This window comes from Saimiri boliviensis, chromosome Y (genome assembly GCF_048565385.1).
Source record: "Saimiri boliviensis isolate mSaiBol1 chromosome Y, mSaiBol1.pri, whole genome shotgun sequence".
In the NCBI taxonomy this organism is placed as follows: Eukaryota; Metazoa; Chordata; class Mammalia; order Primates; family Cebidae; genus Saimiri; species Saimiri boliviensis.
In genome coordinates, this window is record NC_133471.1 from 7,959,592 (window position 1) to 8,017,360 (window position 57,769).

General features: G+C 38.2%; 1 protein-coding gene and 1 pseudogene across 1 annotated transcript; both read right to left on the minus strand.

The window, feature by feature from the left end:
- Positions 1 to 2,370: 2,370 nt before the first annotated feature.
- LOC141582948 (general transcription factor 3C polypeptide 3-like) lies at positions 2,371 to 29,572 on the minus strand (annotated as a pseudogene).
- A 7,620-nt stretch (positions 29,573 to 37,192) lies between these two features.
- Positions 37,193 to 39,064, minus strand: LOC101045341 (uncharacterized protein C2orf66). The gene is given in 4 exon segments (XM_003925750.3): positions 37,193 to 37,290; positions 37,293 to 37,371; positions 38,902 to 39,025; positions 39,027 to 39,064. Coding segments are annotated over 4 exon segments (339 nt in total).
- Positions 39,065 to 57,769: the final 18,705 nt, after the last annotated feature.

The window sequence follows — 57,769 nt, forward strand, 5'->3', positions numbered from 1 at the left end:
CAAAATGCCAATCAATGCTTCTCTAGTTATAGCGAACTTACTGTCATCATGTAATACTTAAAAGCCATTAGAGCTTTCTGCCATCACGCAGAATTTGAAACTAAGACTATTCGATTTTTAATGTGTCTTTAATGTTGACTCAATAATACTTTTTGCTTTCATGTATTTCTTCAAAAGATGTAATCATGTTTCTTAAGCTATCTTTTTCTAGTCTAAATCACTCACTTTAGATTACTATGGACTTAGGCACAGTGTAATAAATGGCTGATAAAACCCAATTTTGAGCGTGTGTGGCTCAAAAAGCATTGAAAAATATATTAATTTTCCCCAAATAACATATTAAATATAAGTCTGTAAAACCTCTTCAAAAGTAGATTTTGCCCCCAAGTCTGACAATCCTGTGCTAGAAACCACAGCCTATGGTTAAGACGGGTTCAAGACAGGCATTTAATGGACATGTGAGTCCTACTTCACTCTGGTACCATTAAGTAAATCATTCCTCCAAAGCATTAGTGATGGAGAAATCACTTAGTAGCCTAGCAACCCAACTGAAAATACTGACTTTCAAAAACTGCCCTGAAACCAGAAATACTTGCACTTAAAAGTGTTACCTGCATGAGGAAGCCAAAATACTGCAAGGTTATATCTTTCAGAGCAAACAAGAGCCCTGAGGGGAAGTGCAGAGTTACATTCACCAACATCCAGAAACGCTTCAGCAACATCTAGGTATAGGTCTCCCGTATCTTCAGAATTCTGTTCTACTAGTGTTGTCAAGAGAGGCTAGACCACAAATAAAAGCCCAAAGTTAAACATTTATTACAAACCTGAACATCTATCTGTAACTTTTCTCCCCCGCCCCCCCAGGATGAAGTCTTGCCCTGTCACCCAAGCTGGAGTGCAGTGGCGCAATCCTGCTCACTGCAACTTCTGCCCACCGGGTTCAAATGATTCTCCTGCCTCAGCTTCCCAAGTAGCTGGGATTACAGATGCACACCCCTTGGCCTGGCTAATTATTTGTATGTTTAGTTGAGATAGGCCAGGCTAGTCTTAAACTCCTAGCCTCAGGTGATCTACCCACCTCAGCCCCCTAGGTTCAAGTGATTCTCATGCCTCACCTTCCCAAGTAGCTGGGATTATAGATGCGCACTACCAGGCAGGGGTAATTTTTGTATGTTTAGTTGAGATGGGGCCAGTCTAAAACTCCTGGCCTCAAGTGATCTACTGCCTCAGCCTCCCAAAATCTACAACTTTCTTTTTAACCTACATATCAGTTATATGAGGCAAGCTGAAAAGGAGCAAGGCTTAACAAAACCAATGTTAATATAGTCATTTTTCTGTTCACACATCTTTATTTTTAAAAACTCATACCCATTACACACATTTTGTGGATCTGTTTAGAGGCAGGCATTGCAAGAACTAAGACATAGCTAATCTGTTTTGCTCTTCCTCTAACCAACACCTCATGCCTCAGGGCTTCTGTCTTTTTGGAAAGCTGTTTCCTTAGATATCCCCATGGTTTACTTCCTTCAGGTCATTAAATATGCGCCCCCCTCCTTTTTTTTTTTTTTTTTTTTTTTTTTTGAGACAGTGTCTGCAGTCTCTATGTCCTTGGTTCAAGCAATCCTCCCACTTCAACCTCCCAAGTAGCTGGCACTACATCTGTGCACCACTACACCCAGCTAAATTTGTTGTATCTTCTGTAGACATAGGGTTTCACCATTCAGGCTGGACCTGAATGCCGGAGCTCAAGAGATCTGCCTGCCTAAGCCTCCCAAATGCTGGGATTATAAGTATATGCTGTGGCATGCAGCCAAATGTCACCTGATCACCTGTTGAAAACTGCAACTTTCCCCTGCTCCCAATATTCCTTATTTTCTTCCTTGTTTGATTTTTTTTCCCCAGAACACTTAAATCACCAGACAATGTCCTGAATGTTACGTATTTATTTTATTTATTATCTAATCCCATTAAAACAAAAAAGACATCCTGACTCATGAAGGTAAGGATTTGTATATTTTACTCAATGTTTTATTCTAAGGTCCACAAAGTAGATGTAAGTATTTTTTTTTTTTTTTTTTACAACAGTATACTTGGTCCAAAGTCAGCAAATCAGAATAGCTGTCAGAATTATTACCAATGATCTAACTGTCTAAGAACAATCTCAAATGATGATCTTTAGATTGTTATTTTAAAAGAAAAATAAATTACTATAAGCCAAATTCCAAAACAATTGCAGTTTTTATAAGATATTCCTACAAAATTATTTAATGCTTACTGTTACCTTCCTAATTACTAAGAAATGTGAAATTCTAGAGTCAAGTTATAATTTCTTGACATTTAAAGAAAACAGTGCATGTGATCTGAAGTATCTCAAGTGCAGATCTTATTACATACATTAAGTGGTACAAGGCAGACCATCAGCTTCACTGTGATATCTATTGGCACACCATCAGGTATAGTGCAGTTAACATTCTCAGGAGCTGAGGAATAAACAGACAAGAAGCAGTTCCTATATGCAAACTTAAGATGTGTATCTTCTATGTAAGATCTCATTTACTTCATTCAAAGCAAATGATTCCACAGTCAATTCTGAATGTAGCCAATTCCATTAATAAGTTCTTATATCTCTTTCAGTCTGTCCCTTGGCTGCAAGTATGCTTCCTATTCTATTTCTAATACCTTACGTACTTCAGATCTTCTACTAAACTACAGAGAACTAAAATGACAAAAACAATGAGGATGTATGAACCTTCTCTTATTTTTTCTTGAATTGAAAGGTCTCCTCTCTCTCTCTTTTTTTTTTTTTTTTTTTTGAAATGGAGTCTTGCTCTGTCACCCAGGCTGGAGTGCAGTGTTGTGATCTCACATCACTATAACCTCCACCTCCCAGGTTCAAGCAGTTCTCTGCCTCAGCCTCCCAAGTTAGCTAAGATCACAGGCATCCATCACCTTGCCTAGCAAATGTTTGTATTTTTAGTAGAAACGGGGTTTCACCATCTTGGCCAAGCTGGTCTTGAACTGCTGACCTCGTGATCCACTCGCCTCAGCCTCCCAAAGTGCTAGGATTACAGACATGAGCCACTGCACCCAACTGAAAAGTCTCTTTGTAGTGTTCACTAGAAACAGGCTAAGAAAAGGATAAAATAATACTGTGTTGTTTTCTAAAACCTCATTACAGCAAGATAATTTTTAAAGCCCTGGGAAATTAAAGGAATTTTTATGCACATTTAAAGTATTTTGCAAAGTCTAATAAGTTTACATGTTATATGCAAATAATACACCATTTTATATAAGGGATTTAAGTATCCAGGTATTTTGGTATAAGGGGTTTCCTGGAGCCAATCTCTCATGAATACTGAGGGGAGACTATATTGCCTAAAATTACCAAGTTATAGAAGGATTTGGACAAGTTTAATTAAGAGACTGTTTTTATCACTGAGCTCTGAGACAATAACTGTTATGAGAAATCCAGTTGAGATATTCAGTCTGCTCAAGAGAGAATTTACCTACTACATAAATTTACTCACACTAAGCCCTAAGCTCCATGAGGGCAAGAACCATATCTAACTCAAAGCTATATCCACAGCATATTTCTTCTGTAGACAGTAGCTAAGGTCTGAGTGAGGACTCAACACAATGCGGTAATTTTAATGAGACTAACTTTACTAAAATGGGATTCTATCTTTATCATGTATGGGTTCTATATTCCAACTGCATCACTTCGATTTTCTTTCTAAAATGCTGTTTGCTATCAGTCTGAATTTGGTGTCTCACCAAAATTCCTTTGTTGAAACCTAACCCCCATGGTGAAGTTATTAAGAGGTGGGTCTCTGGGAGGTGATTAAGAGGATGGGATTTGTGCCCTCATAAAAGAGTTCTCTTGTTTGTTACTTTTGCCACGTGAGGACACAGCAAGAAGGCACCATCTTTGAAAAAAGGGCCCTCACCAGACACCAAATCTGCTGATGCCTTGGACTTCCTAATCTCCAAAACTGTGAGGAATAAATTTCTGTTTTTTATAAATTACCCAGTCTCAGGTCTTTTGTTATAGAAGTCCAAACAGACTAAGTTCAATAAAATATATCTATGTGTTTTAACTTTCAGCAAGAAAGGTAAGTTATGGTATATGAAATACCTGAAATCTCAGCATAGGCCTTAAAGATACAGTATGTACAGATGTGTAAGTCAGAAACCTTGCTTTCATATCAAATCACAAAGTAAAACACAACCTTTGTTGAATACAAGATTATGCCTAAAATCAAGTGATTCAGGAAAGCTGAAATTTTGTTGCAGGCAGATGCAAACAAACAAAAAATAGTCACAATCTCAGTATGAGACAAGGCAAAATTCAGACCAACTACATTTAAAAAGGTAAGAAGGTCCCTTCAGGCCAGGCACAGTGGCTCATGCCTGTAATCCCAGCACTTTGGGAGGTGGAGATGGGTGGATCACGAGGTCAGGAGATTGAGACCATCCTGGTCAACATGGTGAAACCCTGTCTCTACTAAAAATACAAAAATTAGCTGGGCATGGTGGCACACACCTGTAGTCCCAGCTACTTGGGAGGCTGAGGAAGGAGCATTGCTTGAACCCAGGAGACGGAGGTTGCGGTGAGCCGAGATCACGCCATTGCACTCCAGCCTGGCTAACAAGAGCGAATGCTACAGGGCAGTGCTACTCAAACTATAGATTGGGACCTGTGCAGGTCCACAAACTGTTACCAGTTCAATCTGGTAAGTATGGAGATTGAGAGTATTTAGATACCTTAATGGCAATTTGATAATGCCAAGGAAGGTAATATATATATATATATATATATATATATATATATATATATATATATATATATATATATATTTATAGCCCCTACAGCTTACATATTATTAACTAACATTTAACAACACTATCTTTTAAAAAGCTTGTCTTTGTGTTACTGATACTATATTTTCCTGAATTCTCATCAGGTCTTTCACATTTGGAAGAATTTTAAAATGTGACCGTCAGTAGGCAATACATAATCTACCAATAAATGGTCTCATTTTAAAAAATGTATACTAGAAACTACCCTTGCTCACTTTGGATTTGTTTTAATCCCCCAGTCTTTTGGACCTATCTTTTTCTTTAAAGTTATTTCATCAACTCTAAGCTGCCGGATTTCAGATCTCAGATGCACCATTATTTTGCACACTAAAAAATTAAAAAGTCACTACTTTAACCTGTTGTTGATTTACGTTAATATGTTCTAGGGAAGGCCGGGTGCGGGGGCTCAAGCCTGTAATCCCAGCACTTTGGGAGGCCGAGGCGGTGGATCAAGAGGTCAAGAGATCGAGACCATCCTGGTCAACATCGTGAAACCCCGTCTCTACTAAAAATACAAAAAATTAGCTGGGCATGGTGACGTGTGCCTGTAATCCCAGCTACTCAGGAGGCTGAGGCAGGAGAATTGCCTGAACCCAGGAGGCGGAGGTTGCGGTGAGCCAACATTGCGCCATTGCACTCCAGCCTGGGTAACAAGAGCGAAAACTCCATCTCAAAAAAAAAAAAAAAAAAAAAAAAAAAATATATATATATATATTCTAGGGAGAGGGAGGATAAAATATATTAAACAACAAAATGATTACATATACAATTAAAACTTAAACAGAACTTGACATTTCTAATATTTTTCAAAACAAAGGACAGCAATAATTTTAACACAATTAAGAAGAAAAGTCTTAATCAGAAATTCACACCACCCTGATCACTCAACAGTCCCAAGCATAGCCTGTGATCTGGTCCTGCTCATCCAAGCAGTGCTCCCACACCCTGTGACTCAGTCTGGATCACACTCTCATGGTTTCTGCTTAAACTGGGCCTCTCTAAACATTTTCTCATCCTTCTATACTGCCCTTCTCTATTTTCCCATAATATCAAGTGTGCTACAGAAATTATCACACAACTGTTAAACTGGATACACTTCATCTGAACGCCTTTTCCACCTCCACTTCCTTGAGAGAAGCAAATGTTATACTCATCTGTGTATTCTCCACATGTCCAGCAGTCCCTTACAAGAAACTTATTGAACTGGGTTTCCCTTCCTCAACAACTTTCCACTTCAGCATTTATCTGTCCCATATCTCACCTTGGGCTCACTCTCTATGAATTAGCACAGGTTGGCCTGTATAATTGAATTAATACTCACCATTAGGATGGATTATATTTTAAATAACAGTTTTTGTTTCCAAATAATTATGACTTTGCCCAAAGGATTACATAATGACAGAATTTTTAGATCATGACAGGCCACAGAGGGAGTTGTTCTGAAGCACGCAGGACTCGGTACCAACTCACTTGCACCTTCTGCAGAGTCCACCAAAATCCTCAGAGGATAAAGGTTGAAGGTACTATACAGGAATTCTCTTACAAGAGCATGGTTATATAATCTGCTTATAAAAATCAATTTTGCTACAACTTTATATAGGGTCTTGAATGTTAGTATTTTCACAGAATAGTTTAATGAGTATGGTACAAAGAGACTCTACAAGCCACACTTAGGTATGACTTTCTAACCAGATCACTAATTATACATTTGAGTTTTCAAACAATGTAGGGTAATCACATTAGTTTCTACTTTTTATGTGAATGCTTAAGCTTAAGTTAGAATTTTTTAAATGAGAGCATTTTAGGTCCTATTTGAAAAGTAAACTGCTTTAGTGTTAAAGGTTTTTGATAAACTTCAGTAATTTGTTTTTTTCCCTATAAAAATGAAAAGGATTGTCAATGAAAAATGCCATGTTCAAATGTACATACTAAAAAATAAAAGAGACTCGAAACAAATTTTTTTAAAGATTACTTATAAGTCAATACTCACAAGATATGAAATCTCTTGAGAAAAAAATCGTTCTCAGGAAAACTTACAAGAACATTAACTATCAACTCACCACAGTATGAAATAAATTTTCACTGTACAACACCACCTTATGACCAAGAGAGGATTATATACACTTTCCTAAGCAGAGAAAACTACCACCTTTATTCTCTTCTGAGGTGCCTTCTTCTGAAGTTGTTTTTTTTTTTTTTCCCCAGCACAATTCCAGAAAAATCTGTAATTACCTAAAACAATGGGAAAGAAGAAAGGAAATAATAAAATAGTTATGTATGAAAACATTTTCATAATGCAAAGATATGTACAATCAATTCAGATAATCCCTAATATAAAGATGGGCTATAAAAAGAAAAAGTAAGTCTTTTAAAAATGAGAAACCCTTGTTCTTGGGCCTCCAAGATAATAAAAAAAGAAAAAAAGAGAGAGAGAAACCCTGTGACGCATTAACATTTTAATATCCTATTAACTAATGCAAACTAAATATATATAACTCTTCCATAAAAAACCAACCTACTTTGCCCCGACCAGTTTAAGAACTAAATCAACAATTCATCTTACTGTAGAGTCCTGCTACCCTGAAGTACACACAATACTCGGCACCTGTGATAATGGCAATATTTTTTTGTTATGTAACTGCACTTCTTATTTCATACTGAATTGCTATAGAATCTAGAAATATAGACTTTAAATATATACATAACGTAACTAAAATAAAGAACTGCCAATTTTTAAGAATTTCTAGAACACAGAAACTTTCAAAACCTAGCAGAGAAACACATAAGCATTCCTACCTCCAAAGCTTTGTCATATTGTTTGTTTGAAATATATAGTTCAGCTGCTATGTTAACATCTTCCATGGAGACTAGGCCCTGGTGTTTTGAGAAAGCTTCATCAATTATGTTAATAGCAGAAGTAACATCATTGGCTTCATAGTAACTCCTAAAAAAATGTAAGTGGCAAAATGGATGAATGTTTACTTAATTCCAATTATAAAACTCATTTCTTGCTTAGGCTATATAACAATGAATGGTGATTTTCATTTTCTTAGAATTTGAGAGGAATATATATTTTCTTAAAATCATAATCAGAGCTGATCCAGAAAAATGTGCAACATCACTAAAACAGTGTCATAATTTCAAGCATCTCACTCACCAAAAACTACCTCCTATCATTCCAGCTCATTCCCTCTGTAATCCAATACCAAACTCTTCTACCTCAACAGATCTTCAAAGCATAGGTCCTACCACTTTTTCATCATCACCTGCACCCTTCCTGTACTTACTTTCTTCCTTCTCCATGTGGCCCAACATTAAAATTACTCCTTTGCACATATCCTCAGTTCTCTTACCCTGCTGCTCTTCCTTGATTAAAAACACTCAATAAAATTCCAAGTCTGGTTAATATCCAACTATATCTACTCTTCACTATCACCTGCCCAGCTGACCATGCCAACTGGTCTCACTCAAAATTAATGACCAGTACCCTCAAGCAGGTCTGTGGTACTAATAAGCAGTATTACTAGTTACCTATTTCAGTACTTCTCAAACTTGCATGTGCATATGGATCAACTGACGATCTTGTAAAAATACGTATTCAGCTCTAGTAGAGCTGGGGCAGACTTGAGATCCTGCATTTCTGACAAGCTTCCAGGTGATGCAAACACTGCCATTCTACGGAGCAGTAATGTCCTAGACAACCATTTGACATCTTCTATCTTCAAACCTCCAGCAGTCTCCCAGTCCTCACTCTCAGTTGATGACCTTGCTTGATATTTTTACGAAGAAAAGATAATCAAATTAGAACATCCCACATATATCCAGCACACCTATCTTCTTACCAGTATCTTTGGCCATATCATCTGCCTTCCCCTTTATCAAAAGATAAAGGATTGTATACATGAAAATAACCCCGAGTTCAATCCCATTCCCTATAACCTACTTAAGGATATTGCTCAGGCAACTGCCCATTCCCTCACAAATCTTCAGTGTGTTCCTCAATTTCTCATTACTCCCATCTAAATAAATTGTAATTTATCTCAACTTAAAAAATCCTCCCATCCCTACAACTGATTCCTCTGCCCCTCTTGCAGATTCCCCCAAAGTTGTCAATCCCCCATACCATCTCAAATGCCTCTCCTCCCATTCTCTTTTTAACCTAATCCATTCAAATTCTCCTCTCCCAAATCAGCCAATATTTCCAATCAACTTGTTGCCAAATCTGTCAATTCTCAGTGTTTATTTTACATTATCTATCTGTAGTATCTCACATAGATGATCATTCCTCCTCCTTGAAGTGCTTTCTTCACTTAAATTCTAGAACATCATGTTGTTCTCTGCTTCCTCCTACTTCACTGGTCATTTCCTTTTAGTCTCCCTGCTGTTTCTTCTTCTTCCTGACTTCTAAACATTGAAGTGTCTCCCTCTATACCTTTCCACCTCCCCAACCCACACTTCATATTCAATACATCAGGAAATCTTGAGAGCTCAGCCTTCAAAACACATACATAATCTGATGACTTCATACCAGCTTCTGATGCTTCCATCCTGGTACCACTACAGTAATTTCCTAACTGGTCTCCATGCTTCTGCCCTTCCACTCTTCAATCCATTCTCAAAAGAGCAGCCAGAATTGATGCATTTAAAATTTAAGTCAGACCATGTCACTTTTCCACTCAAAACCCTCCAGTGACTTTGAAATTCATTCAGAATAAAAGCCAAAGCCCTTACAATAGTCCAAAAGGGCTAAATAATCTAATCCTCTGATACCTCTCTGCACTGCTCCCTTAATTCTTCAGCATCCCTAAATAAACTTTGCACATGCCATTTCCTTTACTTGTGATACTCTTCCCTTAGTATCTGTTCTTGTACCTCCTTCAGTTCACCTTTAGTCAGTATGACCATACCACAGAGAATTAAGTCCATCTCTAATCATTCAATCTTAAAAATAACACCACCCATACCTCAAATCCCTATTCCTTTTTCCTGCTTTATTTTTCTTCATATCACTTTATCAACATCTGATGTACTACATATTTAGCTATTTATTTATTGTCTATCACACTCATTACACTTTACAAGAGCAGGGGATTTTTAAAAGTTGTTAAATAGTGGATATCCTCATTCCCTGTATAGTATCTAGTGCCAAAGATATATCCAGTAATATTTCTGGAGGGAAAGCAGGGACTGAAGGGAAAGCCTAAATAGATGTTGCAGTGATAGAATTCCATGTAGGAAAGACGTTAGTGGCAGTGGCAGACTGACAATCATTAATCATATATAATACTCAAAAAAGTATTATGGATATGTTAAAAGGTAGTTATTAGGGAAGATGGCCGACAAAGAACAGCTCAGGACTTCAGCTCCCAGTGAAAGTGCAGAGGGTGAGTGGACGCCACGTTTCCAGATGAATTTTTATTGCCCACAGACCAGGAGATTCCCAGGCAGAGGGGTTGCCAGTGCAGCTGTTCTAGCTGGTGTGGCTGTTTTGGCCCCCACAGGCCTGATTTGGTCCACATGGCTGCTTTGACCACACCCTGTAGCAGCGGTTCTCCGTACAAAAGCCACTGGTCTGGGAGCCCTCTTAGCTGGTGATTGGAGCCCTGAGATGGCAGAGTTGCCCATTCAACTGAAATAGGAAGCCAGGCCAGGAAATTCCTAGGCAAAAAAACCACCACCAGGAATGTCAGTGCCACTGTTTCAGCCAGCTCAGTGAGTCGTAGCACAAGAGATCCCAGCGCCTCTTCAACAGGTAACAGGAACGCTGGGACATTAAATTTTAAAAAAAAAAAAAAAAAAAAAAAAAAAGACTCTGAGTCAGGAAGCCAGGTAGCCAGGTCAATAGGCTCAGAGGGTCCCACCATCCCTGCCCAACAACAACAACAATGACAACAAAAACAGTAATTGAAAATGCTCTGGGTTGAGTGTTTCACAGCAAGCACAGCTGAACCTGGAACAGTCTGGCTCTGTGGGGAAGGGGCATCCACCATAATTGAGACTCTTCACCACTACAGAGGCAGCTATCGCTGAGGCAGCCAGCCATTGCTGAGGCAACCCGCCATTGCCGAGGCAACCTGCCACCACAGACAGAGTCCGCCATAACAGAGGTGGGGCCACCATTGCCCAGGCAGTTAAAACTACACCCATATAGACAGGACTGCAGGGAAGATCACATGGCAGCTGGGCAGAAACCACAGCAGCTCAGCAAAGCCTCTTCTGGCAAACAGGGACTAGGTGGACTCCTAACTGCAAGACAGCATGGAAGGAAAAAAAAGAGGGCAGCAGCACAATGGAAAATCATAAAGCCCTAACTCCCCGGGACAGAGCACCTGGGAACAAAAAGCTGTTTATGAATTCAAGCTGCAGCAGAACTAAACGTACATGCCCAGCAGCTCTCAATGAACAATGGAGCTCACAGCTCAGGACTTGAGCCCCAATAAAAGATAAGAGTGTCTCCACAAGCAGCTCCCTGACCCCCATATATCCAAAGAGTCACCTCATAAAGGAGAGAACAGACTGACATTTGGCGAGCATCCTTCTGGGACAAAGATAGCAGAAGAGAAAACTGGTAGCAACCCTTACTGTACTGCAGCTGCTGCAGGTGATCCCCAGGCAAGCAGGGACTGGAGTGGACCTCAGCAGTCCTACTGCAGAGGGGCCAGACTGTTAGAAGGAAAGCTTAAAAAAAAAAAAAAAAAAAAAAAAAAAAAAAGAAGAAGAAGAAGAAGAAGAAGAAGAAGTAACTTCAGCATCCACAAACTGGAAGCTCACTCAGAAACCCAATCTGAAAGACAGTAACTACAAGGACAAAAGGTGAATAAACCCACAAAGACGGGAAGAAACCAGTGCAAAAAGGATGAAAACTCCCGAAACCAGAACACCTCTCCTCCTAAAAGGAATCACAACTCCTCACAAGCAAGGGAACAAAATTGGATGGAGAAGGAGTGTGATGAAATAACAGAATCAGACTTCAGAAGGTAGGTAGTAAGAAACTACAGTGAGCTAAAAGAACACGTTCTAACCCAATGCAAAAAAAAAACGAAGAACATTGTAAAAAGATTGGATGAAATGGTAATGAGAATGGACAACATAGAGAGGATTATAAGTGAATTGATGGAGCTGAAAAACACAACATGAGAACTTCGCAAAGCATACACAAGTTTCAACAGCCAAAGTGACCAAGCAGAAGAAAGGCTATCAGAGGTTGAAGATCAACTCAATGAAATAAAAGGAGAAGGGAAGAACAGAGAAAAAAGCGCAAAAAGGAATGAACAAAATCTTCAAGAAATGTGGGACTATGTGAAAAGACCTAATCTACGTCTGATAGGTGTACCTGAATGTGATGAAGAGAATGAATCCAAGCTGGAAAATACTCTTCAGGATATTATCCAGGAAAACTTCCCCAACCTAGCAAGGCAGGCCAATATTCAAATTCAGGAAATACAGAGAACACCACGAAGATACTCCTCAAGAAGAGCAACCCCAAGGGACATAATCATCAGATTCACCAGGGTTGAAATGAAAGAGAAAATGCTAAGGGCATCCAGAGAGAAAGATCGGGTTACCCACAAAGGGAAGCCCATTAGACTCACAGCAGATCTCTTAGCAGAAACCCTACAAGCCAGAAGACACTGGGGGGCAATATTCAACATCCTTAAAGAAAAGAACTTTCAACCCAGAATCTCCTATCCAGCCAAACTAAGCTTCATAAGTGAAGGAAAAATAAAATCCTTTGCAAACAAGCAAGTATTCAGAGATTTCATCACCACCAAACCTGCTCTACAAGAACTGCTGAAAGAGGCTCTACACATATAAAGGAACAACCAGTACCAGCCACTCCAAAAACATACCAAATGGTAAAGAGCATCAACACAATCAAGAATCTGCATTAACTAACCAACAAAACAGCCAGCTAGCATCAAAATGACAGTATCAAGTTCACACATAACAATACTATCCCTAAAAGTAAATGGACTAAATGCACCAATCAAAAGACATATGCTGGCAAATTGGATAAAAAGCCAAAACCTATCAATGTGCTGTATCCAGGAAACCCATCTTACATGCAAAGATACACAAAGGCTCAAAATAAAGGGATGGAGGAAGATCTACTAAGCAAATGGAGAGCAAAAAAAAATAATAATAATAAATAAAGCAGGAGTTGCAATTCTCATCTCTGATAAAATAGACTTTAAAGCAACAAAGATCAAAAGAGACTAAGAAGGACATTACGTAATGGAAAAAGGATCACTGCAACAAGAAGAGCTAACGATCCTAAATATATACGCACCCAAAACAGGAGCACGCAGATACATAAGGCAACTTCTTAATGACTTACAAGGAGACTTAGACTCCCACACAATAATAGTGGGAGACTTTAACACCGCATTGTCAATATTAGACAGATCATCCAGACGGAAAATTAACAAGGATATCCAGGACCTGAACTCAGACCTGGAACAAGGAAACCTAATAGACATTTACAGAACTCTCCACCCCAAATCCACAGAATATACATTCTTCTCAGCACCACATCACACCTACTCTAAAACTGACCAAATAATTGGAAATAAATCACTCCTCAGCAAATGCAAAAAAACGGAAATCATAACAGTCTCTCAGATCACAGTGCAAACGAGTTAGAACTCAAAATGCAGAAATTAACTCAGAACCTCACAGCTTCACAGAAACTGAACAACCTGCTCCTATATAACTACTGGATAAATAATGAAATGAAGGTAGAAATAAAGATGTTCTTCGAAACCAACGAGAATGAAGACACAACATACCAGAATCTCTGGTACACATTTAAAGCCATCTCTAGAGGAAAATATATAGCAATGAGTGCCCACATGAGAAGAAAGTAGAGATCTAAAATTGACACCCTATCATCAAAATTGAAAGAGCCAGAGGAGCAAGATCAAAAACACTGAAAACCTAGCAGAAGACAAGAAATAACTAAGATCAGAACAGAACTGAAGGAAACAGAGACACAAAAACTCTTCAAAAAATCAATAAATCCAGGAGCTGGTTTTTCAAAAAGATCAACAAAATAGACAGACCACTAGCCAGATTAATAAAAAAGAGAGAATAACCAAATTGATGCAATAAAAAACGATAAAGGGGATATCACCACAGATTCGACAGAAATACAAACCATCATCAGAGATTATTAGAAACAACTCTATGCACATAAACTAATAAACCTGGAAGAAATGGATAAATTCCTGAGCACCTGCATCCTCCCAAGACTAAACCAGGAAGAAGTCGAAACCTTGAATAGACCAATAACAAGGTCTGAAGTCGAGGCAGCAATTAAGAGCCTACCAACCAGAAAAAGCCCAAGTCCGGATGGGTTCACAGCCGAATTCCACCAGACATACAAAAAGGAGCTGGTACTATTCCTTCTGAAAGTATTTCAGATAATCCAAAAGGACAGAATCCTTCCCAAATCCTTTTATGAGGCAAACATCATCCTGATACCAAAACCCGGCAGAGACTCAACAAGAAAAGAAAACTTCAGGCCAATATCCATGATGAACATAGACGCAAAAATCTTCAATAAAATATTGGCAAGCCGATTGCAACAGCACATCAAAAAGCTCATCCACCATGATCAAGCATGATTCAACCCACTGATGCAAGGCTGGTTCAACATAAACGTAATTCACCACATAAACAGAACCAAAGACAAAAACCACATGAAGGCCGGGCGCGGTGGCACAAGCCTATAATCCCAGCACTTTGGGAGGCCGAGGCGGGTGGATCACAAGGTCAAGAGATCGAGACCATCCTGGTCAACATGGTGAAACCCCGTCTCTACTAAAAATACAAAAAATTAGCTGGGCATGGTGGTGTGTGCCTGTAATCCCAGCTACTCAGGAGGCTGAGGCAGGAGAATTGCCTGAACCCCGGAGGCAGAGGTTGCAGTGAGCCGAGATTGCGCCATTGCACTCCAGCCTGGGTAACAAGAGCAAAACTCCGTCTCAAAAAAAAAAAAAAAAAAAACACGATTATCTCAACTGATGCAGAGAAGACCTTTGACAAAATTCAAGAGCCTTTATGCTAAAAATCCTCAATAAACTAGGTATTGACGGAACGTATCTCAAAACAATAAAAGCTATTTATGACAAACCAACAGCCAATATCATACTGAATGGGCAAAAACTGGAAGCATTCCCTTTGAAATCTGGCACTAGACAAGGATGCCCTCTCTCAAAACTACTATTCAATATAGTACTGGAAGTTCTAGCCAGAGCAATCAGGTAAGAAAAAGAAATAAAGTGTATTCAAATAGGAAAGGAGGAAATCAAACTGTCTGTCTCTATTTGCAGATGACATGATTGTATATCTAGAAGACCCCATTGTCTCAGCCCAAAATCCCCTGAAACTGGTAAACAACTTCAGCAAATCTCAGGATACAAAATCAAGTGCAAAAATCAAAAGCATTCCTATAAACAGTAACAGACTTAAAGAGAGCCAAATCAAAAATGAACTGCCATTCACAATTGCTACAAAGAGAATAAAATACCTAGGTATATAACTAACGAGGAACGTAAAGGACCTCTTCAAGGAGAACTACAAGCCACTGCTCAATGAAATAAGAGAGGGCACAAACAGATGGAGAAACATTCTATGTTCATGGTTAGGAAGACTTAACATCGTGAAAATGCCCATACTGCCCAAAGTAATTTACAAATTTAACACTATTCCCATCAAGCTACCAATGACCTTCTTCACAGAACTGGAAAAAAACAATTTCAACTTCACATGGAACCAAAACAGAGCCCACATAGCCAAGTCGATTCTAAGCAAAAAGAACAAAGCAGGAGCCATCACACTACCAGACTTCCAACTATACTACAAGGCTACAGTAATCAAAACAGCATGGTACTGGTACCAAAACAGAGATATAGACCAATGAAACAGAACAGAGGCCTTAGAGGAAACACAACATATCTACAACCATCTGATCTTTGATAAACTTGACAAAAACAAGCAATGGGGAAAGGATTTCCTGTTTAATACATGGTGTTGGGAAAACTGGCTAGCCATGTGCAGAAAGCAGAAACAGGACCCCTTCCTGACACCTTACACTAAAATTAACTCCAGATGGATTAAAGACTTAAACATAAGACCTAACACCATAAAAACCCTAGAAGAAAATCTAGGCAAAACCATTCAGGACATAGGCGTTGGCAAGGACTTCATGACCAAAATGCCAAAGCATTGGCAACAAAAGCCAAAATAAACAAATGGGATCTAATCAAACTCCACAGCTTCTGCACGGCAAAAGAAACAGTTATTAGAGTGAAATGGCAACCAACAGAATGGGCAAAAATTTTTGCAGTCTACCCATCTGACAAAGGGCTGATATCCAGAATTAACAAAGAACTAAAACAGATCTACAAGAAAAAAACAAACAAGCCCATTCAGAAGTGGGCAAAGGATCTGAGCAGACACTTTACAAAAGAAGATACACAGGAGACTAACAAACATGAAAAAAATGCTCAACATCACTGGCCATTAGAGAAATGCAAATCAAAACTACATTGAGATACTGTCTCATGCCAGTTAGAATGGCGATCATTAAAAAATCTGGAGACAACAGATGCTGGAGAGGATGTGGAGAAATAGGAACACTTTTGCATTGCTGGTGGGAGTGTAAATTGGTTTGACCATTGTGGAAGACAGTGTGGCGATTCCTCAATGACCTAAAAATAGAAATCGCATTTGACCCAGCAATCCCATTACTGGGTATATATCCAAAGGATTATAAATCATTCTACTATAAGAACACATGCACATGAATGTTCATTGCAGCACTGTTTACAAAAGCAAAGACCTGAAACCAACCCAAATGCCCATCGATGATAGACTGGATAGGGAAAATGTGGTACATATACACCATGGAATATTACGCAGCCATCAAAAACGATGAGTTCACGTCCTTTGTAGGGACATGGATGAACCTGGAAACGATCATTCTCAGCAAACTGACACAAGAGCGGAAAATCAAACACCACATGTTCTCACTCATAGGTGGGTGTTGGAACAACGAGAACACATGGACACAGGGAGGGGAGCACTACACACTGGGGTCCGTTGGGGGGAAATAGGGGAGGGATGGGGTGGTGGGGAGGTGGGGAGAGATAGCATGGGGAGAAATGACAGATACAGGTGAGGGGAAGAAAGGCAGCAAATCACACTGCCATGTGTGTACCTATGCAACAATCTTGCATGTTCTTCACATGTACCCCAAAACCTAAAATGCAATTAAAAGAAAAAAAGTATTATATATAATAGAAGTTGAAAACCAATTCACTATATAGGCCACCTAACATTTCACAAAGTCAAAGCCTACTGGACTAACCACTGTGACAGCTACAGATTTAAGAGTAAATAACCTGGGAAGACCCTCAGTGCTCATAGCATTCCATCAGGGATCAACTTAGGGTTGCCTTCCCTCTACAGATTTCCTAGAAATGCTTTCTAGTAGTCCTATTTAACCCATCCCTGGGAGGGGAAGGGACAATTTCACAGCTAAGCATCATTGTGATAAAGGCCATCGGATTAATAGGGTTAACTCTAATGTACCCTGATGGAGATGGTTACTCCTAGACCTAAATATAATATGATATCTCTAGAATAAAAAGCATATCACAAGGCACTGCTCAACAAAAATTTTCCTACTTTGTTTTGCCGTGCAGCATACAAGAGAAGTAAATGTAGTAGAGTATATTTTAGAATAAAATACATACCACCATCAATAACATGCCAAGTGTAAAAGAAAATTTTTATAGTCTTAAAATATGTACTGACTCAAGATAAAGTAATAAATGACCCCAGATCATTACCATTTCATTGGCACATATGCAATAATTTTTTTTTTTTAATTATTGAAAATATACACAATTTCAACTAAGTTTGGAAACCTGAGAACCTACTCATTTTCTTTCTTTATTTATTCATTTATTTTTTTTTATTGCATTTTAGGTTTTGGGTACATGTGCAGAACATGCAAGATTGTTGCATAGGTACACACATGGCAGTGTGGTTTGCTGGCTTCCTTCCCCTCACCTGTATCTGTCATTTCTCCCCATGCTATCTCTTCCCACCTCCCCACCTTCCCGTCCCTCCTCCATTTCCCCCCAACTGACTCATTTTTTAAGGACATGTCCCATTTTTAAATCTCTGAGCACTTAAAATGTAATCTTATATACATAATTATCTAAGCAATGACACAACTGACTTGGAAAAGAGAAGTAATGAAAATCGGGTACAGTCTAAACCTACAGGGCTAGGCATGCTGGCTCACACCTGTAATCCTAGCATTTTGGGAGGCCAAAGCAGAACAAATGCTTGAGGTCAGAAGTTCAAGACCAGCTTGAGCAACATGGCAAGATCTTGTCTCAAAAAAATTTAAAAATTAGCCAGTTGTGGTGGCATGCATCTGTAGTCCCAGCTACTCAAGAGGCTGGGTAAGAGGTTCACTTGAGCTCAGAAGTTCAAGGCTGCAGTGAACTATAAATACACCATTATACACCAGCCTGTTGACAGAGCAAGACCCTGTCTCAAAAAAAAAAAAAAAAAAAAAAAAACAAAAAACAATAAAATACATAAGGCAAAACACTTCTCGAACTTCAGTGAAAAGTACTTTCTATTTCAAATATATACTTTGATTTGCAAAATAAGATTAATAGGGGTAACTAGATACATTTCACTCCAAACTTATTTTGCCATATCTCTAGCCAGCTGCATAAAACATTTGCCATCAGACGGAGACAACAGGTTTAAAACATGCCTATAACCACCCATGGCCATTTTATGATCACCCATCTGTTCATAAAGGCTTGATCACTCCCATAGATAATGGACATTAGTAGGTTCATATTTAAGAGCAAAAGAGAAAGAAGTACAAATTGTTTATCACCAAAAGGAATGCATAGTATCTGGGTGTGATCTATCATCTCAGAAAATTTAATAAGCAAACTAATTCATCAATGGAAAAAAGGGAGTTATTCTGAATAAATCTTATCTTCACAGGAACTCTTGACTAGGTTTGACCTAAGACCAAATAGAATCTGAATCTCAATAGTACTCTTCTTAATGTGGTCAATCTCGTCGGATGTTAATCATCAAGGAACAGCTTAAAAAACCAACACTGATCTTGGTGGGAAGCTGAAGGTACTATTCATCTACCAACTTTGGTGTTGTATTATCTCACAACATTAAAAAAGTCCCTGATAAACATGGGAACAGAGGAACCCCAAATACTTACCTCTAGAATAAGAGGCAATAGAAACAAATTTATTTCAGCCAATATCACACCCCAGAGTAGCAAATGCAATTATCAAAAAAACCTACTATGTCACATCTTGTCAAAGTGAAAAAAAAAGTTTTTGATTACCTTTCGTGTAGCAAAAAAATAGCCTGCTTAATATTGTCTTGTTCTAGAGACATTTCTGCCAGTCTAACCCATTCTTCTGTGTCACTGGGATTTAAATGTGCAGCAATCAACTCAAACTGCAATGATTTTTCCATGTCACCTTGGTCCTCATATATCATGGCAAGAGTAGAGAATGGCTCATAAGCCAGAGGAGCTGTAACAAATTAAAAAAATAAATTCCATTGGCTGAGAGAAGAAGTTTGAGTTTATGTCAATCTCCTGGTTCAAAATGTGTGTCTTTTTTTTAAATACCTAAATTCTTCAAATCACTCTAGCAAAATTATACAAACTCTTTTAAGGCAAGTTAAAATAAATGCTAGTTATATCAGCTTTATTTTCAAACATTTTTAGCATTTTTAAAGCATTGGTTTCTCTAAGCAAGGTATAATTTCATGAAAAATCCTAATCTCTACCACATCTTCTTCATGAAAATCCCCCTTTGCTCAGGATAAACATGGCTCAGTATCAGCAAGCTCATCCCAATAAACGCCAGTCACATCAGTGGGGCTGAATCTTCATGATTTAGCTCCCACACCAAGGAGTATGGTATGAATGAATAGATGATACCTAAGTAGCAGCTAAACGGATATCAAAGTGACTGGCTAGTCTACATTTCTGAAATACTGTTTCTGAAACAAAATTCAAAGATTATGAGGTATTAAAGTCAAAGGTTTTTGTCAAAAACAATTATAAACTAAAACAAAGGAACAGATAATACTGGAAAGTAGGAACCAAATGAAACATACTAAAGGAAAAATTCTGTTTAATCTTAAGCAGTAGCCTCAAATTCCCTAATGAAAATCCAGGAAATTATAATGATATAAGACTTCTAAAATGACCCTAGTCTAACCAAAAAGAAATGCCAAATTATTGAAAAGATAAAAGTTCACTGTATTACAGCTACCCAAACCACTCTGCAGGGCATAATTTGGCAAATTATCGAAGAAACAAAATAATAAATATAAGTAATTCGTTTAAGAAAAAGAAAAAACTAAAGATATCATTTAATATGCCCAAGATGCACCATTTAATTGGCAGATGAGATGACAAGTTTAAATTGTCTTTTACCAAAAAATAGATTAACATAATCTAGTACTGCAAGATCCAGAACACTAAAGGAAAAAAAGAAAGCTCAAGTGGCTTTACCATAATGTATTTGCCATATTTTAAAAACACTGACAACTCGAAAGTCTAAACCCAATTGAAACATTAAAAACAAACAAAAACAAAAAAGGTAACTGTGAAAATTCAACAAATATTAATCTCATTGAATCATACTGAGATTTTCATTTTCTTGTGAAAAATGGCAATACCATTACCACAATTACCCTTAAGCTTCTGAACATATTTTACAAATAATACTGTGAAGTGTTCCTCCATTTGTTTTAAGTCAGACTCTTAAACTGCTATTATCAAAAAAATTCCCACAGAAAACACCCTGTCTTATGATTTCCATGCACATCAATATCACCTCTTCACATTCTCCTCGAGCAAAATGAATGCTGGCTTCACCCATGAGACCTCTCAGAGCTCTGGGAAGTTTACTCCGAGGCCTCTTTTCCTGTATGGAAGAAAAATGACAGATTAAAATATAGTGAAGTCTTAGACTTCAATTCCAACCATATTAATAAAAAATATAATAAAACTGAAATTTTCATTTAAACATTTTCAGTTTTTTGAAACTCAGAACTAAATGGCTGCAAGTTTAATTGACTGAAGTTTATATCGCAGGAAAAAGTCTAAAAGTGGCCATATGTGGTGACTCACTCTTATAATTCCAGCACTTTGGGAGGCTGAGGCAGGTGGATCACTTGAGGCCAGGAGTTCAAGACCAAACTGGCCAACGTGGTGAAACCCTGTCTCTACTGAAAATAACAAAAAATTAGCCAAGAATGGTGGTGCATGCCCACAATCCCAGCTACTCGGGAGGCTGAAACATGAGATTCACTTGAACCTGGGACGCAGAGGTTACAGTGAGCCAAGATTATGCCACTGAACTCCAGCCTGGGTGACAGATCAAGGCAGTCTCATTAAAAAAAAAAAAAGTCTAAAACACAATTGCAGAGGGAAAAAAGTGGTTAGGAGCTACTAAATTACTAATTAGAATAAGAAATGTAAAGCTGGATGCTGCAGAATGGATTTGTATGCCAGGATTATGATGTAATTTACTGAAGATCCCCCTTCTTTCAAATTTATCTACTCAGAATGAACTTGTTTAAAAAAAAGTATCAAGTCATAGTATGGACATGGACATTTTTTATTTTTTTTTTTTTGAGACAGGGTCTCACTCTGTTGCCCAGGCTGCAGTGCAGTGGCGTGATCTTAGCTCACTGCAGCCTCTACTTCCTGGGCTCAAGCATCCTCCCACGTCAGCCTTCAGAGTAGCTAGGACCACGGGAGTGCACTACCAAATCTGGATAATTTTTTTAAAAATTTTGTAGATACAGAACCTCACTATGTTGCCCAGGTTGGTCTCAAACTCCTGGGCTCAAGCAATTCTGCCTCAGCCTCCTAAACTACTACAATTACAGGCATGAGACACTGTGCTTCACCAGTATGGACCTTTTAATAGCAAAACCATTTTGACATATGCAAAAATTAAGGTTTTGTCTCTCTGTGTGTGTGTGTGTGTGTGTGTGTGTGTGTGTTAGATCCTACCTTTCTGGCATTTTTTTTTTTTTAAATAAATGACCCAATTGGTTTAAATGAGCCATTTTGCTTTGACTTTATTTTATTTATTTATTTATTTATTTATTTATTTATTTATTTATTTATTGTATTGCACTTATTTTTTTGAGATTCTGACACCTAGGTTGAAGTGCTGCAGCCTTGACTTCTCCAGGTTCAGGTGATCCTCCTTCATCAGCCTCCCCAGCAGCTGGGACTATAGGCACACCACCACACCCAGCTATAATTAAGATTTCACATAAAAATTATCTACCAGGAAACATAATAAACAAATAATAATAGTTGTGTCATAGTATTTCCTTTCACACAGTTTGAATAGTTTCCCAGATTTCTTTTTCAGTTACTATGAAACAATTACAGACTTATTTTTCAATTACTATGTCACTTTCTTCATTGTTTATAAATACCAAAGTAACAATTTACTTTCATCATTTTCTTGGTTTCACGATTGCCAGCAGTAGGATGCTCTGATGTTTCTTCCTCCTCCTCCTTCTCCTCTTCTTCCTCTTCCTTCTCATCATCTTCATTCTCTCCAAGCATGGAAGCAAAGACCTTGTGAACTGATTTACTCACTCCATCTTAAGTTTCTCTTCAGAAAAAAGACATTGATGTTGGGGGGAGAAAAGGCTGTAGAATTCTCAGTGAAAAACAAGTACTTCCTGAGTATAAATTTTTACCCCAGTTACACCAAATTTCAAAGTAAAAAACAGTAAATAAAAATCCTCAAAAAACAAACCAAAGAAGAAATTTATCACAAAGTCATGTATTTTATTCCGTTGGAATAAAATAACAAAAAACAAACAAAAGAATAAAGTTATCACAAAGTCATGTTTTATTCCGTTGGACTCATCCTTTAGGCTGCATCCAGATTTATAGGCAAAATTAACTGAAATATCAGAAGCACACACAATAATAGGAAAGAAAAAAAACAAAACAAAACAAAACAAAAAAACAGAAGAATTATTAAGACATAGACCTAAGATCTAAACAAGCCTGGTAGTACGGAACCCTGGTGGTATAGCATAGTAGTTAAAAGTGAGGGCTCTAGGGTCAAGCTGTCTGGTTCCAGACTTAATCTATCACTAGCTGTATAACCTCAGGAAATCACTGAAGCTCCTCTATACCTGTTTCTTTTTGCAAAAAGGGTTAATAATTTATAAGGCTACTTTGAGGACAAAATGAGTATGACTGTGTGTGTATTTGTATATACTTAGAATGCCTAGCATACAGTAAAAACCCATTGAATGCTATTATTAGTATTAAAATAGCTTTATTATTTCAGGACTAAAATAACATGACAGTAGTTCTTAGGATACCACCATAGTATAATATAATGATTTTTGAAAGTCAATAATGATGACTTTGAATGATCAAAAAAAAGTTAAGTTCAGAAACCAATTTTCTGTTAAAACAGAGACACTGCTATTGTTTGAATATCTGTTCTCTCCAAGTCTCAAATTGAAATTTATTCCTCAATGTGCCAACATTAAGAGGTGGGGCCTTTAAGGGAGACTGGGTCTTAAACCCAATAATAGATTAATCCATTGATGATTTAATGGGTTATCATAAGAGTGGAAATAGTGACTTTACAAGAAGAGGAAGAGAAACCTGAGCTAGCATGCTCAGCCCCCTCATCATGTGATACCCTATATTGTCTTGGGCCTCTGAAGAATCTCCACCAACAAAAAGGTTTTCAACAGATGTGGTTCCTCTTCCTGGGACTTCTCAGCCTCCCTAACTGTAAGAAATAAATAATTATTCCTTATAAATTACCCAGTTTCAAGTATTCTGTTACAAGCGACAGAGAACAAAGATATACATGTAACATATTTCTAGAAAAGTTCCAACAAAATAGTCAAAATTTTAAGTATATATAGATATAGATATATACATGCATATCTATATATATATATATATATATATATATATATATATATATATATATTTGTGTTCAATAACTTTATTTACTTATTTTTTTGTGAGACAGAGTCTCATCTGTTGCCCAGGCCAGAGTGCAGTGGTGCAATCTCAGCTGACTGCAGCCTCTGCCTCCCAGGTTCAAATGATTCGCATGCCTCAGCCTCCTGAGTAGCTGAGATTATAGGCATGAGCCACCACACCTGGCTAATTTTTGTATTATTTAGTAGAGATGGGGGTCTTGCCATGTTGTCCAGGTTGGTTTTGAACTTCTGATCTCATGTGATCCACCCATCTCAACCTCCCAAAGTGCTGGGATTACAGGCGTGAGCTACCACACCTGGCTTTGTTTTTTTTTTTGACAGAGTCTCACTCTGTCACCCAGGCTGGAGTGCAGTGTTGTGATCTTGGCTCACTACAACCTCTGCCTTCTGGGTTCAAGCAATTCACCTTAGCCTACCAAATAGCTGAGACTATAGGCGTGCGCCAACATACACAGCTATTTTTGTAGTTTTAGTAGAGACTGGGTTTTGCCATGTTGGCCAAGCTGGTCTTGAACTCCTGACCTCAAATGATCCACCTGCCTCGGCCTCCCAAAGTTCTGGGATTGTAAGCATGAACCACTGCACCCAGCCTGTGTTAAAAAATAAAACTCTTAAGCAAGGCAAGCCAATCACAAGGTCAGGAGTTCGAGACTAGCCTGGCCAAGATGGTGAAACTCTTGTATCTACTAAAAAATACAAAAATTAGCCACATGTGGTGGCAAGCGCCTGTAATCCCAACTACACGGAAGGCTAAGGTAAGAGAATCACTTGAACCAGGGAGGCAGAGGTTGCAGTAAGCCAAGATCTCGCCACTGCACTCTAGCCTGGGTGACAGAACAAGATTCCGTCTCCAAGAGAAAAAAAAAAAAACTTGTAAGCATACTCATATAAGTGAAATACTTCAACTGCCAAAGATGCTGTATAAATGAGTCATAGGGATGATATTCAAGAATTCAGAAAAAAAAATAAATAAGAATTCTGAATATCCAAAACAAAGATGCAAAGAAATGTGTAAAATTTATCACAGGAAAAAAGAATAAAAATTGTATGATCTATCCCAATAAAAAGAAGCATTTGATAAAATCCAATACCGTTTCTTAATAAAAATTTAGTCAACTAAATATGAAAAGGAGTATCTTTCATTTCAAGAATATCTACAAAAATTTTCCCCAAATAGACTTAATGGTGAATTATTGAAAGTTACTAAGAATGAGGCAAAGTTGCCCACTACCACCACTTTTGTTCAATGTTTTACTGGCGGTCCTAGCCAATGTAATGAGAAATAAGAAGTATAAAGATGTTAAGGAAAAAATTATCATGTCACAGATGACATGATTATATACATAGAAGATCCAAAACAAATCTATATACAAATGATAAGAATACATTTATTTAGCAGGGTTGCTGAACAGAAGGTCAATATATAAAAATTAGTTTCATGTATGAGCATCAATGAATTGAAAACAACATTAAAAGACCCTATCTTCACCATGTGTAAGAAACATGTGAAGAACAAGTATTTAGTGGTGTATTTAGTACTGTCCAGGGTAAATGGACAATGCTAGTGGCCACATATTGCAATTAGCAGACTTTGCCAAAGCTTCTTCAAAACTGACCCCTTCTGCTCTGAATACATGCTCATACTTACCAAGACTCTTGGTAGAGTTGCGGGAAAAATCCTTCCTAAGAAATTAGGAGCTTTATATCTTACAAGGACTGAAGAGATTATTTGAGCAGAAGCCAAGCAGTCCTTGTGTGCCTGACTGCTCATGATGAGCCTGAATTGGACTCAGTTCGCCCCTTTCTGAGGGCCTGATGGCTAGCTTTTGGAAGCAGCTTTAGGTAACAGGACAGACAGGCACCCATTTGTGCCTGCTGCTATAGTAGCTACTCAAACACCTGATGACAGAAGAGCAGCTCCTCTCTTCAGCAGATAAGGAAGGACCCACAAATTGTTAGAACAACTTCAGCTGCCTTTTGTTTCATTCAACATTTAAGTTCAGGGTACATGTGCAGGATGTGGACGTTTGTTACATAGGTAAACATGTCCCATGGTGGTTTGCTGCACTTATCATCCCATCACCTAGATATTAAGCCCAGCAACTATTAGCTGTTATTCCTGATGCTCTCCCTCCCCTATTCCAACAGGCTCCCATGTGTGTTACTGTGTGTGTCACCCCCTTTTGTCCCTGTATTCTCATCATTCAGCTCCCACTTATAAGTGAGAACATGCAGTGTTTGGTGTTCTATTCCTGTATTAGTTTGCTGAGGATAACATCTTCCAACTCCATCCATGTCCCTGCTAAGGACATGATCTCATTCCTTTTCATCAGCTGCCTTTTCCACCCCACTTTCCTGACAGAATAAGAAACTGCAACCCCTAGTTTTCCCTCCTCTTTGCCCCATTTTTCCCACTTGGTCCATGGATGTAGGAACAATTTTTTTTTTATTTTCTGTCATACTACAACTGTGTGTTCTCTGGGTAAATGTTTATTTGTTTAGAAGGAAAAGCTCAGGAGTTCGAGATGAACCTGACCAACATAGTGAAACCCTGTCTCTATTAAAAAAAAAAAAAAAAAAAAAAAAAAAAAAAAAAAATTAGCCAGGCCTGGTGGTGGGCACCTATAATCCCAACTACTCCAGAGGCTGAGGCAGGAGAATCGCTTGAGCCTGGGAGGTGGAGGCTGCAGTAAGGTGAGATCACGCCATTGCACCTCAGCCTGAGCAATAAGAGCAAAACTCCATTTCAAAAAAAAAAAAAAAAAAAAAAAAAAAAAAGGAACCAAACTGTACATCTAACCCCCAGAACTAGACAGTTGTTATCAGTCCCTATACATGAAGCTGAATTCTGATTGGCAGTTCAGCATCCCAAGTAACTTGATCTGGTAGTAAATAGATACCCTGTGATATTATCAGCATTCTGATCCCCCAAAAAGGTTATCAATCACTGAAAATTAATAAATTTGCTTACTAGTTAATTAACAAGGCTACAGTGAATTTAATTAGTCTGGGTGCACTAACCAAATTTAATATCTGGACACACAAAGCTGAGAACCGGGTGCTAGAAAGAGGTAGCCTACCCAGACACCTATGCTGTGTGAACTTCCATGTGGACAACCAACTTACATTTCCAACTTACCTCCCTATAACTAAAGCAGTGGTTTGGAAGCCACTTTATATTGAAGTGTAATTCATTACAATTTGAGGGAATATAGTCTGGAAATGATTAATTACTGAGAGGCCCAACCGAGGTGGGTGGATCATGAGGTTGAGATTGAGACCATCCTGGTCAACATGGTGAAACCCCGTCTCTACTAAAAATACAAAAAATTAGCTGGGCATGGTGGCGCGTGCCTGTAATCCCAGCTACTCAGAAGGCTGAGGCAGGAGAATTGCCTGAACCCAGGAGGTGGAGGTTGCGGTGAGCCGAGATCGCGTTGCATTCCAGCCTGGGTAACAAGAGGAAAACTCTGCCTCAAAAAATATATATATAATAATGAATCCTAAAAAGCTCCCAAATATATATTGATGTCAATTTAAAACACTTTTCCAACACTAGGGCTCACCAAAAAAAATAACCATTAAGGTATTCAATAACTCGACAAATATTTATTGGGCACCTACCATATACCAAGCATTATGCTCTTGATAAACCAGGTAATCAACAGAATATCAATGCAGTGAAAATACAATGTTTTACTAAATTACTTTGCTTACATGCTCTAAACATTCGATGTAGGCAGCACTTAATTTTAACATACCTTCATTGACATCTTTGTCTTGGGATTTGGTAGAATTAATTCCTGATGATGATGGAACTTCAGAGTCATCGGGATTTTCTTCAGCTGATAATTTTCCTTTTTCCTGAAGACTCCGTGATTGAAAATTACTTAATGATTCCAAAAAGTAATGCAGACTTAGCTCTCCTCAACCACAGAGTATCTGGTTCTAGTCTTAGCTTTGCCACTCAGGCATTTTGTGACCATGGGTTGGCAGTTTATAAAACAGGGCATTTGCCTCATTTTCAATTTCTACAAAACTTGAGCTGTAACACATACACAGTAGGTGGAATCTAAGTTTGAACACTATCAAAGCATTTCGAAGTACTTAGATCTTACCCTTCGATCTGTCATTTGTAAAATAAATAAATTAATTAATATCTTAATAATTTCACTAATGAATACACTGTATCCTAACATTTTAAATAAAAAGATGTCTTGGTAGCTCACACCTGTAATCCAACTACTTTGGGTGGCCAAGACAGGAGGATACCTTGAGCTCAGGAGCTGGAGACCAGCCTGGGAAACATAGAGAAACCCTGTCTCTACAAAAAATACACAAATTAGGAGAGTGTGATGGCTAACCCTGTGGTCACAGATACTCAACGGCTGACGTAGGAGGACTGCTTGAGTCCGGGAGGTGGAAGTTACAGTAAGTCGAGATCTCATCACTGCCCTACAGCCTGGTGACAGAGCGAGACGCTGTCGGAAAATAAAACAAAATGAAATGAATAAAAAGATGAGTCCCTATTAGTCGCATGAATTATGAAGTTTGCTACCAGCGAATTTCAAAAGATTTAATTACTTTTAATTTTCTCTTGGACTTGAAGGAAGAAAGTTCAGATATTTCTTTCTGCCTTTTTTTTTTTTTTTTTTTTTTTGGAGACAGTCTCGCTCTGTCCAGGCTGGAATGCAGTGGCTCGATCTCGGTTCACTGAAACTACTGCCTCCCAGGTTCAAGAGATTGTGTTGCCTCAGATATCCGAGTAGCTGGGACTACAGGCGTGCACCACCATGCCCAACTAATTTTTGTATTTTTAGTAGAGACGGGGTTTCACCATGTTAGCCAGGATGGTCTCAAACTCGTGATCCGCCCGCCTCCGCCTCCCGAAGTGTTGGTATTACAGGTGTGCGCCACCGCACGCGGCCAAGTTCAGATATTTCTAAGTACAGGGAAAAAGATATGCCTGAGGCTTATCTTCTTATCAAACAATACTACATTTTTTTTTTTGGTGGGGCGGGGGGGGGACTATTGCTTCCCTCCTGAGGGAGATTCCTGAAAAACAGGAGCTCAATCGTTCCAGTTCAGAAAAAGCCACTGAGGCCTAAAGAAGAGAGGTGAGCTGCTCATCCACTGTCACAAAACGACTTAGTGGCAAAGCTAGAACTAGAACCTGACGCTGTGACTACAAACTCTTCTCTCCACCTGCCATTTAACTTACCAGCTTTAAGCTGCTCTAAGATAAAAACGTAGTATTAGGTGGGCGGGGGGGCGGGTCGGAGGGAGGAAGAAGAGGTTACCATCAAGACAAAAGCTTTCCCATGGGGGAAAACGTTTTAAGAAGCTTAGCACAGGGATGAAGGGTAACAACCGGAGTTTCCCTAAGATAAGGAAGAAGCTGCTGAAAGTTCCCAGCCCGCCCCATGACAGCGAAGCTGTCGTCTGGCTCCCCTACACCTAATTGCAGCAGGGCAACGAGAGTGAAGGATACCGTGGCCTAGCATCACCTCACTTTCTCCTATCGGGTTTTTCTCTCTTCTCTCCGCCGTTCGAACTCGTCGAAGGAGATTTTCCCTTCCAGGTAGTCGATGAGTTTCGGACTGAACCCCGACATGTTTGTAGGCTCTGTCAGTGCAGCCCCAAGAACCCTGACAGAAAACCTGAAGAGCAGCCCCTTCCAGACGCTACCTCGCACAGGGGCAAGCAAGAGCAGGAAACCGGCAGCCTTCGGTGAAACCCGCCGGGTCTCCGCGGTAGCCGCAGCACTCGGGTTCCGCCTGCGGGTCAGGCCGGGATCTGCTTCTGGGAGGCACGACCCAAGCTGCAGTGCGACTCAATCAGCCTCTTCTCTCAGCTATCGTTCCAGATTCTTTGAATATATATGTAGAGAGAATATATATATAAAAATAATATATATAGAATATATATATAAATATATATATATAGAATATATATGTATAGAATATGTATAGTATATATATATAGAATATATATAGTATATATATATAGAATATATATGTATAGAATATATATATATTGAATATATATATATTGAATATATATATAGAGAGAATATATATTGAATATATATATTATATATAAAATACATATATAGAATATATAGAATATATATAATACATATATAGAATATATATAGTATATATATAGAATATATATAATACATATATATAATATATATAGTATATATATAGAATATATATATAGAATATATATAGAGAATATATAGAGAATATATATAGAGAATATATATAGAATATATATAGAGAACATATATAGAATAGAGAGAATATATATATAGAATATATATATAGAATATATATATAGAATATATATATAGAATATATATATAGAATATATATATAGAATATATATAGAATATATATATTGAATATATAGAGAATATATATAGAGAGAATATATATATTGAATATATATATAGAATATATATATTGAATATATATTGAATATATATAGAATATATATAATATATATTCTATATATATAGTGTATATATGTGTATATATGTGTATATATGTGTATATATGTATTCTATATATATAGAATATATATACACATATATATTCTATATATATAGAATATATATACACATATATATTCTATATATATAGAATATATATAGAATATATATACACATATATATATACACATATATACACATATATATATATATATATATATATATTTTTTTTTTTTTTTTTTTTTTTTTTTTGAGACGGAGTTTCACTCTTGTTACCCAGGCTGGAGTGCAATGGCGCGATCTCGGCTCACTGCAACCTCTGCCTCTTGGGTTCAGGCAATTCTCCTGCCTCAGCCTCCTGAGTAGCTGGGATTACAGGCACGCACCACCATGCCCAGCTAATTTTTTATATTTTTAGTAGAGAGAGGGTTTCACCATGTTGACCAGGATGGTCTCGATCTCTCGACCTCATGATCCACCCACCTCGGCCTCCCAAAGTGCTGGGATTACAGGCTTGAGCCACCGCGCCCGGCTTGAATATATTTTCTTTAATCTAGTTAATTTCCCTCAATTATTCACTAAGATGTTGGTTTCATTCTCCCATTTTCTTAGCTGAATGTTCTTTAATTTGGTTGCTGCTGTGTGATGTTTTTCTTAATTTAACCATTTTCTCTGCCACGTGCATGTTTCACTTTCCAGTTCTCCCCTGCCACAGAAAGCTAAAATTCTCCCGCAATCTGTACTTTAAATCCCACTCCCTAAGGCCAGGCATGGTGGCTCACGCCTGTAATCCCAGTACTTTGGCAGGCCGAGGTGGGCAGATCACTAAGATAGCAGTTCAAGACCAGAGTCAGCCTGACCAACATGGAGAAACCCTGTCTCTACTTAAAAAAAAATATATATATATATATATATATATATATATATATATATATATACACACAAAAAAAAAAAAATTAGTCGGGCATGGTGGCACACACACCTGTAATCCCAGCTAGTCAGCAGGCTGAGGCAGGAGAATCACTTAGGACACTGAAGGTTGCAGTGAGGCGAGATTGTGCCACTGCACTCCAGCCTGGGCGACAGAGAGACTCTGTCTCAAACAAACAAACAAAAACCACTCCCACCAGTCTCCCCTTGTCCCCACTCCAGAATCCTCAAACTCTCCCTTTCCTCAAACTCCGTCTCAGTCTGTAAATACGTTCACCTGGGCTTCCTGTTCCACCTCTCCCAAGTTTTCTTCCTTTCCTAACAGCAAACTTTCAGAAAGAAGCAAATACTTGACACGGTTACTATGCATTCTTGCCCATTTGCTATATAACAAATACATCAGCCATCTACTGTTTTATACATATTACATATATCTCAAAATAATTCTTCTTTCAAAGTGGATGTTATTCCTAATGCTACGATCTCTAATAAGTAGTAGAGCCAGGATTTGAACCCTGGTCTCTGATTCCAAGTCCCATGCTTGGAATTATGCTGCCTCCTCTGAATGGCACAGACTTTCAACTTTTACACACTCCTGTGATTTATATTTTTCCTCGTATTGTTGTCATCTATTTGTCCTATTCTAGAGACACTGGCTGTAAACATCTTGAGAACAGCACTAGCTGCTGCATCATTGTAAACGCTACTGTATGGCCTAATAGTTCATGCTGAAAAGACATTTATGAATTATATAGGATGGAATTGAAAGTGCCTTTGGAACTGTGGTCAAGGGAGCTGAAGTTGGGGAATATAGTTCAATATGAAGCTAAGGTTAAGGACAAGTTACAGGGAGAGTATCACCTAACCATCTTTATGACAGTCTAAGTGATGATAAACAGCAGAAGGATGGGAGAATGAGGGGCCAGGACCTGCAAGAGTGGGACTGCCAAGTGAGAAGAAAATATCTCACAGCTAGAAGTCATCCCCTTTCTCATGAGGAAGGATCTTCAGAGTCCTACCTGGGTATAAAACATGAAAGGTGAGCAGGATGAAGTGTGTTAAGGTAATCTACTTAAACCACGTATAGGGAAATTCTCCTCTACGTTTTCCTAGACAGTTGAGGAACTGTGTCTAAGAGGAATTTAGGAATCTCCAGTTCTCACTCACCTAGAGGAAAAGAAGATAAATCAAATGAGGAGGAATGGTTACTGTAAGAATACTCTCCTAAGACCCAAATGGCTTAGACTATGTTGTCTTGTTGTTGGCTATCTGGAATATGGAAAAAATAATTCTGGAGATATAAATTCATGTTATGAAGAACAGAAAGCAGTGAATGAGGGGTAGGAGGGTCATTTTTTTGGTTTGTTTTTTTGTGGGGTTTTTTTTGGCTATGAAACACTTTAAGGATATGAAAGTTATTTTGGAGGTCAGACTGTTGCAAAATATCTTAAATTTCAATCTTTCTGTTTTCGTTTCCCCCACTTACTTGGAAGAGATTTCTTCCCAATGAGTCAGAGGTATCCACATTACCTTGAGATGAAGTGGAATGGTTATGGCAATAATAAAAATACATTCAGCCTTGTTTTGAGAATCAAAATGGAAAGTCTGAAGGAAGCAGAACATTGAATTTTTACCATGACCATATAATTATAATCATACATTCTTTCTTCTTGCCAGGGAAAAGAGCCATGTGGGATGGGGTGTGACCCTATGTGTGAGACTATTTTTCCATGGCTCTTTCATTGTTTGCCAAAAGCTCATGATAGCTTTATTCTAGCCTAGCTTTTCAAAGCTGTTTTCAAATCAAACAGACTGGAAAGGTAGCGCTATTGTCTCCTTCTGGGGCAGGGAGCAAATCTGTTTTCTGAACAGTATAAGAAATGTTTCCTTCTGGGCAAAGTTTGGGCATGTTGATAGCAGTTTCATTAGAAGAGTGGGGATTTCCTAAGTTTGGAGTTCCTCAGCTTTGGCACAAACCCACTTGTGCCCAGCATACCCCTGGACCCACATTCACATGGCCCCCTTGAAACTTGGGGGAGTAGGGAAAACTGATGTGAGTGTAAAACTCATGTCACTACCTACCATGCTATCAGTAGCAAAATCAGTTGTCTCAGACGTAGTTGTCTCAGATGTAGGTGTCTCATGTATCTGCCAAGTTTGATAAAAATGTAGAAGGCTACTGTGTAGCTTGCAAGTAGGATAAAAACTCACACTCTTAGCAGTGTGAGGACAATAGGCCAAATACTGGGAATGGGGTACTCACTGAAGAAGAGCAGAGGCTCCTCTTAGTGTTGAGTGATTGCCAATGACCTACATAGAGAAGTACCAGAGACTCCAGAGCCTAAAACAGCTGCAGAACATTTATTTGCATTGGAACAAACACTAAATTTCATCTCTGTTCTAGCAGTAGTTCTCAGCAAAGAGTGAAAGCAATTTTAGAAATGTGTATAGGAAGGATATTGTTTGTTTGAGACAGAGTCTTACTGTGTCGCCCAGGCTGGAATGCAGTGACATCATGATTTCAGCTTACTGCAACCTCCACATTCTGGGTTCAAGTTATTCTCCTGCTTCAGCATCCTGAAGGAGTGAGCCACCATACTGGACTAATTTTTGTATTTTTGGTAGAGACATGGTTACACCATATTGGCCAAGCTAGTCTTGAAATCCTGACCTTGGGTGATCTGCCCACCTCCCCCTCCCAAAGTACTGGGATTACAGGTGTAAGCCACCACACCCACCCCCCAGGAGATTTTGATTGCCAAAATGATAGGGCAGATCTGAGGGAACTACTAACATAGAGTATCTGGGGACCAGGTGTGCTAATTGATCACGCACAATGATAATTTGGCTTCCCCCTACTGCCAATAGCATTACCATTAACAAACTGTAGTCAGTGTGAGGTATGGGTTTCCATCCATAAAAGTTTTCCAGCTGAAGGATGAATGTCACTGCCCCAAAACTTGGCAAGCTCATAGCTAAATGTCCCATATGAATGCCCTTCCTTTTCAAAGCCCTGAAACTGATAAGTGTTCCCTTCGTGGAGTTCATAATGCCCGAGCAGGGATAGTAGTGAGAAACGGAAAACTAGTATTTGGAACTTGATAGTGGTGAAAAACTCCCTATCACTCTACCATTTATGTGAATAAACTAAACTATTATAAGGAATAGCTCATGAAGAATTACTTACATTTTTTAAATGATGATAAAAATGTTTTGACATTAACTAAAAGCAGTTTCCATTACTGTGTGAAGACTGACTGAATAGCACATGCATATTTCAATTCAACAAGTATCTACTGAACACTTGCTCCACGCTAGGCATTGTACTAGGTGCTAGGGAAATAAAGGTGCATTAGATATGGTCTCTGCTCACAAAGACCTCACCACTCTTCAGGAGAAACAGACACATATACAACTAATTACAATAGAACATCTTAAACCAGACACAAAATCTGTTCTTGCACAAATATTTTTTCATATACAATAACAATAATCCACCAAAAAAGTCACAGTAAACTATTTTAAAATGCACAGACTAATGTCAGGACAATGTTGCACTTTTAGCACAACATTATAGATGCAGCTATCTATAAAAATACAGGAAAAGCAGCTGTTCCAAATGAGAATATGGGAATCAGAATAACTCAGCATGAGCTAGAATAAGGAGGACAGGGGCTGGTTGGAAAGAGAGGAAACCACCTGTTTCTACTTTTCCTTACTGAGGAGGTTGTGTATGGGAGCAAGGGCTGGGGCATTGCTAGAATATTTGATGTGGCACAGTGTCCACCTCTGAATATTTTGGCAAAAGCATCTTCAGAGGCATTGACAACTTCCAGAATCCCATGTTTGTTGTTGTTATTTGCTTCCATTTTAACTTAATGGTGGCTGTTTATCACTTGCCCTCATTTCTTATGAAACTAAAACTGTGAGGTCTTTTAGCAGCATATGCTGAATGTGGGGATGCATCTTCTTTTTAGGGAAGGAAGACAAATTTGAAAACCAACCCGCATCACATATAATGAATTTTACTATAGAAAAAGTGAATGTGTCACTTTCAAAATATATATTGATGGATAAAATATAATAAATGTAAAAGACAAGTTATAAAAACAAGCTTAACATCTAATTTAGAAGATTATAATCTCTTTTCAGTTTGTGATGTTTTTTTAACTCCTACAAATACGTGCAGTGTTCTACATCAATATTTATGGTTATACAGGAAAAACACTCCATAAATATGCATAGAAATCATAGTTCCAGCTATTTATATGTAAATCTGGAAATATGGAATAAAATCATTACTAACTGAAATATAAAAATGAAGGAGAAAAAAAACTCCACAAAACTTTAGCTATGATAGTGGTTGAATTTTTCTAATGAGAAGCTTCATCTGTAGTTTTAAAATAGCCAGACACCTGAAAGAACAAGACAATGTTATAATTAAATAGAAAATGAAGACTACGTAATCAACCCAAAGACCCCAAAATCAATGTTTTAATGAAAGCTCTTTTTGTCTTATTTTCTCACCAGAGATAAAAGGAACATAGAGCTCATAATTGCGAAATATACTCCAAATCAGAAGCTTTGTTTTTTGTCATAAAGTTAAATAATTCCTGTTCTTTTATGATACCACCAATCAGGTGCTTTATCAGTTTCCTGACCTTAAATATTACCTCATTCCATGCTCACATGAAAATATTTATTTGATATTTTCTATGATACTTTCTGTAAGGTAGAAACTAGTATCTGTAATTTACAGATGAAGAAATTGAGACTTACAAGCAATTTATCTGCCTTTTACTAAAGAAGGTAGCATGGTATTAATAACTATTCTCTGATACCCTAAGGCCAAAGTGTAAAAAATAGTCAAGCAAAAACTTCATTAACACCTTACTGTTTCTTCTATTTTATTTTCTCATTTTAGAACACTCTCTAAGGACATATTCCACATGGTAAGTTATATGTTCTTTTTAAGCAATCATTATTTTTTAATCATCACATTTGAAAGAACTAATAATGCAAACACTTTCACAAACATAATAAAGCACAAGAAAGGTATGCTTCCTCAGAATTTCAAAATTACACTTGTGGGAGAATGGGAAAAGATTTTAATTGTGATTCCATTCCCTTTATTATTCAGCTAAACAAAAAGCTAACACATTGAAATCATAAAATATTTGCTTGGAATGCACCATACTTGTTCTTTGTAAATGGTAGATATTGGTTTGATAGGAATACTAAAATAGTAATAGCAATGAAATTCAAATCCTTTTTCTATGATAAAAATGCCATCCTTACTACTAGTCAACTTTTCTTCCTATAGGTGAGGAGTTCAAGCTCTAATATATGCATACTACTTTATCCCCCAAAGAACCATTCTTTTAACTTTTAATTCCTATTTAATTCAACAACTGAATTTGACATATTTCTTTATGTAGATTTTCCACACAGCTATATCACCTTGTCTGGAAAAAGATATAGGTAAGAATGTGTCCATGTTACTAATTTAATAATCCTATTAAGAGAGAGCATTCTATCATTTTAATACATCTCTCCTGGATAACTATGCTTAAAAAATTAAAACTGTCATTTCTTTTTAAAACAGGACTGTGAAATACCTGCCTGAATCAAATCCAGATATTTAACAGTGATGAGTATAAGCAGAACTGAGCACTTATTTCTATGAAGAAATAAAATCATTTTTCAAGTGAATACTTTCAAAATACCTACTTTATGGCTGAATTGTATGTTTGGACAGATCCTGTGAATAAAGCGCCAACTTTTACCTTGGCTCAGAAGAAAGTTTCAGCCTTTGAGATATCTGTGAAAGGAATTTTTCTGCTCTTCGTAATCTGCAAATGCACAAGCAAGAAGTTCTGGTCGGAAAGAGAGGGGTTTAGGTTCTCATTCATGGAGAAAGGATTTGGAAATGTTCCAATATCAAGACCTCTGCCCTTAAAATGTGCCTGAAGGCTTCTGAAAAACTAAAGAGAGAAAGAAAATGTTCATTGGCAGATATAAATGAAACACCTAAAATAAAAGTGAATTTTTCCCCCTCTATTTTTCTACTGAATTGACTTTAAGGTTAATCTAGGAGGCAAGAGGTTGGAAATCAAAATCCAGAAATACAAGTACAAACTTCAGCTACTTCTCTTCCCCTCCTCTGTGCCTTCTGACATTTCAACCCTAACCAAGATAATTTACCATTCTTAGTGAAAAAATGAAGGAAGAATATGGAACAGCACCACAATTCAAAGATTCATTATGAACTATCTCTGAGTACTAAGGTCAGAGATGAAACTGAACTCCATAATGAGCAACTCAGTATCTCCTCTTCCTTAAGATGAGATCTCTGTTGCTACTTTCTGCAAGTTTCTTTTCAAAGTTTTTTTACAGATTTCCATTAGGAAATAAACACAGAAAATGTGCAAAGTGCTACTTGCTTTGATGCAGGACAGATCAAGCCCAAAACTGGGGCTTAGCCCAGGAGGGTTCTTGGCTTTGCCCAGAAAAGAATTTAAGGGCAGGTTGGTTGTGGTAACAATCTTTTATTGAAAGGTAATGTTCCTGCCAGAACAAGGCTGACTCATAAGTAGTGCACCCAGAGTTGACAACATATGGGCTCTTAGCAACTGTGTTTATATCCACTTTCAAATATATGCAAATTAAGGGATGGTTCTTAACTTCTGCATCATTGCCATGGAAAGGAGTGGTAACTTCCAGGTCGTTGCCATGACATTTGTAAACTGGCATGGCACTGGTGGGTGAATCATATCCAGAGCAATGAGAGCAATGAAACTGGTTTCATCCAGTTTTTTCACTTTCTCCTCTCTGGACCAGATCCTGTTTTGGTCAGCAGTTGTGACCAGAAAACAAATCCTGCTGGTGTCTTATCTCAGTTTATTTTAATCCTATGTTGTTATATTTCACATCATTCACTTTAGAAAAAAAAAATAGTCATGTCAACATGTTTATTGTATTTAGCATATTGTTTTCAGAAGACTGTTTAGTGAGCTTTTGAATTCTATTTTCTAGATAACTGTATGTTAAAAATATGCCTGGCAAATTGATACCTATGCAGGGTCAACTTACAGTTTTTGCAATTGAGCTTGGCAATTACTATTTATATGGTAACTTGTTTTATCATCGGTTCAATCTAAGCTGTGCAAAAGCAATTCCCTGTTACACTCTTGATTTTGTATATGTATTAGAAGTCAAGGCTACAAAGTCAATGTGTATACAAGATCAGTTACAAATGAAATGCACTATGTGTGTATAAGATTGTTTCCAAATATAAATTTGTTTCTCTTTACAGAAACAAATGTAAACTGGCCAGATAAATAGTAAGTTACCAACCACTAGGGTAGTAAAATAGTGGTCCAATCCTGTTGGAGAATCTTCTCAATACTTGGTAGCCCCCTTTCCACTATGCTCTGGAAAACAGAATGCTGTGTGCATAAATCCAAAGAGGCATTAGTTCTATCCTGAAACCCAGGCTCCAGGTGTGTTCTTACCAAATCTCTGTTTCTGGGGTTATTGAATGGCTTCCATTTGTTTTAATTTCTTAGTGTGGCTCCATGCACATGCCCAAGTAGCACCAGGGCAACACATAGTAGCAGGAGAGGTGCTATGGTCATGGTGGAGCTGAGTGAAAGAGGGGACCAGGGAGCTGTCCATGGTCACTGAGAGATAGTCAGGGGAAAGATAAGGAAAGATGAAACATCTATAAAGGCAGACAAGGAAGGAGAAATAGGATACTGGTTTATCTAAGTTTTACAGCCATCCTTTTTCCATATTGACTTCTAAATGAGGATCCCCAAATCCAACTGATTAGCTTAAAGTAGCCCATGATGATGAGAATGTTGTATAGTGATATGCAAAACAATTATGAACATAACATAGAAAGTCTGAGTATGCCTTTTTGATCTTTGGGGGAAAAAAAAGTACTTTGTTGCCTCCAAAGTACGATTCTTAAAATAATAACAAAACCCAAAAACTTAATTACTTTTAAGCCTTATGATAGCAGTCTTGAAAAAAAAATTACTTCACATACTGTGAGCTGAGAAACACACCTGACACACACATCTGAGACAGACAGACACATACCACACCAGTGTGAGTAGAGAGATTGTCTTCCACTCCAATGTGTGGAAATGGAAACCAAGACACATCATAGAAAAGGCTAATAAAGCTTACCAGGAGTTCAGTTTTGGCTGGCCCTCCTAGGTTATCCTGCCTATAATCAGCAAGGCAATTCGTGGGTGTTTATAACCAATGGATTGGCTGCAGGTGGAAATCACTGACGTGAGCAGGGGGAGTTCAAAAATAATGATTCCTTTTTCATCCAAAGCAGAAAGACCCTTGAGAGTCAGATCTTCAAGCTTTTTCAGGGACAAGCCTATTTGCCTTTGAAATGTGGCAGCCACTCCTTGAACCACTGAAAATTTTATGTGGATTTTATAAAACATGCAAGGCACTTACACATAGCAAAGCGATTTTCTCCTTTTTTCTTTTAAGGGAAGGGATATACATAGTAGCTGGAAATATTATGATGACTATCCCACCTGTTAGAATGTTCCGTTGGAGGTATCATTTTTTTGAGTTAACAGCATTTTTTGAACAGAAAATTCTATTGTGAGAGACAAAATTACTCTTTTTGACCTATACCTTGTACTTTTCCTGAGAATCTCAAGAAACTTTAGAAGTTTTAAATAGTGGCATTGTTTATCATAATATCCCTTAAAATAGAGCAAGAAGATAGCACATGTTTCATGGGAAAAAAAATTACTATACCTACAACATTCTCTTGCTGAATAAATGCCATATGTAGAAAATGGTAGGCTGAGAAATTGGACTTGAGTTGTGACATTGCTTTGGTTCCAATTATTTAGAACAAAATTTAGAAGAAGATATTTGTTGAGAAGGCTGGTGGTCTGGACTAGAAATTAGCAAACCTGGCTACAGTCTCAGCCTTGCCATCTTCATCCTTGGCAAGTTACTATGACCTGTAACCATCATTTATTCATCTCCTCTGTTTATTCAGTCAGCAGACTTTTAGGAAGTGCCTACTCTGTGCCAGGCACTGAACTAGACTTTGAGGATTAAATGGTAAACATAACAAATACAATCCTTGCCCTCATTAAATAGAGTAGTGGGCAAGAGAAACATTAATCAAATCATTATATAACCAAATGTGTATGTATAAGTGAACAATCATTTTTATGAAATAGCAAGTGCTATGAAAGTACAGAAAAGGAGGATTTGGGCAAGCTGCAGTAGCTCATGCCTGTAATCCCAGCACTTTGGGAGGCCGAGAAGGGTGGATCACCTGAGATCAGGAGTCTGAGACCAGCATGGCCAACATGATGAAACCCCATCTCTACTAAAAATACAAAAATTAGCCAGGCATGGTAGCAGGCACCTATAATCTTAGCTACTTGGGAGGCTGAGGCCGGCAAATTGCTTGAACCCAGGAGGCAGAGGTTGAAATGAGCCAAGGTTGCACCACTGCACTCCAGATTGGGGGACAAGAGCAGTTTTCCTCTCAAAGAAAAGGGGAATTTGATTCAGTCTGAGGGGCCAGGGAAGTCTTCTGTGGGGAAATGACCTTACATCTGGTCAATTGAATAGGAGTTACTTAGGCAACCTGAGGAGGACAGAGGGATAAGTGTGTCAAACAAGGTGAACAGCTGCACTAGGAATGGAGCACATCAAAGGAACTGAAATTATGCCAGGTGTAGAGGGAGCAAGTGGGGAGCCTGATGCAAGATGGGGCCAGAGAGGTAGTCAGATTATGATCTTTCAGCTACAAGTAATGCTGATTAAAGGGTTTTAGGCATCTAAGCAGCTTGATCATACTTGCATTTTAAAAAGATTATTCTGGTTGTAATGGGGAAGACAGACTAAGCTAGAAAAGAGGGCTGCACAAAGCCAGTTAGCTGGCTACACAGTTGTCCAGGCAGGAAAGTATGTTAACTTGGATTAGGGCAGGGTTTGTACAGATGCAGAGTTGTGGGTAGATCTGAGAGAGATTTATAGGGGATGGTTAATGTACTGGATACTATGGGGCGGGAGGCAAAGGAGTTTTGAGTTTCAAAACCAGTTGCTGGGTTTGTGGGTTATGTAAATAAATGGGTTACAGTGCCATTAATCAAGATACCAAACCTAGGCATGGAGGAGTGAAGATCCTGATTTCATTTGGAATGGGTTGAGAGGAGCCTTTGAGATTTCCTCATGGGGATGGAAAGAATGCAATCAGACACACTGATCTGGAGCTCTAAGGAGAAATCTGGGAAGGAAATGTAAATTTGGGAGTTGTTGGCATAGAATTGAATGAGATTACCTCAGTAAAAGTTATAATATAAGAAAAAAGGGGGGCCACAAGCTTGAGCTTTGAGAAATTTTAACATGTAACAGCCACATGCAGGAATCTACAAAAGACACACTGGAGGTGAGGGAAAAACTAGCAAAGTATGGAAGCAAGAGAATAAAGTGTTTCAAGGAGGGACACGTTGGATAGAATGAGGGCTATGGAGCATTTGAGCTGTTCTGGCAGAAAGATTAGAAGGGAGTGGATGGAGAGGATAAAAAGTGAGTATAGCAAGCTCTTGGAAACACAGATGTGAAAAGAAAGAAGGCAGTTACTAGAGTGGGAAGCAGAGTTAAGGAAAGGTGTTATAGTTGTTAAAATGTGACAGAGACTGTTTAAATGTCAACGGTTAGGTGAGTAAATGAACACCCTGGAATTTCAATACATCACTCTCTTTAAAACCTCAGGACTTTAAAGTGTAAGCATCTAATAATATTGAAATATTAAATTTTTACTGAGATTATAGCAAAAAGTTTTGACACTATAAACTCCTTAGGCAGTGCTCACCCTCACATTCCCAGTGCTGAGCGTTGAGCCCAATATGCAGCACTTTTAAAATAGGAAATACTGGCTGAATATATTAGAACAGATTTTCATAGCTGTTTATCTATGAATAATTTATAGTTCCATTTGTATTAAAACACAGCTCATTTGTCCCTCTTTTAATAGTTTCTTAAATGTTTACAAAACATTTAAGAAGGAACCAGTGGGCCAAAGGTAACATACATACTATAGTCTTGTTCATTAACACTGGAGTTCCCCTGATGATTAATAGAACATAGAATTGTATGTTTAAGTTAAAAAAAAAAAATTCCTTTGTTTCTTTTTCTTCTTCTTTCTTTTTTTCTTTCTTTCTTTTTTTTTTTTTTTTTTTTCTTTTTGAGATGGGTGTTGCTCTGTCAACAGGCTGGATCACAGTGGCGAAGTCTTGGCTCACTGCAACCTCCACCTGCCGGGTTCAAGTGATTCTTCCGCCTCAGCCTCCCGAGTAGCTGTGATTACAGATGTGTGCCAAACGCCCGGCCAATTTTTGTACTTTTATTAGAGACAGGGTTTCACCATGTTGTCCAGGATGGTCTTGATCTCTGGACCTCATGATCCAGCTGCCTGGGCCTCCCAAAGGGCTAGGATTACAGTTGCGAGCCATTGCACCTGGCCCCTTTGTTTCTTTTTTTAAGAGACAGGGTCACACTCTGTCACCTAGGCTGGAATGCAGTGGTACAATCATAGCTCGCTGAAGCCTCCACCTCCTAGGCTCCAGTGATCCTTGCACCCTAGCCTCCTGAGTACCTAGGACTATAGACACACACCACCATGGCTGGCTATTTTTTTTTTTTTTTTTTCGTTTTTTGTAGAACCACATCTCACTATGTTGCCCAGGCTTGTCTTAAACTCCCGGCCTCAAAGTTATCCTCCTGCCTGAGCCTCCCAAACTCCTGAGATGTCAGGCATGAGCCACTATGCCTGACCAGTTTCTTAATTTTAAATTTCTTTTTTAAAGAGCAGAAGGTACTATTGATATGGTTGATTATGACGTTTCCTTCAAAATGTATCAACACAGCACTAATTATTTGGTTGATAAGTTCAATTAAGAGAGAGGAAAATAAAATCCATAATATTTCACATTCTCAAATCATTAGTTTCTGGCCCAAATTATCCCATTTGGCCTCTTCATTAAGTAGAGCACTTGTAAAAGTAGTAGTTGGGACAAAAGGGTGTGGTAGCAGGCAAAAAGGTGATTCTGCACTGAGAGCCATCTGAATGAACTTCTTTGCTGGCATTTCTCCATGGAATTTGAGAGGTTAATAGAGTACTCAGCACAGGACCACACATATAAAAGAAATCCGACAAATACCTGTTGATTGAATTAAAACTTAAAGTATAATATAAATGCAAACAGACTAAATATGGGAAAAGGATAATAAATAAAGAAGGTGGGGAGGAATTTTCAAACCATCTATTGGACTATACAACCTTTTAAACCCTTTTTGACTGTATTAAGGTTAAAAAAAAAAAAAAGAGCTGATACATCTCCTTAGCTGTATCATGAACAGGGACATAAAATTTAATATTTTGTTTCTTCTCCCTGGCCTAAGTGAATAGGAAAATAATTATTTATAGAGTGCTTCTTCAGTGATCATGAGGATTTCAAAAATACGGGAAAGATTGCTCATAGGATTAATAGAGCAGGCTGGGCAGCTTTCTGCTCATAGCAATAACTACTTACTTTTGTGGCAGCAGACAGATTTCAGCTTGAAGGTGGAATAAAGAGAAGGAGGCAGAGATAAATCTCTTGAGATACATAGAATAGAGGCAGAGAGCTGTGGGTCAAGGAAGCCATAGTGACTATGATGGACAGGAGAGGAGGGGCTCACCCCTCATATTCTAGGGGCACAAAAATCTTCCAGATTCTATGAGAACCAGGAGAGGTGAGGGAAGGCCCAGAAAGCACTGAAGGTTGAATTTCCTTCCTCCCTCATTGGTATAGGGGCTTAGAGTCAAACAGTGTTGGTTAAAAACACACATAACGTTTTCAAAAACCTCCACAGTTGGGTGAACCATTTGTCCCTTTTGACACCATCTAGACCAAGCGTAAGTATAAAGTTGACCCTCAGAATTCTGTAGTTATTCACTATGGATAAATCTGCTTTATTCTTTGCTATTGTCGCTTTTGTTTTTTTAAAAATGTTAAGATGGCATTAATAGAAACTGGGGACTATTAAAGGGAAGGATAGAGGGAGGGGGGCCAGAGTTGAAAAACTAACTGTTGGATACTATGCTCAGTACCTAGATGATGGGATCGTTCATATTTCAAACCTCTGCATCATGCAATATACCCAGGTAACAAAGCAGCATAGGTACCCCGTGAAACTAAAATAAAAGTTGGAAGAAAATGTTAGAAGGGTATATTAAAAAAGGATAAAAGATCTTTCTCTGTTTAAAATATATTACAGCCAGTTTTACCTCATAGGGGCAGTGTGTGAGACAATTCTAGAAGCCTGAGACCCTAGAGGAAGGAGGCCCCAGGCTGAGTGGAGACTGGGCCATGCTTCCTAGAGAGCACTGGCTCTCAAGTGCAGCCTGGCCTCACAGCCGCTGCTTCCATCAGGTGTTCATGATCAGTTTCTGAGACTTCAGCAGCAGCCTCCCTGTCTCCCACCCCTGGTCTGTCTTCCTCACAGCCACCAGCCTTTTCAAAACACAAATGCCATGATCTGGACTAGTAATAGCCAGACAGTGCACCGCTTTAAATCCTGCCCTAAGTTTAAGCCATTTCTCATACAACTAAGATGGAAGGGTAGAGTCAACAGAAGGTAAAAATCATGCTTGAGTGAAAGCCAGATGGAAGAAACACAGTGAAAGACTAGACATTCAGATTCACACACCAACTGAGATATAAACTGAACTGAGAACCAGGTTCCCAACCCATTCTCTCATCTCAGGCCCTACTGATAACTCCAAAGTCATTTGAGGAATAAAACATTTGTCCTAAAATATAGAAGGCGGAATCATTTCTTACAGTTTTGCAAACAGGTCTTTGGCAGGGAGGCTGTTGTAGCAGAGCCTGGTGGCAGACAAACTAGTCTCACAGCTGAGGTAAAGCTCACATGCATCACATGCATCCAGATACCTTCTCGTGGTATCAGGTAAAGCTCACATGCTCACATGCATCCAGATACCTTCTCATGGTATCTGGATGCCCATGAAATAAAATCCAGGGCCAGAAGTAGTGGCTCATGCCTGTAATTCCAGCACTTTGGGAGGCTGAGGCAGGTGGATCCTGAGGTCAGGAGTTCCAGACCAGCCTGGTCAATATGTTGAAACCCTGTCTCTACTAATAATACAAAAATTAGCCAGGCATAGTGGCGCACACCTGTAGTCCCAGCTACTCAGGAGACTGAGGCAGAATAATTACTTCAGCCCAGGAGGTGGGAGGTTGCAGTGAGCTGAGATTGTGCCACTGCACTCCTGACAGAGCAAGATTCTGTCTAAATAAATATATAAATAAATAAAGTCTAAACTCTTTTGACTGTGATGTAAAGACTCTCAATATGACGCAGTCCCACCATTCCAGCCACTTGACCTCCAGTGACCACCACTGCATTTATGCCTGAGTGCCTTTGAAATTGCTGTTGCTTCTGTTTGGAATACCTTCTCCAACCCTTGTATGCCATCCTAACTTCTCTCTGTTCTTCAAATCTCTGATCAAATATCATTTCTTTGGAGAAAAGGAAACCACTGCGTGATTTCAACAGTTCTTGCCAGGTGAAATTAATATAACTGGCTGAATGATTTTGTTCCCCCATCCCCAAATTCCTATCTTGAAAACCTAACCCTTGATGTGATTCTACTAGAAGGTGGAGCCTCTGGGAGGTGATTGGTTCATGAACATAGGGCCCTGATGAATGGGATTGGTGCCCTTCTAAAAGAAACCTCAAAGAACTCTCTTGCCCTTTTTCTGCCATGTAAGGACACAGGGAGAAGATGACAGTCTGCAATCCAGAAGATGGCTTCACTAGAACCCAATCTGTGTTGGTACCCTGATCATACACTTCCAGTCTCCAGAATTGTGAGAAATAAATGTCTGTTGTTTATAAGCCAGCCAGTATATGGTACTTTGTTACAACAGCCCAAACTAGGACAATCCAAATGACTGCATTCATTTCCACTTGGCTCATGGTTCACAAGGTGAGCCCCATGAAGAAGGCACTATGTCTTTTTTTATTATTGATTTTTGAGAGCTTGATATAATGCCTGGCACAGTATAGTTATATAACAAATGTTTATGGAATTAAAAATTCTGTAGGTAACATTTGGACTTAGATTCTTATAATATTATTTCAGCCCTGTTACATTTCTATTTTGTATCATTCACTAGAGATTTACATAATGTCATATTTTAATAAGGAGGGGTGAGATAATTGTAGTTGGCCAGTATTTGTGGATTTTAGTTGAATAGTCAATAGACCGGTAAAGTGTAAATTAATATTTGATCTATCTCTTGCACACAAACCAACAGAGATTGGGGAAACTGGCTTGTTCATGACCACACACACTTTTCTATATTAATTGTTCTGGATTTGAGGGGTTAGGGCAGAGATGTTTTGTCCAAGTCCTGAGATAACTCAGATGGGGAAGCCCAATCAATAAGAAATAACCCATAGTTGGCTGAGCATGGTGGCTCACACCTGTAATCCAAGCACTTTGGAGGCCAAGGTGGCAGGTCGGGAGTTCAAGACCAGCCTGACCAGCATGGTGGAACCCCGTCTGAAAAAAAAGAAGAAGAAGAAGAAGAAAAAGAAATAACTCATAGTCAATACGATCATCCCCAAATCACAATATGGGCCTGCTAAAGGAGATAAAGGACAGAACCATCTAGAATAATTATTCTTAGTACATTGTCTCCCTTCCTTTCAGAAGCAAGGCAGTCCTCCCTGCCACCCCCTCCCCCACCACTTCCAGGGATGTGGAAGCTTCTGGCCCTATTTGTTGCATCTTGCCCCGAAGCTGTTCAGGAGCCTAAGGGCCCATACTTCATAGGAGGTATTTCCCATTAGTCATCAGTGAAGAGCATCTTGGGATTCCTCTCCTCTCCCTTTGTTCCTTTTAATGAATTACTTAGGTTTCTGGCTTACTGTCAAACTTTAAGAATGGCTTGCCCTTCTGATGTAAGATAATAAGTATGGTATTTATTGAATACGTACTATGTGTCAGAGCCTCTGCTTTGTCATTTACCATTGTTAACTTTCACAGCTCAATATATATAGACCATACTCTTCTCAATTTATGCATTGAAAGTGGAGGTTATGAGAGAGGTTGAATTTTCAAGACTGAGTTCCTGGTGTGTCACTAGTATAAATATAGATGTGTTTTCTTAGGAGTTTAGGGTTAAGACATATTTATGAATAAGAATTCTGTGGAAGGATGCTGAGATAATCCTGGGTTGCAGTGAACCTGGTAGTGCAGACAAACCTTAAATTCTTTCTGAGGATTTGGGCCTCCTAAGATCTGTATGGTCCAAAGTAGTATGAGGCATTAGAGAATATGATAGGGCGAAAATGCCACCCCAAAGACATCAAGCCCTAGTGCTTGTAAATGTTACCTTATTTGAAAGAAAGGTCTTAGAGAATATGATAGGGCGAAAATGCCACCCCAAAGACATCAAGCCCTAATGCTTGTAAATGTTACCTTATTTGAAAGAAAGGTCTTTGTATATGTGATTAAGACTTTTGAGACAAGATTATCCTTACTTATCTGGGTATGCCCTCAATGCAATCAATTTCATCCCTCGTCTTTACTTAAGAGAGGCAGAGGGTGGTTTCACAGATACACAGAGGGGAAGGCAATGTAAGCACAGAGCAGAGAGAGATTTGACAGTGCTGGCCTTGAGGGCTGGCATGATGTGGCCATAAGCCAAGGAATACCAGCAGCCAACAGAAGCTGCAAGAAGGGAATAAATCCTTCCATAGGATGTCCAGAGGTGGCACAGCCCAGCTCACAACTTGATTTTGGCTCAGAGGTACTGAATTCAGTTTCTGGCCTCTAGAACTGTGAGAAATATATTTCTGTTGTTTTAAGCCCTCCAATTTTTGGTAATTTGTTACAGCAGCCAAAGGAAAAGAATAGAGAAGATGCAGAGACACCAGGCCAATCACAGAGGAAGACTCCTGACTCACCACAACTGCTTTAGGTTCTACTAAGCACACTAACCTGCAGTAGGCCCAGAAGCTGGATTCAAATTTCTTATTCCCTTTTGAGGAAGGTAGAGCTGCTTTTGTCATCCAAACCACAATACAAAATGGATTTGGAATGAAATATCTAATGTAAGTAAAACTATAATTGAATATCTTTTTGATATAAAAGGAATGGATGAGACAAGGGTCCATGTCAGAATATTAAACTAGACAAGACCCTATTCATGAGTCACATAATTTTGTAATGAACCACATTTAAGCCCATTAATAAAGGTATATAAGTATTTAAAAGAAATGCCATCCTTAAAATAAAACTTAAATTTCCAGGTACATATTTTGTATGATAAAGGGAGTCATTTCAGAGAAGAAAAAAAAGAAAGGACAATTCAGATAAGTAATGCTTTGGCTATTTGGGGGCATAATTGAGCAAATGATTTTCTTTTAGTTGCACTCATCAATTGTGAGCTCTGAAATAGAACCAGTGGGTTATTTTTTCTTTCTTTCTTTCTTTTTTTTTTGAGATGAAGCCTCACTCTGTTGCTCAGGCTGGAAGGCAGTGGTGGGATCTCGGCTCCCTGCAACCTCCACCTCCCCCGTTCCTGATTCTCTTGCCTCAGCCTCATAAGTAGCTGGGATTACAGGAAAGTGCCACCACTCCTGGCTAATTTTTGTGTTTTTAGTAGAACAAGGTTTCACCATATTGGCCAGGATGATTTGGAACTCCTGACCTCAAGATCCACCCACCTCGGACTCCCAAAGTCCAAGGCATTACAGTCGTGAGCCACTTTGCCTGGCCAGAACCAATGAGCTTTTATTCGAACGGGTGAAAAATTTAATAAAGAACAAAAACAAAAATAGTACCCCACTTCCAAAATGATAGTTCACTCCTAGCATTCTGGGAGCACTTTAGGAACATAAAATGTTATCCAATTAAACAAAATAGAACACATATAAAATGTTTATACTGCCCCTTCAAAAGTGCATTCTGTAAGTCTGGCTCTGGGAGAATACATGAGAAATCTCAGTAGCAGAGATGATTTTGTCCTAATGTAACAATAATATACTCCGAAGTGCAAGTGGAGACATCATAGGTTTTGTTTTGTTTTGCTTTTGTTTTTGAGACTAAATTTTGCTCTTGTTGCCCAGGCTGGAGTGCAGTGGCACAATCTCTGCTCACTGCAACCTCTGCCCACTAGGTTCAAGCAATTTTCCTGCCTCAGCCTTCTGAGTAGCTGGGATTACAGGTGCACACCACCATGCTGGGCATTTATTTGTAGTAGAGTTGAGGTTTCACCATGTTGGCTAGGCTGGTCTGGAACTCCTGACCTCAGGTGATCCACCTGCCTTGGCCTGCCAAAGTGCTGGGATTACAGGCGAGAGCCACTGTGCCTGGCCAATGTCCTAGATTTCCGATAAAAATGTTACCTGTTGACTGGGCTCGGTATAATCACTAATTAATAATTACTAATTAGATTAACATACAAAAATTTACAGAACTAATTGAAAAAATTCTCTTTTCAGTTAGCCCTACTTTTTCCAAAGAATTATTACTTGAGGTTATCCATTTTCATGAGGTTACATATTATAATCCCTAAAGCAACCACTAAAATTATAATATAAAGAGGTGCACATAAAATGCCAATGAAGACATTAAAATATAAATTAAAATTTTAAATTATCCCCAAAGCCCAAACCATAAAAGAAAGAGTTGACAAATTGGAATTCATCAAAAATTAAAAATTCTTCAAAAGATAGCACTAAAAATGGAAAGACAATTTACAGGCAGGAGAAAAGCAAACATATCTGATAAAGAGCTTGTATCTAAAATATATGAAGAATTTTCCAAACTCAACAAGAAAACAACTCCAATTTATAAATGAACAAAATACCTAAACAGACACTTCACCAGAAAAGTTACATGGATCACAAAAAAAGCACATAGAGGCTGGGCGAGGTAGCTCACGCCTGTAATCCTTGTACTTTGGGAGGCTGAAGTGGGTGGATCACCTGAGGTCAGGAGTTCAGACCACCCTGACCAACATGGTAAAACCCCATCTCTACCAAAAATACAAAAATTAGCCGGGCATGGTAGCGGGCTCCTGTAATCCCAGCTCCTTTGGCTCCTTTCCCCACCTTCCTCCTGGAATGGAAACATGGTGTAGTCACCATTTTGTTATAAAAGGATACATTGAGCACAGAGAACCAAGGGGACAGAAGGAGCTTTGGTTCTTGATGATTTCTTGGGACTCTTACTGTCCTAAACTTTCTACCTGAAGATTTGATTGTTTAAGCAACTTATGGCCAGGTTTTCTGTTTCTTGCAAATGAACTCTAACTGCAATGGCTTATGTGGGTAGGAGATGGATGGCTTTGGAAAATGGTAGGTGAAAAGGCTGGAAATGTAGGTTGGTCAAACTGTCAGAGTTAGGACTGTATCCTGTAGAAAATGGGTAAAGATAAAAAGATTTCAAAAAAAGAGTAATACTTAACTGCTGCTTAAAGAAAGACTAATGGGACTATAAAACTCAGGATAGAAGGGAGATGAGTGAGCAAAGAAGGGAGACCATTTATGAAGCTGCTAGAAAATTTGGAATAATAGTAACGGTGGTCTAAACTAGGGAGGAAGCCAGAAAGGGTGGCCCTAAAAGCAAGATTCTCTAAGGCTTAATAACTATAGAGATGTAGCAGGCAAGTAAGAGGTTGCCAAAATGAATATTAAATAGACTTTAAACTTTTTTAATTGGGAGGATTTAATAGAAATTTGGAAAATAAAGAGTTGCTAATTAGGGAGGGAAAGAAATTACTAGAGGTTAGGCATGGTGGCTCATGTTTGTAATCCTAGCATTTTGGGGGGCTGAGGCAGGTGGATGGCTTGAGCTAAGGTGTCCAAGACCAGCCTGGGCAACATGGCCAAATCCTGCCTCTGCAAAAATGAGATGAGCCGAGATTCTGCCACTGTACTCCACCTGTATGATAAAGTGACATCCTTTCTCAAACAAAACAAAACAAAACAAGAAAGCCAAAAGAAAGAAAGAAATTATTAGATTAAATTTCAACAATAATTTGAAACTAGTTTATCTAGTCTGGTGAAGACCACAGGTTAGAGAGCTGGAAAGAAAGTATGTATCATTCTTGAGAACCTTATCTCATTTAATCATCATCTAAATTTTTTAAGATGGATATTACTAGCTACAATTTATCCATGAAGATACAGCCTCAGAGAGGCTAAATGTACTGCTGTTGACTCAGAGATACTTAGATATGAAATTGAGGAAGCAGATCTGACTTATCCACCAAGAATATAACATTGAAGTCATAGAGATGACTCTCTAAAGTATAGAAAGGGTAACAAAAAAGGTTGCAGAGAGATAATTAGAAACAATGTTTTTTTAAGGTAAGAGTAATAACTAGTATGGTCAGAAAAGACTTTGACAGAGATTAGAAACTGAATGAATATAATTACATATTGCAGGTCTTCATTGCAAGAACACTATTTCTTAGACAGGCAATCTGGCTTGAATTCTACTAAAGGCAAATTGCTTAATTTCTCTGAGCCTGCCTCCTTTCTTGCAGTATGGGGATAATCATCCACCCCATAAGGGTTTTTTCTTTCTTTCTTTCTTTTTGGAGCATGAAATGAGAAGCTGAATGTGAATGTGTCTGGCACAGATTTTGGTGTGATAGATACGCCATCAATTTGCTGAAAGGTCAAAGCATACGTGAAAAGTGTAAAAACCCCAAAATATAGTCTGGAAGATTTTATGAAAACAACAACAACAACAACAACAACAAAAATTGCTTATCTCTTTTTTAGTTTTCTTCTGATTTGTTTCTTTTTCTTCAAAGTTGAATTACAGCATATATTTCTGATTAAGGTTTTCAGTTAGTTGTATTAAATACTTTACTGTAACATACAGTCTCACTGGAACAATAAACATTTTAAAATTTAAAACTGTAAGGTCCAGCAACAAGGTAGAGAGAAAACACAGTGGAGATACATAACACTCAATCTCCATTCCCTTTGCTGTCGTTAAGTAATAATAGCCAGGTTCTTCTCTGGAAACCTCATTTTTGCTTTCAGGATAATATAAATATACATAGATCTTAAAAACCTCCCTTTTATCACCATATGTAAATATAAAGGCAAACTCACAATCAACAAAGTAAAGAGACAACCTATGGAATGGAAGAAATTTGCAAACCATAGATATGATACAGAGTTATATCCAAAATATATAGGGAATCCAAGCAACTCAATAGCAAGAAAATAACCTGATTAAAAAATGGGTAAAGGGGCCAGGCATAGTGGCTCATACCTGTAATCCCAGCACTTTGGGAGGCCGAGGAGGGCAGATCACCTGGGGTCAGAAGTTCGAGAAAACTCTGACCAATATAGTGAAACCCCACCTCTACTAAAAATACAAAAATTAGCTGGGCATGGTGGCATGTGCCTGTAGTCAAAACTACTTGGGAGGCTGAGGCAGGAGAATCGCTTGAACCCAGAAGGAGGAGGTTCAGGCGACTCTGCACTACTGTCCTCCAACCTGGGCCACAGAGGAAGACTATGTCTCAAAAAAAAAAAAAAAAAAAAAAAAAAAAAAAAAAAAAAAAAAAAAAAGGTAAAGGACTTCAGTAGATATTTCTCAAAAAAAAAAGACATACACATGGCCAACAGGTATGTGGAAAAAATGATCAACATTACTAACAACAAGGAAAATGCAAATGAAAACCACAATGATATAACACCTCACATGTTAGAATGACTATAGTCAATAATACTATATTATACATTTGAAATTTGCTAAGAAAGTAAATCTTATATATTCTCAACATACACACACACACACACACACACACAAGGTAACTGTGTGAAGTGATGGGTACACTAATTAGCTTGATTGTGGTAATCATCTCACATTGTATACATGTATCAAAATATGTTGTACAGTTTAGAACTCTACATTTTTTGCTCGTCAATAGTATCTCAGTAAAGCTGCTGGAGGAGGAGACAATCTCAAAGAGCTACAGTTACAAGATATATTCTAAACCAAGTTTCCCCAGAGGACAGTGTGTACATTCTAAGTGGTGTGCAAGACAACATACTGGGATGTAGGAGGAAAACATAATTCACTTTCATGCTTTTAATCTAACAAATGAAATTACCAACAATTTATAAATGGATTGACATTAATGCAGTCACACATTCAGCCTTTATCACAGATGGCTGCTCATAATGCGTGGGAGACATCCTTAGAGAACAGTGAGAATTCTGCAGCATACAGGAGGACAGGACCCCTAATTTGTTCATCGGCTCGTTCACTTTAAGACTAATGTGATGTAGTATATAATTCCTGTATTATTAAATATTTATTATATTACTTAGCTTTAACTAATGTAACTACCACAAATGAATAAACAGCTTAAAAATACTCCTTCCAAGAAACCACAGGTTGAATATAATACCAGTAGCATAAGCACAAACCAACAGAAGAAAATAACAAGCACTGACACATCTACTCCTTTGCCAGCTTCATTAGGAATTGGAAACTGTAATTTAATCAGGTTTGGTAATGTCACCCCTAACCATTAAAAATTACCAAGCTTCTTTGAAAAATCAATGGCATCCACTATTGCCCTAAATATATTGTGTGTCTTGAGATATCAGCTGATCATGATACTATAATTAGCAAAATACTTAAAAATATATTATCTTCATCACCACCTTCTAAATTTTTTAATTTACATATTAGTATTGTAGTAGTATGTTTATGGGGGAATATTTAAACTTTTTTTTTTTTTTTTTTGAGATGGAGTTTCGCTCTTGTTGCCCAGGCTGGAGTGCAATGGCATGATCTTGGCTCACCGCAACCTCCGCCTCCTGGGTTCAGGCAATTCTCCTGCCTCAGCCTCCTGAGTAGCTGGGATTACAGGCATGCACCACCATGCCCAGCTAATTTTTTTTTTTTTTTTTTTTTTTTTTTTTTTTGTATTTTTAGTAGAGACATGGGGTTTCACCATGTTGACCAGGATGGTCTCGATCTCTTGACCTTATGATCCACCCGCCTCGGCCTCCCAAAGTGCTGGGATTACAGGCTTGAGCCACCGCACCCGGCCTAAACTTTTTTTTAACAATAAGAATTTGCAATTAAAAAAGTCTGGACATGATTTTCCAGACTTTTTTATTTTCCTTTATGGAATTCTACAGGTTTATAATTTATTTATGTAACTAAAGGTTTTTACATTAATACCACAGAAATAGAAATGAGAATGATAGTTTCCAGGGACTCAGGAGAGAGGAGAATGAGTTCTTGTTTAATGCTCCTTTCTCTACAAAAAATTTTTAAAGTCCAGCTACTCCGGAAGCTGATGTAGGAAGATCACTTGAGCCCAGGAAGCAAAGGCCGAAGTGAGCCGTGATTGTGCCACTGCACCCCAGCCTGGTTGACAGAGCAAGATTCTGTCAAAAAACAAACAAACAAACAAACAAACAAACAAACAAAAAACAATTCAGAACAAAATCCCGCCCCCCAACACGTTGGGAGAAAAAACTAGTTAAGACGAAGTATTTAAAATACAGTGAATGTTACACATTCTGAACTAAAAGGTAACTATATGACAAACTTTTTCTAAAAAGGGTGATCTACTTCTTTCTTAACATAAATTCTTTTTTTCTCCAGTAGGTAAAAATCTTTTACAGAAAATAAATTCCCTCTCCTCCTGCCCATCCCAATCCTGCACACCACCTTCTTCAGGCAGCAGTCTCCATACTGCCTAGCATGTACAATGCTGTATTTCCTGCAAGCCAGGGAATGAAGAGAGACTGAATTATAAAGTTTCTTCTTCAAGCACCTTCTCACAGAACTTATGTAATTACAGAGTGAAGAGGTCTTTAATACTTCAGTCAAATATACTCTAATCCCTAGATCATTCTAGCTGATTTTTTTTTTCCAAACCTTCTAAAGCTTTTTCTTAATCAGAGACATGCAAAATATTAAATGTAAAAATCATGGTGATTGTCTTTTTTTGGTTGCATATGTGTTAATATGAACATACCTTACAGAACTATTCCATACCGAAGGATGATTTACAAATATGAATACTCAAATGCGTGTAGCTCTGCAAAACCTGAAGCTTTCATTTACACTGTGATTTAGATACAATTAGAAAGTCCATCTAACTTAATTCTTTCTCCAAACATAGTCAAAAGAAATTACTAGAACCATTTTTTAAAAGCTCAATTTGACCTTATATAATTTTCTTTGAGTTAGTCATTACTTTTGACTCATACCCAATATGAAATTACATCTATTAAGCACAGCAAAATGCTTCAGTTCACTCAATAAGGCAAGCTGGTCTACTCTTCCTTAATTTCAGGCTATATCCAAATTCTGACTGCTCAAAGCAAGCAGAGCAAATCCATTTTCAAATGAATCAGAATCTATGTCTGTCTCCATCTCTCTCTCTCTCTCTCTCTCTCTCTCTCTCTCTCTCTCTCTCTCTCTCACACACACACACACACACACACACACACACACAGACAGACACACAAAGCAACTTAGCAATCTAAGGGTGGGAGACTTCTCTTTTAAAGGGCTGTTTAAAATTCAATCGGGGACTTTTCTTTCACTGAAACATTTTATGTTTAATTCATCAGTTCCTTGAGTTGAAAGTATGGAATATTAAGTAGAGCAATTATGGAAAAAGACTTAGTTCCATGTTATGTGTAGTATGCAGACTTCTAAAATGGCCCCCAAGGATTCCACCTCTGCCGTACATACCTTTCTCCCCTCCTGACTGTGGATGAAATTCTGTGAATGATTGTTAACTTTACATGACAAAAATGATTTTGCAGATATAATTAAGGTTGACTTAAAGTTGCAGATATAATTAAGGTTAACTTTAAGTTGACTTAAAGTTAATTCAAAGGGAAATTATGTCTGTGGACCGAAGATATTCACTTGAGCCCTCTAAATCTAAGTCTAAAGGTCAGTAACAGAGGCAGTTAAAGAGTTTCAAAATGGGAAACTCTCTTGCTGGTTTTGAAGGAATAAAAGTATGTTGTCAAAAGGCTGAGTGGTAGGACACGACACTGGAGCTTGAGTCCCTGGTTAACAGCTAGAAAACATAGACCTCAACCCTAGGACCACAAGAAAGTGAATTCTGACAACAAACTGAATGAGCTTCAGATGGGACAGCAGCCTGGTCAAATTCATTGATTTCAGAGGTGGGGCTATGCCTGGAATTCTGACCCACAGAATTGTGAGCAAATAAATGGGTGTTGTTTCAAGCAGTTAAAATTGTAGTCTTTTGTTATGCAACAATTGACACATATATTAACATATATATGTTGAATGTGGATATATAATTGTGTGTCTATATATATATATAGACACACACACACACACATTTCTTTTCACACAATCTTTTTACACTTTCTTCTTCATCATCTTCTTTTCCAGAAGGAAGTGAAAAAAAAGAAAAACTAGTGCGAAAGACCCATGAGGTTTTCATGCTGTATATTCAGTGGATTCCAAATTTATGTGGTCTCATTCAAGGTAATCCCCTAGGTATCCAAATAAAATATTAAAGTTTTTAGTTAAGTATTTCTCATCCTTAAAAATATACTTTTGGGGGTACATTTAATAACATACACAATGCTTTGGGAGGCCAAGGCAGTAGATCACTTGAGGTCAGGAGTTCAAGACCAGCCTGGCCAACATGGTGAAACATGGTCTCTATTAAAAATATAAAATAATAGCCAGGTATAGTGGCAGGCACCTGTAATCTCAGTTACTTGAGAGGCTGAGGCAGGAGAATCACTTGAACCTGAGGGGCAAAGGTTGCAGTGAGTGGAGATCCCACACTTTATTCCAGCCTTGGCAAAAGAGACTCCATCTCAAAATAACAACAGCAAAAACCATACACAACTTTAGTACAGGTAGGTGATTCATAAATGTTCATATATTTAGTGATGCTGGTTAAAAGTTTAGAAGGTACTTGTCCCTTGAAATATATGATACCCCATTTTACTCCTCCCATATATTCTATAATAAAATGGGAATCTGTACTAAAACTCTCAAATTATTCAGTGTCTCTTTTGGCAACTTGTAATCCTCAGAGCAGCATTTCTAGCTGTTTCTAGGAGCCCTAGTAAATTAATTTTATTGACTAAGACAATATTCACCAAACTTGATTGAGAATTACTTTTGGGTGACTTGTTAAAAGAATTCCAGATCTCTCCCCTAAAGAGCAAATTTCTACAGTGACCTGAAAATCTGTTTACAATGTCTAAATCATTCTCATTCCTACTAAGTTGAGA